Source organism: Stenella coeruleoalba (assembly GCF_951394435.1).
Source record: "Stenella coeruleoalba genome assembly, chromosome: 2".
NCBI classification, from domain to species: Eukaryota; Metazoa; Chordata; class Mammalia; order Artiodactyla; family Delphinidae; genus Stenella; species Stenella coeruleoalba.
The window spans coordinates 180,844,736-180,916,667 of NC_137147.1; the positions used below are offsets into that span (position 1 = coordinate 180,844,736).

Consider the following 71,932-nt stretch of genomic DNA (forward strand, 5'->3'; position numbering starts at 1 on the left):
AAGGGTCCCACGGGGCACCGGCCGCGACTCCTCCCCTTTCCTCCTCCTTCCCGGATCCCTAGCGCGCGAGCAGGGCAGGTCCCGGCTTCCCGCCGCGGGCGCCACCCGCAAGGCTGCGCCCTCCCTGCTCAGACCCGGTGAGTGTGCCCCGGAGGCGCGGGGCCCGGCTGCCGCTGGCCCTGGCGATGGGTGCTCTTCTCATGTGCAAGTCCTTTAACGCTCCCTTCGTCTTAAGGACCGGGAGGAATGGAGGGGAGGGGGTTTAGCAGGGTCGAGAGCCTCCGAGCAACTTCACGCTTGCATCCCGGATCCCATTCTGCGACCAGTAGGGTGGTTATAGCAGAACACGAATGCTGGGCTTTTGGCCTAAGAAAGAATGTTAAGGGGAAAAATGTTATTTCACAGATGTTTCCCCGTGGAAATGCAGTATCAGGATTCCGAAGTTCTAGTTCTAGGAGGGGAACCACGTTGAAAAAGGAAGCGCAGCGTCCAGATCGTCCCAAAAGTTAACGGGGAAGGCCGCGAGCTATCTTTAAGAAAACATTGCAACGTCTGTTTCACTTTTGGAAAGACGTATTTTGGCCCAGAATAAAGGACTGCTCCCGACAAAAACAGGGAAGGAAGCAGTAATACAGTTGCTTTGCGTACCTGTGGCCTGAGTTTTAGGTACTTGCCAAGTAGAAGGTAATTTGGATCGGCAGACGCCCCCGGATCTGATGGCGTGAGGTTGGTGTGCGGTATTTCTGGCAGACGTCCTATAAGGAGAATCGGATGGTTGAGGCATCTAGAGGTTTTGAAGTGGCTGTGCTTCTAATACAGCTAGAATGTCTTCATTCTCGGTTTCTTTTAAAAAATAAATTTGTTTATTTATTTATTATTTATGTTTGGCTGTGTTGGGTCTTCGTTGCTGCACGGGCTTTCTCTGGTTGCAGCGAGCAGGGGGTGCTGAGGTGCGCGGGCTTCTCCTTGCTGTGGCTTCTCTTGTGGCGGAGCACTCGCGCTCTAGGTGCAGGGGCTTCAATAGTTGTGGCTTGCGGGCTCAAGAGCGCAGGCTCAGTAGTTGTGGCACACGGGCTCTAGAGCGCAGGCTCAGTGGTTGTGGCGCGCGGGCTCTAGAGCGCAGGCTCAGTAGTTGTGGCACACGGGCTCTAGAGCGCAGGCTCAGTGGTTGTGGCGCGCGGGCTCTAGAGCGCAGGCTCAGTGGTTGTGGCGCGCAGGCTCTAGAGCTCAGGCTCAGTAGTTGTGGTGCATGGGCTCTAGAGCGCAGGCTCAGTGGTTGTGGTGTGCGGGCTTAGTTGCTTCGCCTCATGTGGGATCTTCCCAGACCAGGGATTGAACCCGTGTGCCCTGCATTGGCAGGCGGATTCTTAACCACTGCACCACCAGGGAAGTCCCAATTCTCGGGCTTTTTGAGAAAAAAATATTATTAGAAGTCTTATTGGAGGTGTGCCCTGAGGGGCAATGTACTATTTTGGCAGAAAAATCTTTTAAATGTGAAGTAACATGAGGTATAATCATCCTTTGTAAGGTAGGAGCCTACACCAGTAATCTTGGCCATTTTCATGCGCACTTGCCAGGAAACGCTCACCTTTTGTCTACGGAGATGGAAGTAGCTAAGAGTATGCCATTCTGTTTAGGAGAGTATCGCCTCTTGGCTTTACTGCCAATTTCAGAAATTATTTGAAGCAGATCATTTTGACTGTATCTGCCCATTTGTCCATTTCTAAAATTGGTATAGTCCCCTCCTGCGTTAACAAGTGGGGATTTAATGCAGATTTTTATTGAACACTGTGTGGGGAAGGGTGCTTGCTGCTGAAGTGAAATACAGATCCCTTCATCATTCACTTTTCTAGACGTCTGCTGGTGGTGAGTAACGCAGAAATCATTAGCATCTTGTCTGCTTAATTAAGGCCTGAAAACCTGAGGCTTCTGCCGGCACCTTGAGCGGGCGGTTGTCAGGGTTTTCTGGGGCGCACACGGGTTTGCACGCGGGTTTGCAGGAGTGGAGGTTGGCGTTGCTAGGGGATTAGTGGCACCGGAGACACACGCCTCCACCTCCCTGCCCTCCCCCAGCAGATTACGGGCGTGTGTGTTTCCGCCTCTCAGGTTTTACATACAAATGTTCCAGACTTTCTGCAGGATTTAAAAACCAAAACCTGCCTTTCCTCTCTGGATCAGCTAACCGACTTGTAAACTGTGTGGACCTTTTCCTCTCTTTCTATAGCGCTGTTACTACTGGGAACTTTACTTTCTCTCTGGCCAGCCATTCGCTAAGGAAATCCAGCAGGTTTGGAACTTTGCAGCCAGTGGGGTCCTAAATTGAGCTGTTGTTGTTTCAATTCCATTTTTTCCCCTGTAAATTCTACAAGTAGAAACTGCAACTAAATGGCCCCGTGAAACCTAGTCCAATGTTCCTCCGTTAACCTAAAAAATTCCTTTCATAAGTCAAGAGACTCCAAGAGCCTGAATCAGTCTTCCTCAAAGACCAGCCAGGTCTCAGAGAGGGGGCTTTCCTTTGCTCTCCAGATGTAACTGTAATGATAACAGCCATCAAAACATTTCATTGGTTTCTGCCTTTATTTTTTTTCTTTCTTTGTCTCTTATTTTAGAAACAGTCTTTAAAACCTTACTGTGAAGAAGGGGGAGGATGGGGGTTGGAGGGGAATAGGTAGCCGCAGCCCATTTGCAGTTAAGAAAGGCGGCCTAATGCAGTACCTGCAAAGCCAGGGATCCGACCCAGTCCTTCGATTTCATGCGCATCGTAGCAGCTTCAAAAGACATAGTTTATGTACTGTGCACCAGAGTCTGTGCCCAGCACCTTATGCTCTGGAACGCCTTTGACCCTCACAACCACCTACAAGGGACATGCTGTTATTACTTGCATTTTGCAGGTGGGGGACGTCGACATGAAGTGAGGTTAAAGTACAAAACTTGACCAAGATCATGCAAACACTAAAGGAGGGGCTGAGATTGGCCCCCCGCAGCCTGAGTCTAGATGCCGTGTCATAACTGCGTAATCCTAGACTTCTTTCCCCATACACAATTTGTAGTGGCACAGGGGTTAAGACTCCACGCTCCCAATGCTGGGGGCCAGGGTCCGACCCCTAGTCAGGGAACTAGATCCCACAGTGCATGCCGCAACTAAGACTTCACATGCCACAACTAAGGAGACTGTGAGCCACAACTAAGGAGCCCGCTGGCCACAACTAAGACCTGGCCCAACCAAATAAAATAAATATTTTTAAAAAAGAGCATTAAAAAAAAAAAAGAAAGAAAGAAATGGATCGTCCAGTAACTTAATAACGACACTAAATTGCATGGTTCTTTTCTCAAGTGAAATTCACCAAGAGGCCTATGTCTGGGTCTTGCGGGCAGGTGGCCCCAAGGTGGAATATTTCCTGGAGTTTGGTGCTTGTGCTCCATCCAGGTTGATGGGAGCCTGTGGCTTTTGTTTAGCCCTGTGTGTTGAACGCATTGAAGGCTTGTGCTTTCAAGAACCTGAAAGACTTGGCAGAGAGAGGCTGCTTCCAGGAGCACAGTAGTTCAGGTAGACATACATACCTTTTCATTTTCTTAGGTCTCTTAAGTCCTTTTACCTTTAATCCTCTGGAATGGTGTTGTTCCCAGATCCTGAGTAACAGCATCACTGTTTACCCTTGACTTACCTTCTTCTTCTCATTTACAGATCCCCAAGGCTCCTGATTTGTATAGAAGAGCTGAAATACGGTTTTGGCTAATCAGAGTTAGTCAGTCTTGCCCATGTCTTGCTTATGATAGGTTTGGCTTCCCTGGCTTCTTTATAAAACCACAACTTCTAGAGAGTCATTGATCTAGATATTAAGTTAACTTTCTTGAGTCTTTGAGATGCATGCTTTGTACCGTTAAAGAATCCTGGTCACAGGAGGGGACAGCTGATTACAGGTTAAAGGAATCTTCTCCTTTCTCATACCCGTCCTCAGCAGAAAGAAGTTTGAGATTTGCCGTCTCCTTTCTAAATGAGCTGTTATTTGTGTCAGAATTTTTCCTGAAACTTGACTTACCATCATCACATTTGCTCAGATTAAAATCCGTGTGACATGCTTCTGGCTTCAGGGCTTGAATTTTATTTGCAAAGTTAGCTCCTGAATTTGGTAAAGGAGTTTTTTGTTTTTAAGTAAATTTCCATTTTCATTTTATTTATTTATTTATTTTTTGGCTGTGCTGTGTGGCTTGCGGGATCCTAGTTCCCCAACCAGGGATTGAACCCGGGCCACCACAGTGAAAGTGCTGAGTCCTAACCACTGGACTGCCAGGGAAGTCCCAAGGAGTTTCTTTTTTTAAAAAAAAAGCCACCCACGGCCTAAAAGCCACAGAGATCATGCAGGGAAGATTGTCCCCTGCGGCAGGGTTGGAAACGGTCAAGTGAGCGCCGGACTAAAGGTTATCTAAGGTCCCTTTCTTCACTGTGTGCATTTGACCTCACACACACTGTGGCCAGAGCCCTTATTTTATTTGTTTGTTTGTTTTTGTGGTACGCGGGCCTCTCACTGCTGAGACCCCTCCCGTTGCGAGGCTCCGGACGCGCAGGCTCAGCAGCCATGGCTCACGGGCCCAGCCGCTCCGCGGCATGTGGGATCTTCGCGGACCGGGGCACGAACCCGTGTCTCCTGCATCGGCAGGCGGACTCTCAACCACTGCGCCACCCGGGAAACCCGCCCTTATTTTATAAACAAAGTCGTATAGAAGCCTGTTCCCAATCCTTTCATGTCAGTTTCCCATTGATCTCAAATGCAAATACAAATACAGTGAACTAAGTAGTTGAGGTTTCTTTTGCAGACTCTCTGGAGAGCCTGACAGTGATGGAGTTCATGAGCACTGGAAGTGACAGCAAAGAAGAAATCGATTTATTAATGAAGCATTTGAACGTGTCTGATGTAATAGACATTATGGAAAATCTTTACGCGAGTGAAGAGCCTGTGGCCTACGAACCCAGTCTGATGACCGTGTGTCAGGACAGCAATCACGAGGAGGAGGGGCGTGCCGACTCCGTGCTGCTCAGCGGCCAGGAGGGACCTTGGCTGTCATCGGTCCGATACGGAACCGTGGAGGACTTGCTTGCTTTTGCAAACCACATATCCAACACCGCCAAGCGTTTGTACGGACACCGACCGCAAGAATCTGGAATTTTATTAAATATGGTATGTTTTTTCCTGATCAGTTGAGTGCCGTGTGTTCAGCTTACTACTGCTGCTGCACTTACTGCTGAGTAGGATGTGAACCTGGTTCAGGCTGGCTGCCAGGTATGGTGTTTAAAAATGGAATATCTGTAAGAATCACCTCCGTGTGAAAGGCGCAAAACACGGTCTTCGTTAAAAGTTCCATTTAAAGAATCTTTTCCATATTTTAGGAGTAGTTCTACAAATAGGTAATTAAGAAGAATGAATTTTAATTTAACAGTTCACTGAAGAGCTCATGCGTCAATTAGGCCGAAGAGAAAGGCTTCCTGAGAGTCCTTCATCTGAGAGGGGAATAAAGGCTTTGTCTTTAATGAACATGTATTTTTTATGTAGTACTGTTGATGTATAATTTTTTATAAGTTATAGGTGTACAATATAGTGATTCACAATTTTTGGAGGTTATACTCCATTTATATTATTATGAAATATTGGCTGTATTCCATGTGTTACACGGTATATCCTTGCAGGTTATTTTATACATAATAGTTTGTGTCTTTTAATCCTCTACTCCTTTCCTCTTCCCTCTCCCCACTGGTAACCACTAGTTTGTTCTCTATATCTATGGTCTGTTTCTTTTTTGTTATATTCACTAGTTTGTTTTATTTTTCAGATTCTACATATAAGGGATAGCATACAGTGTTGGTCTTTCTCTGTCTGACTTATTTCACTTAGCATAATACCCTCCAAGTCCATCCATGTTACTGCAAATGGCAAACTTTCATTCTTTTTTATGGCTGAGTAGTATTCCATTGTATGTATATGTGTGTGTGTGTGTGTGTGTGTGTGTATATATATATATATATATATATATATATATATAAAACACATCTTCTTTATCCATTCATCTGTTGAGGGACAGCTAGATTGCTTCCATTCCTTGGCAATTGTAAATAACGCTGCTATGAACATTGGGGTACATGTATCTTTTCAAATTTGTATTTCCATTTTTTCGGATATATGCCCAGGGGTGGAATTGCTGGATCATATGGTGGTTCTTTTTGGTTTTCTGAGGTGCCTCCATGCTGTTCTCCACAGTGGTTGCACCGGTTTACACTCCCAGCAACAGTGCAGGAGGGTTCCCTTTTCTCCATATCCTCTCCACATTTGTTATTTGTGTTTTTTGATGATGGCCGTTCTGCCAGGTGTGAAGTGATGTCTCATTGTGGTCTTGATTTGCATTTCCCTGATGATTAGAGATGTTGAGCATCTTTTCATGGGTCTGTTGGCCATGTGCATGTCCTCTCTGGAAAAATGTCTCTTCAGGTCTTCTGCCCATTTTTTAATTGGGTTGTTGTTTTTTTGATGTTGAGTTATAGGAGCTGTTTACATATTTTCGATATTCATCCCTTCCTTATTGGTTGTATCATTTGCAAATATTTTCTCCTGTCCAGTAGGTTGTCTTTTTGTTTTGTCAATGGTTTCCTTTGCTGTGCAAAAGCTTTTAAGTTTAATTAAGTCCCATTTGTTTATTTTTGCTTTTATTTCCTTTGCTTTAGGAGACAGAGCCAAAAAATATTGCTACAATTTATGTCAAAGAATGTCTGTTGAATTTTTTTGAAGGCTGAATTTTTGTGCTCCTCTCTTGTCACATCTTGAAACGTCACGATATTAATACTGGCTACATTCAGTTCTTGCAGAAATGTAGTTTGTGGCAGTAAATAGTTATCCACAGATTCACTCTCTTTAATTGACAAAGTATGAATGACAAGGGCTATACTTGTTTAGTCACCCCAAGTATCCAAAAGATCCAACATATTGTGACAACACTTAGTTGCCACAGGAGGGGATCAGGTGATGTGTTCGGGTGTGGTCAGTGTCTTAGTCTCTCAAAGGTGAATGTAGTTGCTGGCTAGAGGTGATGTTATTTTTTAAAAAGGACAATTCACAGAGGAGTGGCTGGGAACTTGCAAAACTCGCTTATTGATGAGAGTGCCTCCTTGCCTCTGGTGTATCTAAATGGCAAGAAGGCTAATGTATGGGGGGTGGTGCTGAACAAGTAAAGATTCTGGACCGAGTACTTAATTACTATTATTATTTTTTGCATACCACATTCGTTCAGTTCAAAACAACACAGTGATTTAGGTCAGCCGTGTAGTGAATTATTTTGTTAGAAGCCAGTTGTGTTCAGCTATAGCTCAATTTGCAGCAGAATTGCAAAATTACCTCCCCCCCCCCCAAAAAAAAGATTACCTTTGGCATCATTGTATGACTTGCTTTGGTCTGGATTTACCAAACTGTGCTTGATAGTTAACTTTGCCTTGAGAAGAGTACTTCTGTTTATAAATGGGAAGTCATAATTTGAATAAGGGTTAATACCTGTTTGTCTTAGGTAAAATATAGCTGGAGAATTCTGGTTCAAAATAATATATATATCTATAATCAGAAACATAATTGTTTATGTATTTCTCTCTCTTTTCTTTTTACATATTTATTTGTTAAAATGGGTGTCTTAAAGGAAAAGATGCAGAATAAACACGTTATCTTTGCTTGTGAATATGTAGAGACTTGGGCTTATTTCCCCTGGACTATCAGACTGATGAGATGGGCCATAGAATTGGGAACGTACAGAGGGAATTCAGGAAAAATATAAAGAGTACAAAGGAGTAGCTTCCTGAAGGTTTTGGAGTGAGGGGCAAAAAGAAGCTCATGCGGCAAAAGAGAGAAATGAAGGCATTAAAAGGAGGTGAAAATATTATCAGCAAAGCGTAAGAGTAGACTGTTGTTAGTCCTGTCATGGAGCCTGTGCTCCAGAAATGAATCAAGGCATATTTGGGAGAAAATTCGCAAATAGGACACATCAAAAAAGCGGGGAACTTTACAACTTTCAAAAAGCTTTTTGTTGGGCTTCCCAGGTGGCGCAGTGGTTGAGAGTCCACCTGCCGACGCAGGGGACACGGGTTCGTACCCCGGTCCGGGAAGATCCCACATGCCGCGGAGCGCCTGGGCCCGTGAGCCATGGCCGCTGAGCCTGCGCGTCCGGAGCCTGTGCTCCGCAACGGGAGAGGCCACGACAGTGAGAGGCCCGCGTACCGCAAAAAAAAAAAAAAAAAAGTCTTTTTGTTTTAAAAAGTGATCAAGAATATAAAATACAGCAAGAAGACCTAACCTTAAAATCCACAGGAAAGTAGACCATGCCTTATTTGGCAAATCACCCTGTGATTGATGGCTCAGGGGGCTGTGATTGGCTTTCCTGTCACTGTCCTTAAGGACTAGATGCACCCCTGTGACAGCTAGTAGCCTGGCACAGCTCCGTGTTTTATAAATAATGGCACAAGAACGGTGACTTGCCATCCCAGATCATAGCCAGTCTGAGACAAGAGGGTGAAGGAGGCCACGTTGGCTCCTGGCTTCCTTCAACCTCGCGTGTGTTCTCCTGGGAACCATCCCACCTTCAAGACCTTCCTCTTCCCATGGCCCTCCCCCTAAGACCATCAAAACTTTTCTCTCCTGGCCTGGCTGCTGTCTGTTTCTCTGCTTTACAAGGTGGCAGCTAATTATCTACCCAACAGCTTGGTTCCAAGGTAAAGTCGACCTTCAAGTGTATCCACATGCGGACCAAATGCTGTCCTTCCGGTATTCATCCATTCATTTTAGACAGAGCTCAAACTTCTGCAAGAGATGAGGTACTTCTCCAGGTGCTGGAGATACAGTTTGTGTCCCCTGGTAGCTTTCTGCCTTCTGGAGAGGGCAAGTAGACAGGTAATTGTAATGCACTGTAGGACTTCTCCATACAGCTAGCCCTGATCGCTATGGGAACACTCAGGCGGGATACCTCACATAACCCCGAGGGTGAGCAGGTGGAAAGGAGGAATGTCAGATAGGCTTCCAAGAGGAATTAAAAACATTCTTTTTTTGGCCGCACTACACAGCTTGTGGGATCTTAGTTCCCCAACCAGGGATTGAACCCAGGCCCTCGGCAGCGAAAGTGCTGCGTCCTAACCACTGGACCGCCAGGGAATTTCCCCGAGAGGAATTGATACCTAAATTACTGAGCTGGAATCAGCCAGATAAAGGGGCTGGAGAGCAGGGAATGTTTCAGATGGAGAGAATGGAGTCACAGACGCCCGGTGTATTACAGGCAACCTACCAGCACAGCGCCTGTGGAGTTAATTAGGGTGGGGGACCCAGGAGTTACAATCATATCCTGAAGCATAGGCGTGTAAAATGGTGGTCTGCATGTGTGTGCAAGTGGGTGCTATTTTCAGAAAATAATATTTAAGAGATTCCACCAACATCCAGCAGGACCTGGGGAAGAAACTTTAGGAGACTAAGCCAGGGGTTGCTTTGCGTGAGGGTGCTACAAGTTACTTACAATCTAGACCAACTGTCACCCTCACCTGGGGATGAATAACCTAAAATGGGTTCTAAACACTCAACTCTTGGGTGATTGTTTGGGAAACTCACGAGCCCCAAAGAGCTTGCTCATAGATGTGGGTGTGAGATGCTGTCCTGCTCCACAGGCCAAGTCACGGATTCCTGGTTTCTCAGGGTTAAAAAAACCCTTAAAGATACTCGAGTCAAGCTCTCTGTCTGAAGCTTGAATCACCCCCTTTATCAGCTCCAATAATTGCTGGGCCATTTTGGTCTGTGCCGGGAAACCTGTGACGAAGCATGCATCATATTCTAGGGCATTTAATGTCATATCGGGCCAATGCTGATTGTAGGGAAGTCCTTCCTTAGAGGGGACTAAAAGCCATCTCTGACTCCCCTGACTCCTAAGCCCTACTTCTTGGCCATGGTATATGGTATATACATATACCATGAGGAGTTGTGAAGACGGCAGGCCCTTGAATTAAAGTGCCCAGCATGTGTCTCAGCTCTGAAATGGACTAGCTGGGTGACATTGGCCCAGTCATTACAACCTCTATGCCTCTGTTTACTCATCTGTAAAATGGGCAAATGGCCACCTTCATTCCATACAATGAAGCACGTGACCTGTGTACACACAGTGCGTGTTGAAAGGATGCAAAGCCACCCTTGTAACGAGTGTTAATGTAAAATACCTTTGCTTAGCTCCCAGGAAGCATCCTGACCAGGCCCACCTGTGAATGGCTTCACGAAGGAAGAAATTAACATACCCCTTCCAGAGCATCACCAGAAAATAAACCAGTGCATCTAAGAAAAAAATGGAAAATTTTATTTGAGCCAAAATAGAGGCTTGTATCCTGGGAAGAGCATCTCAGGAAACTCTGAGAACTGCTCTGCCTGTTATGATCCAGGGACTTTGCAGAACCACAAACTGGCCATCACTTGCATGTCACACCACACGTTCAGGGACTGTCGTCTGAGGTGGCCCGGGAGAACTTGCAGGGTGTTTGGAGGAGGGTCCCCAGAACGCTGGGGATGATAAACTGCAGTGAAGGAACTGTAGTATTTGATCTAAAGAGAAGAAGGCCAAGCCGTGCTCAGTGATATGTAAATGTAGACATTTAACAACTGTGTTCTGATCACAGCTCAGCTTGAATTACAGCCTCTGCAAGATCAAAGGCTCTTACCTGAGGAATAGGAGCTGCGGCTTTGGGGTCAGACAGACCCGAGTTTGAATCCTGACTCTTGCCGCCTAGTGAGTTCCTTAACCTCCTGAAGCCAGTTTCCTCATCTGTGAGTGGAGATAAAAAGAGCCCTTACGTCACAGGCCTGTTATGAGAAATTGCTGAGTTAATGTATGAAGTACTCAGCACAGTGCCTGGCCCAGAATTAACGCTCGGTAGCTGGCTGGCGTTACTACTCTCCATCCTGTCGGCTAAGAGCGCACCGCATCAGAGGGGGTTAGAGCAGATTTGGGTTGGACAAGAGTAAAACTTTCAAGTGAAGTAAGTCAGACAAAGACAAATATTATATGACATCACTTATACGTGGAATCTAAAAACATGATACAAATGAACTTATTTACAAAATGGAAATAGACTCATAGACATAGAAAACAAACTTATGGTTTCCAAAGGGGAAAGGGAGGGGGGAGGGATAAATGAGGAGTTTGAGATTAACAGTTACACACTACTATATATAAATAGATAAACAGCCAGGACCTACTGGTTACAGCCCCGAACTTGAACCTGGCTGTCCCTTTGCTGTGGGACCAGCAGAGCAGGACAGAGCCAGATCCCACGGATCTAGAACAAACTTATATACAAAACAGAAATCAACCCACAGACATAGAAAACAAACTTACGGTTACGAAAGGGGATGGGGGGAGGATAAATTAGGAGTTTGGGATTAACATATACATACAGCTATATATAAAATAGATAACCACCAAGGACCTACTGTATAGCACAGGGAACTGTATTCAATATCTTGTAATAACCTATAATGGAAAAGAATCTGAAAAAGAATAGAGATGTATATGTATAACTGAATCACTGCTGTACACCTGAAACTAGCACAACATTGTAAATCAGCTATACTTCAATTAAAAAAAAATTTTTAAGTAAAACTTTTGTTTTCCAAAGGTGAGTTAAGCCCTGAAGTGGATTCCTGGAGAATCGAATGAAATTGGGTCTGTAAATATTTAATAACAAGGAAGAGGCAATAAAGCGAGTGCAGCTGAGTGCCGTGAGCATGGTTCTGTCTGCATGTGGTTCCCAGCGTGCTGTAGAAGTGGCCTCCAGGAACTTGAGGTGACAATTCTTGAAAGGACGTCATATTTCAAACTTGGCAACGCCGCGGGCTGCACTTGGTCATTTTCCCTCTCGGGACCTGCGCAGAGGCTGCACTCAGTGAATACTGAAGTTTTTAGTGTAGTGACTTCACATTTCGAAGTATTAGCGTTCTTTGCTTCATTCCCTAATAGTGAGCACGCCTGTTCACGGAGTGTAGCTAAGATTAGCAATAGTAGGTCCTGAGTGAATAACGCTTACGGTCACCAGGATTATTCCCAGAGCAGGGCCCGTGTAAGGCCCCCTGCATCTGGAGATGACTCGGAGTCTACCCTTTACCCACGTGATCTGCACTCCCCTTCACCCTCTCCCATTCCTGAAATAACTTCATGTCACTTTGATAGTTTCATAATCCCCGAATTCATAATCTGAAGTCGTAATATTCCTAATGAAACGTAGGTAAAACCTGTATTTTTGAGACTCTAACCCTTGAAAGCATACCCAACACATTTTTTTTAGGAATGTGCTCCAGGTCATGTCTCCCACGGACTATCTTATTAATTTGTTTTCATTTGATTTGTAATTATTTCTCCTCTCAATTTTTCACTTTTGAAAAATTGACATAGACTTTATATGCAGTAAAATACACAGGGCTTTCATATCCAGTTTGATGGGTTTTGACAAGGGTACATACCTTATAACCCACACTGCTATCAGGATATCGCTCTCCTAATTTTTGTTAATTGTTATTTTTATTCATTTATTTAAAAATTGAAGTATAGTTGATTTACAATGTCGTGTTATTTTCAGGTGTACAGCAACGTGTTTCAGTTATACTATACTGTGTATATATATATATATATTTTTTTTTTCAGATTCTTTTCCCTTATAGGTTATTGCAAAATATTGAGTATAGTCCCCTGTGCTATACAGTAGGTCCTTGTTGGTTATCTATTTTATACATAGCTGTATGTATATGTTAATCCCAAACTCCTAATTTATCCTCCCCCCGTCCCCTTTCGTAACCATAAGTTTGTTTTCTATGTCTGTGGGTTTATTTCTGTTTTGTATATAAGTTCATTTGTGTCATATTTTAGATTCCACATATAAGTGATATCATATGTATTTGCCTTTCTCTGTCTGACTCACTTCACTTAGTATGATCATCTCCAGGTCCATCCACGTTGCTGCAGATGGCGTTATTTCATTCCTTTTTATGGCTGAGCCGTATTCCACTGTGTATATGTGCCACATCTTCTTTGTCCATTCCTCTGTTGACGGACACTTAGGTTGTCGCTCTCAGCTTTTGAGTCGGCTGGTGTTCAGACCTCTTGTTCAAAGTGTTTACTGACTCATGAACCCTCAGAGGTCAGGGGTCATCTGTCTCTTGTTCATCGCTGCCTGCTCAGAACCAAACACAGTGCCTGGCACATACCATGCACTCAGTAAATATTAAATGAGTGAATGGATGAGAAATGGTTCTGCCCTTACTTGGCTTGCGTGGCGCTGTCAACTCATAGCTCTGGCGTAACACACTGTTTTCCAGAATCCTCTGTGATCCTCAGTTCATTTCCCTACTCTCTCTATGAGTGCGTCACCTCTGAGTAATAGGTATGCAGACTAACAGGTTAGCACATTTTAACTGGAAACGAGTCAGCTAGCGGGCACAGTTTACATGTCTGCAATGTTTCTTTTCAGCCTTTTGGTCACAGCAGTCGTGGTGCATTCGGTAAATCATTTTTAAAGTTCTCTTTGGCAGTGAATTACTCACACGTAGATAGAAATATGATCAGGTCTGACCAGGGGTGTGTTTCTGTTACATGCTTTCTCTGTTGTGCTGAAGCTCTGGATGGGAGCTCTAAGAGGCTTCTGTACACTGTTACGGTTATATACGGTGACATTAATTTTGAACCCTGCGTGTAGGAATGCGGTCTAACGTAACCAGTTTCTAAAGGGCGGGTCTCAGAAAAGGACTTTGCTGAAATTCTTACCCTCCTGCACTTTTGTTTTGTTGTAGGTAATCACTCCCCAGAACGGACGCTATCAGATAGACTCTGATGTTCTTCTCATCCCTTGGAAGCTGACTTACAGGAATATTGGCTCTAATTTTATTCCTCGGGGGGCCTTTGGAAAAGTGTACTTAGCACAAGACATAAAAACTAAGAAAAGAATGGCGTGTAAACTGGTACGTACTTCATAAGCAACAGGGTGCCCTGCGTGCTCGGCATGGGGGCTTTTGCGTGCTCGTTTATTCACTTTACTCAAAGCTGGCTACCCCTTGACGGCCTCTTATCTAAGGGTGCTGAGTCCAAGAAAAGCATCTCTGTTTTATAGGTTTGCTTGCTACCTGGGGCCATTCAGCCCCCAGGTCTGCTTAAGGCCATAGTTGATTTTAATCAGTTTGCTCTGATAACAAAGAAAGTACCAGCTTCTTTAGCGCCAGCTTGGATAACTTCACCCCTCTTGGGGTGGCTGAAGGGGAGCTACCCTGCAAGAGCACATCTGTTTGCTGCAGCTTCAATGCCCCCCACTGGGGAGGGGACCAGGCAGGGAAGCAGACCCTGGGAAAGCTGTAAGTCTCCTCAGGACTGTAGATTAAAGGGCTGAATTTCAGAGAAAAAACCCATCTCTTTTTTTTTTTTTTAAGATGCTGGGGGTAGGAGTTTATTAATTAATTAATTTATTTTTGCTGCGTTGGGTCTTCGTTTCTGTGCGAGGGCTTTCTCTAGTTGTGGCAAGCAGGGGCCACTCTTCATCGCGGTGGGCGGGCCTCTCACTATCGCAGCCTCTCTTGTTGCGGAGCACAGACTCCGGACGCGCAGGCTCAGTAGTTGTGGCTCACGGGCTTAGTTGCTCCGCGGCACGTGGGATCCTCCCAGACCAGGGCTCGAACCCGTGTCCCCTGCATCGGCAGGCAGATTCTCAACAACTGCGCCCCCAGGGAAGCCCCGCATCTCTTCTTATTGAGCAATCACTGCTGAGGTGCCCCACTTTGGAAAACCGTTCGGCACGACCTAGCAAAGTGAACGCGCACACGCCCTGTGACCCAGCAGTTCCACTCCTGCAGGTGCTCGCCCAGTAGGCATGCACACGTGGTCACCAGAGCCACGTGCTAGAGTGCTCATAGCAGCAGTATTTGTAATAGCCCCAAACTGGGAAGTTTCCAAGTGCTGAAATATGGTGTATTTACATACTGGGATGCTGTCCAGTGAAGAGAAGAAATGATTTACAACTTCCTATTGACGATGATAGATCTACATTAGGTTACGCCAGGGCAGCTGGACACAAAATAGGATCTACTGTATGAGATTCCTCTTACATAAGGGCCGAAAAAAGCTAAACAAACCCATGCTGTTGGAAGTCCCATGAGTGGCTGCCCATGAGGAGCAGGGACAGGCAGGGGGCAGCAGGGGGCTTCAGGGCGCTGGTGGGCTTCTGTTTCCTGATCTACATAGTGGTTACATGGGTGTGTTCAGTTGAAAATTTATTGAGTTTGATACTTAACCAGTTTTGCACTTTTGTGTATGTCTGTTCTACTTTAAAGTTTTGTGTTTTTTTAAAGTGCAATAAAACAAACTCACTGGGCTTCCCTGGTGGCGCAGTGGTTGAGAGTCTGCCTGCCGATGCAGGGGACGCGGGTTCGTGCCCCGGTCCGGGAAGATCCCACATGCCGCGGAGCGGCTGGGCCCGTGAGCCATGGCCGCTGAGCCTGCGCGTCCGGAGCCCGTGCTCCGCAACGGGAGAGGCCACGGCAGTAGGAGGCCCACGTACCGCAAAAAACAAACAAACAAACTCACTTTTGATTTAACGAAAACAAAACATCAAATAATTACTGAATATCATCTCAGTCTCTCTTATTGTCATGTGGGCCTTGTTTGTTCCCCCTTAAAGGGTGGCCAGAGCAGCTGTTATTAAAAGGAAGAGGGCTTCCCTGGTGGCGCAGTGGTTGAGAGTCCGCCTGCTGATGCAGGGGACACGGGTTCATGCCCAGATCTGGGAAGATCCCACATGCCGCGGAGCGGCTGGGCCCGTGAGCCATGGCCGCTGAGCCTGCGCGTCCGGAGCCTGTGCTCCGCAACGGGAGAGGCCACAACAGTGAGAGGCCCGCGTACTGCCAAAAAAAAAAAAAAAAAAAAGGAAGAAAAGGACGTGATATAGTAAGTTACCTGAAGGTTGCATTTAGGAGATACGTCCAAGTTAAAAAAAAAAATCTGGAGACATTATTTATAGCTCTTAGAACCAAAGTGTTCTGTTTTTCAGTTTCATCGCAAAAGGCGTGGGAAATAGATTTGTGGGTTTGTTTTCCTTGCAGTCCTGATATTTAATATTGAAGCCATATTTTTTCTGAAAAAACAGAAACATATAAGATGATTAACAACCCCAAACAGGTCCAAAAGGATGCAGGCTAAAGAATGAGATCCCTTTCCTTGAAGTAACTACTGTTAACGGGTTCTTACATGTCCTTCCAGAGAATTTCCATGGACATGTGTATGGCTGAAGAGTTCATTACAAGTAGGAATAGAATATATGTACTCCTGCATCTTGATTGTTTTCAGTCTATCAGTATATTTTGGAGACATTCCATATCTCTCTGCACTGAAAGAGCTACTTCTTTCTTTATTAATGACTTCCGATTTTCTGTAGAGTAGATGCCAGTGCTTATTTAAATGCATTGTTAGAACACAAACTGAGAGACCAGAGACATTATGTTATTTCGTGACAAGGAATATTGAAAATATGGCCTAAAATCTAGGTGCCATAGAAATTACATGTATAAAAGACGGGAAATTACCTCCTTTGTTTCAGTCATCATGAAAAATTCTTCGGTTGGGTACCTATACTCTAAATGAAAGCAGTATTTCATGATTTTGTTTTTTCTTTTTTTTTTACCTTAAGCGGACATGAATGTAAAGGTACCTCTCAGTAAACGTTATCGTAACTCAGGAGTGAATTTCACAACACGTCCGAGTATCCTTGAGGGCATTTACTTGCCTTCTGGTTTGTGAGCTGACCTGGGCTGTGTATTCTTTTCTTTATCCTGGGGGTGTTTAGAATCTTCCTTGTGTTTTGTGTTCTAGATCCCAGTAGACCAATTTAAGCCGTCTGACGTGGAAATCCAGGCTTGCTTCCGGCACGAGAACATCGCTGAGTTATACGGCGCGGTTCTATGGGGCGAAACCGTCCATCTCTTTATGGAAGCAGGCGAGGGAGGGTCTGTCCTGGAGAAACTGGAGAGCTGTGGACCCATGAGAGAATTTGAGATTATTTGGGTGACAAAGCATGTTCTCAAGGGACTTGATTTTCTGCACTCGAAGAAAGTGATTCACCATGACATTAAACGTGAGTTCTCCTTGGACGTGTCCCTTTTTGGCTTAAAAAGGACTAGATAGACCTTAGGCACATGGCTCCTCCTTCAATCTGAAGGTCCTCGGTGGCAGGGAAGACACCCCTCCCCCGCTTTCTCCCTGGGTCCCTGAGATACATTTTAGAGTCCAGTGGGGTCACGAGAGCTTTCAAAGTCATAAGGAAGGATGATTTTCCAGTTGTTGTGGAAGAGATTATAGCCACATATCATTAACCACTGCCTTGTTACTAGGCTTTAAAAATGGTAACATACTTAAAAACACAGTCAACGTTTTGGAAAAACAAATTGCTTTTTAATTTTGAATACAAATTTGGCAATAGTCCATTAAAGAAGCTTTCACTGACTGCTGTCTAGGAATAAAGAGATTGTGGGGAAATATACAAGAGAGACCTGCTGTGAACCCCTAATATCTAAGGGTAAATTGGACTGGCAAAAGTTGTCCTGACAGAAATTGGGTATTTCACTTTTTTGTTTTAGGAAGTGGCTTGATAATACTATGCTTATGTCTTAGAATTTGAAACTCAATATATAAAATGTAAGAAATATTTTTTCCAGCTTTACTGAGAAATAATTGACACGTAACATTGTGTGAGTTTAAGGTGTACAAGGGAATGATTTGATATATGTATATACTGCAAACTTATCACCACAATAGGGTTAGTTAACATCCATCCATCTCATGTATTTATAATTTTTTTGTGTGGTGGGAACTTTTAAAATCTATTCTCTTAGCAACTCTCCAATACGCCATTCGGTATTATGGACTATAGTCACCATGCTGTACGTCACAGCCCCAGAACTTTTTCATCTTATTATTGGAAGATGAAATAATATTCATCTTACTATTATTTTTCATCTTATTATTTGTAACCTTTGACCACCTTCCCGAAGTCCCCCCACCTCAACCCGAGGCAACCACTCTGTTCTCTGTTTCTCTGTTTGTTTGTTTTTTTCTTTTTTAGATTCCACATGTTAGATCATACGGTATTTGTCTTTTCCTGTCTGACTCATTTCCTTTCGCATAATGCCGTCAAGGTTCATCCATATTGTCACAGATAGCAGAGTTTCCTTCTTTTTTATGGCTGAATAATATTCCATTCTATATACCACACAATTTATATGTATCTATTATGTATCACAAAAATTTATATATATATACAAATCTTCTTCATCCATTCATCCATCAATGGACACTTCGGTTGCTTCCGTGTCTTGGCTGTTGTATCTTGAGGCTTATTAATGGCTACAATCATTTATATCCACCTTGGCTGAATTCTTGACAAATCTGAAGTGATTTGTACCTAAACTCTCACCCAGATTCATCCTTCTCTTTTGAACGTAATAAGCCCACTTTAGTAGGGGAAGCATTTCAATCTATCTTTATATGGAACTCGTTGTTTTAAATAATGTTTTCATTTTATTTAGGGATAGATACACAATTTTTTTACTGAAAAATTTCCTCTCTTTATAGCTAGCAACATTGTTTTCATGTCCACAAAAGCTGTTTTGGTGGATTTTGGTCTAAGTGTCCAAATGACTGAAGAGATCTATTTTCCTAAGGAGCTGCGAGGAACAGAGGTAATTATGTTCACACCAGAATGGGCAATATCTTACTAAGAGTAAAAATAAGATGTGCTAGCATTACTGCAGAAAGGACAAAGAAGGGGAAGAAAACCATTGCATTAAATCATTGTTATCATTGGACCATGTTTAATGAGCATTTACTCTGTGCCATATACTCTTTAGCCCTTGAAATAAATTATATTGTTTAATCCTCACGATACTATTATTATAGGCAAATACTATTATTCCCATTTTAAAATGAGAAAATAAGCTTGAAGAGGTTAAAATAAAGTGCCCCAAGTTACTCAGCTACTGATAGATCAGGGCCTCGAAATCTAGTTCTTTCTGAGTCTAAAGTCTAAGGTGTAACGGCTCTGTAACTTTTTGATATAACTAATATATGTGGTTTTAGCATAACTAATATTACTGTTTTGGTTCAGTCACAGCCATAATTGTCATGGTCCTTAAGAACATTTACTGAGAACTGACGGCATTTCAGGCCTCTCTTGAATCCTGGAAATCTTAAAAGAAGTCTCATTTACTGGAGTACAAATGAATCTTATTTGAAGATATAAACTTGCTATACTATTTAACTCATTTGTGAAGCAGGAACAACAAAAACAAAACTTTCCTGAATGTACATGGGGTTCAGAGAAATGCGTTCCTGGGCTGTCAAATAATATATTTAGTGCTCACCTTATTAGGCTGAGCAGTTGACCTGTGTAGTGAGTGTCTATCCGGCACCTGCTGTGTGAAGACTGCTGTAGGTGCCAGGGATGGAGCACAGGGCAAAGCCAATAAGGAAGGAGGGAGGACCCATTTTAAATTTACCTGAATTACGAACGTTTAACCGTTTAGTTCACGGTTGGTTATGATGGGTATGGGGTTGGATGCATCTGGGAAGGTACGTGGGTGTAGAATCTGCCTTCCTGACCCATCTCCATGACTGTGAGATGACAAACTATCAGAGGGTGAACCGTCAGAGCCTCCCAGCCCCCTGCCCTTGCAGCTATAGAAAGTACCCTCAGGAAGTGGAGAGGGGGCAGTCGCCTGGACGTTTGCCCCAAGATTATCAGGTCAGTCCTAGTGTTAATCGGACGATAACCTCTAGTTTAGCTAGTGAATGTATTGCACTGAACTCATTGCAGTGCTAAAAAAAATTGTCTGCCTTTCAAACCAAGATTCTGTAAGGCTTTTCTTAACCCTCTGAAAGCAAAGACTCCCCCCGGGCAGCAGAAGAGGTCTTTGATTTTGCTGTTATCACTGAACTTATTCTGGAAAATACTTGGGAGAGGATTCTAGAGAGCTGTCTTCAAGCAGAATAATGTTCAGAAGAAAACATTATCTATTTATTATTTTTTTAAAGAATGTTTTAATCACCAGATCTTAGGAAAACTTCCCCAAAGCACAAAATCTAATAAGACAACACTTATGACATGTTTTTTTCGGAAAATACTTCAGCATGTTTGGCAGTCATCAGACATTCAGATATGTGACACTCTACCCTTTTTCCTGGAGCCGTTTGAGAAACAAGCTGTTTATGGTATTAAAGATGGAAAATACCTTTCTCTTCCCGGCAGGGTGATCAAATTGAATATTTTGCAATAGCCAGGGAAAGACATCTCCTTTCTGGGATTTTCTAGCAGAAACAGAGTGTGTGCTCGAGTATGAGATAGGAGCACAGCGTCTGTTCCTGGATAGTATTTGGATTGAGGTACTTTCACCAAATGTAAATTGCTTTCCATGACGGGATAAACTGGCCTTGGTGTTCCTAGTTATAAACTATTCTGATAACTCGTGTTTGTTCACCCTCTGTATGGCACTCACGATCGAAGAGTGACGGTGAGAGTGATGGTGAGTGTGACGGTGAGAGCGATGGTGAGTGTGACGGTGAGAGTGACGGTGAGAGTGATGGTGAGTGTGACGGTGAGAGCGATGGTGAGTGTGACGGTGAGAGTGACGGTGAGTGCGACGGTGAGTGCGACGGTGAGTGCGACGGTGAGTGTGACGGTGAGTGCGATGGTGAGAGTGATGGTGAGTGTGATGGTGAGTGCGACAGTGAGAGCGACGGTGAGAGCGATGGTGAATGTGATGGTGAGAGCGATGGTGAGTGTGATGGTGAGAGCGATGGTGAGTGTGATGGTGAGAGTGATGGTGAGTGCGACAGTGAGAGCAACGGTGAGAGCGATGGTGAATGTGATGGTGAGAGTGATGGTGAGTGTGACAGTGAGTGTGATGTTGAGAGTGACGGTGCGTGTCACGGTGGGTGTGACAGTGAGAGTGACGGTGAGTATGATGGTGAGAGTGACGGTGCGTGTGATGGTGAGACGGTGAGTGTGACGGTGATGGTGAGTGTGACGGTGATTGTGACGGTGAGAGTGACAGTGAGTGTGACAGTGAGTGACGGTGAGTGTGACGGCGAGCGTGATGAATTGGGAAGGAAAGCTCTCGGCAACCTTGTCATGACTCCTCATCCTTAGAGAGCAAGAAGGTATAATTAGTCAAGGTCGCCCGTGCAGATTCGCTTCCCATTAGAACTTGATCACTTGGCTGCAGATGATTTCTGATCCCCCCAACAGAGCTCCTTCAAATTCGGGACATGACCTTATAACCATGTATTGTTATTACAATGACAGGGTTCATCTGTCCTATCTTTAAGCTATTGTTTTTGAATTCCCTGCTACAGAGAAGGAAGGAAAAATCAACGTGCATAGCTAATTAGAATTCCTTTGATTGCATGCTTCCTTTTGTAAAGTTCTTATGTAAGGTCCCTCGTCATCCTCTCGTGCCGGGGGACACACACACACACACACACACACACACACACACACACACACAGAGTCTCTTTCCCTTTGTAATAAATGTTATCAGAGGTGAAGGCCTTGACCCCTGACCTCTAGGCTCCTTTGCTCCAGTGCCCACACCCTCGGGCGCACAAGCCCCACAGAGCCAGCCCTGAAAGGAAGTGCCCTTGACCCCCACGCCCTGCTGCTCTGGTGGCTTGAGGACCCAGGAATGTGAGCCGTGGGCCTCTGCGGGGTGACGGGGAACGGCCCTTGAGAGAGAGAGAGAGAGAGAGAGAGAGAGAGAGTCAGCGAGGGGACCAAAGCCAGCCAGCCCGGAGTTGTGTTGTAGCAAGTACTTGAGGCAAGTTAGGAGGGGGAAACTGGGCAATTTCCCCAGGTTTTGTAAGCCAGTTCTTTATTTATTTACTCTGAAATGTATTCTGGGAACACTCACCCACGTTTCCATATTCAGATGACAGGCAGCATCAAAACTTCTTAGAGCTAAATATTGACAATGAGGGTAGTAACTGCTCTCTGCCTGTACCCGCCGTAAAGACACGGGTCCCCAGGGTTTGCTCTTTTTTACGTTTAGAAACAAACGCTGCTTAGAGAAACTATCTCTAAAACTAGCCCTCCTTTTCCAGCATCGGCTCATAAAACCAGACAGAACTTACACAATGTGAACATGGCATGCCTTCAATATTTAGTCACTGGGCTCCCTGGTGTGTAGAAATAAGAAGTGGGTCATAGAATTGACCAATTAGGATCACTTTCCCATCATTACACTTTAAATTCTTCTCTTCCAGCGTAGTCGGTGTTGATACCATGGAGACTTCTGCTGCCTTTGATGACTGTAGATAATTAGTGGTTTGGCATTTTAATGACAAACATGAAATGAGGACATGTATTTCAGTGTCATTTAGATATGAAAGGAATTGATGTTTTAATAGAAACAGGAAGCGTCGATCTGTGCTTTGCAGAACTTGGATGGGTGGGACTCCCAGGTGGGCTCTCGGCTGCGGGTCCTTTGCTGCCTGGTCTGCCTTGTGTTCAGTCTGTGCGAAGAGGTGTTCTGAGGCTGCAGGGGCCCCTTGGCCAAGGCTGCCTGGGTCCCCGAGGGTCTGTGCTTCTCCTTCGCTGAAGGGAACACAGCAATGCCAGGCCCTTCTGAGGGGATGAAGTGTGCGGGGAATATGGTGAAACTTCCTGAACTGGATTAGGGAAGTGGTACCTAGACAGGTGAGGGGAGTCAGACTGAACTGTCCTGCTTCTCTTTCAGATTTACATGAGCCCGGAGGTGATCCTGTGCAGAGGCCATTCGACCAAAGCAGACATCTACAGCCTGGGGGCCACGCTCATCCACATGCAGACGGGCACCCCGCCCTGGGTGAAGCGCTACCCACGCTCCGCCTACCCCTCCTACCTGTACATAGTAAGCAGGGGCAGCGGGGCACCCCACCTGCTCAGGAGAGCTGCTCTTTCTCGGGTGACACACCTGAATGGGATGATGGTGAACTATGACCCATGAGGGCACGCTGAAAGTTCCTCCCACGTGGAGCGATGACCCGTTCCCGCAAAGAAGGCATCGCTGTTTGAGTGGGAACCTACCCCAATGTGCATGAGCAGAAATTATAGCTATGCTGGTATACAAGATGCCACTGAAGAGCATCAGAGTAGCATAAATCCTTGCGCCGAGGAAGTCGTATGTGTTCTTTGAACACGTTCCAAAATAAGAGGTTAGATTATAGATCCCCACGGCAGCCTGGAACGTAGTGAAACACGCAGGCCCCCTTTGACAGTGGAGAGGTTGAGAAGTAGACCCTTCCCCGTTACTGCACAGGGACCTTTGGCCACTGCTCTGCTGGAAAGCTGTTTATTCAAACCTCGCATGTCTCTTTGACTGCATTCAACCAAAGCATGGGTTTCACTCAGTTTCCTTAGGAAATGTTCCTGAAGGGTATGAGCTGTATTTGCTTCGAAACAAAAGACCGCGCAGGTCTTGTAACTAAAGCCCTCGTGCTGTCGAGGGTAGATTTTCACACCAGTGACGCTAAGAGAGCTGGTTTGTTCATAGATCCACAAGCAAGCGCCTCCTTTGGAAGATATCGCTGAAGACTGCAGTCCTGGCATGAGAGAGCTGATGGAGGCCGCTCTGGAGAGGAACCCCAGTCACCGCCCCAGGGCAGCAGACCTGCTGAAACACGACGCCCTGAACCCCCCTAGGGAGGATCAGCCCCGCTGTCAGAGCCTGGACTCTGCCCTCTTTGAGCAGAAGCGGCTGCTGAGCCGCAAGGAGTTGGAGCTTCCTGAGAACATCGCCGGTATGGACGCCCTGCAGTGTGCAGCGCCCTTGCTTCCCTTCTTTTTCTGCCTCTGTCCAACTTCTAAGAATTAGAGCTCACGAAAGCACTTGGGGAAAAAATGGAATTAGCAGATGCAAACTGGTATCTATAGGATGGATAAACAGCAAGGTCCTGCTGTAGAGCACAGGGAACTATAGTCAATAACCTGTGATAAAACCAGGATGGAAAAGAATATGAGAAAGAATACATACATGTGTGTAACTGAGTCACTTTGCTGTACAGCAGAAATGAACACAACATTGTCAATCAACTCGACTTCAATAAAATTTAAAAAAGTTGAAGTGACTTCCTGCATGCCGTAAGTTGTTGGAGAAATTTCAGCAAGAACGTTAGCTAAAGCATATACAAAAAAAAAAAATTGGCTGGGAATTCCCTGGTGGCCCAGTGGTTGAGACTCTGTGCTTCCATCGCAGGGTCACGGGTTCTATCCCTGGTCAGGGAACTAAGATATCACCTGTCGCGGGGCACGGCCAAAAAGAAAAAAATCACAATTAAGAAAAAAATTGGCTACTTTATCAGCAAAGTCTAACTGTTTTCCAGGCAAATGGAGATCATGCAGTCTTTGAGAATTGCTCTGCCTTGCTTTTTTGCAGCAGAGAATTAGCATTTGCTTTTAAAAACAGATCAAGCTTGACAGTTCTGCTGTTAGCAAAGAGCCGGGTTCTTTTTAATGCAATTATGGTAAACCACACCAGTGCTTGTTTGGAAACATCACGGTGTTGATAAAATATTGAGTTTGAAGGCAACTTGCATTTCTGCTTCCTCTGCTCAAAATCTCTCTGCCAGCTGTGAAGCTTTCCCATTTAGGAAAGACAATACGCATTCCAGGAGCATTGAATATGCACAGAGAGGGGTTTCCATTTTTCTTATGAAAATCTGTGACATTCTCAATCTGTTTGGGTCCAAACCCAGACGTCAAGCCTGGAACTCTGGTTTGCATTTCTCGGCTTCTTGTCTGACTTTTCTGCATTTAAAAAGAATCATCTGGGATGTTGGAAGATGGGCCAGGATTTCTAGCTGATTTCTTGTGGTCATTGACTCTTTTTTGCGTTCTTCTGTCTGTGTCGTATCACACAGACTAGCCAATAGTGTTCAACTCTGAGGCTCCTTAATAAAACCAGAGTTGGAATGCCGTCCCATTAGGCCCACAGTTTGCTGTTGTTTCTGTTTTTTTTTGCTGAAGAACCAGGCATTTGTCATTGAACATTCCCCTGGTCATTTATTTTATTTTTTCGATGTTTCCCTTTTCAGATTCTTCATGCACAGGGAGCACTGAGGAATCGGAGGTGCTGAAGAGACAGCGTTCTCTCTACATAGACCTTGGGGCCCTGGCTGGCTATTTCAACCTTGTCCGGGGTCCACCAACGCTAGAATACGGCTGATGGATGGCGGCATTTGCCCTAAATTAGGACTCAGCATTTGCTGGTCTCTGGGAAGCTGATTCTGCTGACTCCGCGCAGGGGCTCTGTCAAGTGAATTGTGCGTTTATCGGCTGGGCTCCCACGACTCATGGACGTGACTCCACGTGGCTCCTGTGTGTTGATCTGTGAAGCTGCCCGGGGCCCCATCAGGCTGGAAGGTTCTCATTTCTCAGGTGGTACGTCTGACTCAAAGGAAGCTGAGAGTTCACCGAAGGATCATTTCCAGTGGCTGATTCCATTCACTGTGCACTTTGCTCAAAATTTTAAAAATACCAATCACAAGGATAATATATTAGCCTAAAATTACTATTCTCGGTTCTAATTTAAGTATGGGAAGTTCATTGAACTCAGAATAGTTTGGTGTATATTAGTGTGTATTCTATGATAACTCTTCGAGTCTTTGTCAGTAAACTCCAATATAAATGAAAATATTGTAACAATGAGCTGGACTAGTGTCTTAAAAATGGCTGATGAGTTAGGAGCCATCTGGCGGCAGGCCACTAGAGATGGGTTCTGTTACGTTCCTATGGAAACATTTTGTACTGTACGTGCTATGCTTCAAACATTTAAAACGTGATGTTTTGAATGTGGATAAAACTGTGTTAAACCACATAATGTCTGTACATCCCAAAGGATGAGAATGTGACCTTTAAGAAAAATGGAACCATTTATAAATTCTTAATAATGCGACTTTTATAACTCTTATTTCTCTCTTTTCTTTAAAGCATTTGTATATTAAAATAGCATACTGTGTATGTTTTATATCAAATGCCTTCATGAATCTTTCTTCTAATATATATTTTTTTAACACTGTAAAGTATGTGAGTGTTCCTACTTCAAAGTATGTTTTTACATCATGCAAATAAAAATGACACTTTTATCCAACCTGACTGGTCAAATCAAGTGAATAGATTCAGTATTTTGCCTGAAGTCTTGTAAGGAGTGTGATTCCCAGCTGGCACGGGAATGGGTTTTAGGTGTTGGAATGGAACTCGGAGGAGATCAAGTACCACGAAGAGGCAACAACACCCGAGAGCTCTGAAAACTGTGTGTGTGCGCCTCTTGCTGCCGTAGGAAGCCGCTGCTGTCATCGTCTGGATTCTGTTTTATCCCTTTGGTACATTGTGGTAGGAAAATAATTCTTGGCCGCCTGTTCGGGCTAAGTGTGATTCTGTTTTGCATCTTGTTTTTACAGATTTATGCTACCTCTGAATATCTGCTTGCATTCTCCATGCCGATTATTGCCAAGTGAATAACCGACCTGCCTTTGTAGAAGGTAGATTTCAACCACATCTACCAAACTCTAATCAACACTGTTGAATGGGAGTTTGATCCATCATTCACTGAATGAACAGAATTAAACACTCGTCTCCGTGTCACATAAACACGCCCTCCCTGTGATTCTCAACAGCACATCCGTGAAAGAGGCATGGTTCCCTCTGTTTGTTTTCAGAGGAAGAAACTGAAGCAGAGGGAGGTTAGCTCGAGACCACAAAGCAAGGACAGAGGCCGCTGGTGTTGGCACCCAGGCCCCTCTGGCTGGCATGCTTAATCTCTTCCTCACGTTGTCCTTATGATGGTGACAGACCAACACAAGTGATAGAACATCCGCGGCAGAGAAGCACAGTGTCCCCAGGATTCAGGTCTCCAAGTAAGGACAGAGGTGGAATTACCATGAAGCTAATGTAGCTTCCGCCTCAGGGCTCCTCCCTCGCTTGGGCCCCTCCGTGGCCCTGGGTCTGCTTTCGTACTCTCCCAGACCAGGCCCAACAAACCTGGATCTGCACTAGTGTACAAGTGTCAAGGTGCACAATTTTGATGCTTTTCATAAAAAAAACCTAAAGGGGCCATGTGATTTGAGTTCCAGTTGAATTCCACTCGGGGAAGAACATTCCTTTTAGATGAACTAGAGCTCTCGTGGAAAGATCTGGGTTCCACTTAAATTCCACTTGGGGAAGAACATTCCTCTTCAATGCACTAGAGCTCTCGTGGAAAGATCTGGGTTCCAGTTAAATTCCACTCGGGGAAGAACATTCCTCTTCAATGCACTAGAGCTCTCGTGGAAAGATCTGGGTTCCACTTAAATTCCACTTGGGGAAGAACATTCCTCTTCAATGCACTAGAGCTCTCGTGGAAAGATCTGGGTTCCAGTTAAATTCCACTCGGGGAAGAACATTCCTCTTCAATGCACTAGAGCTCTCGTGGAAAGATCTGGGTTCCACTTAAATTCCACTTGGGGAAGAACATTCCTCTTAAATGCACTAGAGCTCTCGTGGAAAGATCTGGATTCCACTTAAATTCCACTCGGGGAAGAACATTCCTCTTCAATGCACTAGAGCTCTCGTGGAAAGATCTAGAGCTCTCGTGGAAAGATCTGGGGATGTTTGTTTGCCAAGAGGTGATCAGGGCTGGAGCGGCTGGGAAGGAGGACAGCCAGGGGAGTTCAGGGCTGGGACCTGTGCCCCACGCACTCGCAGAGCTGTCAACCCGGGAAGCCACAGGTGCAGCGAGATGGGCCACCAGACAGAGCATCAGCTTAAGAGAAGCGAGGAGGCCCTGAGACGGTTCGAGGGAATCCACTGCTCACCTCCTCCTGAGAAGGTGAGCAGTGGGGCTGTCAGGCCACGTGCAGCGAGGACAGAATGATCACATCCTGAAACCAACATCTGCCCACCCAGGTACTTCATGCTCTAGGCACCAAGGCTTCTGATGGTGCAGGTGCATCGGAATGCATTACGGAAGATGGATGGGACCTTTCCAGCTTGGGCCTTGGAGATGGTCTGTCTAAACCTCTCTGAGATGGCCTGTATGTAGACGTGCTCACTGGGGGTCACACAGGCAACGCTGGAGCCGGGTCTTCTCATGCTCACAATGCCCTTGTGTTTGCCTCCAGGTCTGAAACAGATCACGAAGACTGCCTACCCGGAATGAGCTGGACCGAATGGGGGTTTGCACAGCCTCGGAGAGATGGCTCCCAGCGGGGGGTCAACTGGTGCATCTATACTCCTGGTGATGTTTCCACTGGACGTGTGCCGTGTCACGACCCCGTAGGACCTGAAAGCAGTGGGGTGCTTTCTATCAGCCCCTGAGTTCCTCCACTATCTGAAAAACCAAAGCCAATCGATCTTGCCTTGATAGCAAATTTCTGTGGTGTAACTCAATAGAAAACAATGTTTTCTAGACAGCCTTAGGGAGTTTTTAGTAGGTCTGCAATGTGATTGGAAGTAAAGATTGGCCAACCCCTGGGGGCAGCCAGGAAGGAATGTGCTGCCCAGTGGGTGAGCAGTTGAGTTGAAGCCTTAAGGGGACCTTCTCTGGGCAAAGAACTGGGCTGGCCCCTGCAGGGGACACAAGTAGCGGAGGGTCATAGCTCTCTCACACATCCAGTCCCTGCTGAAATGAAGCACATCCCATTTTGGAATTGTTAGAAAATTCTTTGTTTTGATATATTACTTGCTGTTTCCAAAAATACTTTTTTGGCCAAACATCTGCAGTTTTACCTTTTTGCCTGTGAGCTAGGTTTTCAGATGTCAATTTAGTCTCAAATGCACAAGAAAATGATAATCGCAGTGACATGGTTTCAGAACTTCACTCTGAGCCAGAGAGAGGAGAATGCAAGGTAGCTGCGCAAAGCCCTTTTGTCCCGATCTCACGCATCCTCGCGGGGATTTTTGCTTGGCTCTCTGCGGGGTAGGCATTCAGGTGACAGTGTCGGAGGGAGGGGGCATCGTGCAATCACGGGCCCTGGAGTAGCAGCTGTCCCCCAACCTCTACAGCTGGAGCTGGGCTCCTCCCTCGGTAAGGAGCACAATTTCTCCCCGTTCTACCTATATTTCACCTAGATATGGGAAGTCTGTTTTGTCTCACTCCGAAGTTGAAGTGACAGATGACCACTGCAAGCGATCACACGTGAGGACAGAGCGTGGGCTTCATTTATGATCAGTGCTGGGGGACGTTCTGAGTACTTAACCTTCAGACATCCGTTTCATCAGAAATTATGGAGATAGAAGTGATAAAACCTGGCTTATCTGGGTGCCCAGAGCATCAAAGCTGATGTCATGAGATCCTGTTAATTCTGGTGACCGTACAAGGGAAGTGAACTGGAGATACAAGCAGTGAGGAATCAGCTAGAGAACAAAATAGTCTCTCATTACAGCCTTCCGTCCATGCAGAGGTGCCCTGAGTTGACCTGGTAATTCTATCATCCTAGGAATGACACTAGAGATTAAAAGAGATAGGGAACCACTCTACAAATGTTTGCTACTCTTATTATTTCCTTTAATAGATTCATGCTAATTTTTCTCTCTTTGAAGCTTCATGTACTTCCGGTCTCTCTTTCCCACGTGGATGTAGAATTCCAGAGAGCAGGAATTGCCTTGCGTTTCATCGGAACATGTCTCTGTAGTGGTCCATCAATAAACTGCAATAGACTCGATACTTCTGAGCCTAACTAACACTCTTCCAAGGCATCAGGGGGATGAAAAGGAAGAAGAAAACTCTCAGGAACAAGAGAGTTAGTGCACGCCAGGGGTGGAGCTGATTTCTAGTTCAACACTGCTTCTCACCAAAGCACGTGTGTGGACTCCAGGGGCCGTGAGCCCACGGGCAGTGAGGACAATGGAGAAGTTACAGGATGACAAGAGTTGGTGCCCACAAGGTCTTTGCCAACTCTGGGGCTCAGCAGAGCCTCCCCGCTCTCTGCCTGGGTATTTCTTCTGCTTGGAAATTCAGGTCTTGCCCAAGCTTTGCCCAATAGAAGAGGAGGCTGGGTGGGGACTCGGGGGTCCAGGAAACGGCCTGGACCTCTCACAACTTCTGGGTGTGGATTTATTTGTGAGTCCTCTCCAGGGCCAGCGAGCAAGAAAGTGCCGATAGCTTCTATCTTAATTAAGTTACAGAGGAAAGAGAGAAAGAGAACAGGGTAATTAACTCAGGTTTCCTCACTGAAACCCAAAGTTCCTTTTGTCGCCTGGCCAGCAGGCAAGAATGAACAGAAAGATTTGGTAAATACCTTCCTCATTCTCCTCCGCAGCCCCACCCAGTCCCCAGCCCACTGTCCAGAAGCAGTCGCTGCTCCCAAAGATATTCTGCACATGTACGTGATTATCCAACGCCCTTCCTTGGAAAACAATAACAACAAAATACATACACGGCAGCATAATGTGTACATAGTTTTACGTCTCGTCTTTTGACGGAATATTTCCCAGCGATGACAGAAGGAAGTGTTTTAATAAGAGCAATCACATTTAACATGTGTCTTGCATTTGTCTTAGACAAAGCCTTTCCCCAGCTGCTTCTGCCAGGAGGCGGGGGGCTCCAGTCTGGCGCCCCTGCTTTTCTTTCCTCTCGAAATGGAGGGCTGGGGCCAGAGGGCGTCTCGGTTTGCTCCCAGCCATTGACGTCTTTAAGATTCATTGTACGTTGGACAGGCCAAGTTTACCAAGCCACCGAAGGTCCGAATTAAACTGTTCTCAGGACAGGGGTGGGAACCAAAGCTTCTGACTTCTAACATCAGGGTCTTGCCCCCAGACCACGATGGGGCTCTCGAGGACCTGGGCAATCCCAGAGCAGAAGCAAGACAGCACTTTACACTCCTGTTAGCTTTGGGGTGCACCGAGTGGATAGGACTGAACTGGACCCGTCAAGTTTCCCTTCTGTGGGTACCAAGAGGCTGGATCCTGTCTCCAGCTGAGGTCATGAGATGTGACCTATGAGAACAGGCTCTGGGAGGAAGGATGCAGGAGGGAGAGACTCTGTACGTGGAGGAGCATCAAGGTGAAACTAAAGGAGAAGAATTGATGGTGTTTGATACAGAAACAAGGTCATGAGCTTCTCATTAACGTTCACAATGACAAAATATGTTGCCAGGTGCCCACTCTGTGCCCCAGAGCTGTGGGATGCAGTGCGGAGAGGCGGTCCTATTCCAGTGAACGAACTCTATGGCATTCAAACTCCTTTTCGTGCAAATTGTGTTGTAATTTTGCTGTTGAATCAACGTCTAGTCAACAGTTCTGATGCAGGGGGTGGTTCTCCACATACCTGCAATTCTCAGGCACCAGCTGGCTGTCCCACAATTCAACACGATTCTGACACATTCTACCCAGAGCCGGTAACAGATCCCAAGGAGAAGGGCTCAGTCCTACAAGACTGCCCTCAGCCCCCACACCAGATGCCAGTCCAGGTTGTCACCTGGGCTTCTCAGGTTCCCACGACCCCCTCCTGGGGTTCGATTAATCTGCTAGAGTGGCTCACAGAACTCAGAGAATCGTTTTCCTTACTAGATCCCCTGCTTATTACAAGGCATATTAAAGGGATTAACAGCCAGATGAAGAGATCCACAGGGCGAGGTCCTGAACCGAGGAACTTCTGTCCTTGTGGAGTTTGGGACCTCGCCTGGTTGGTCTGGTTGGAACCTGGAAGCTCTCTGAGGCCCTCCCTTTGGGTTTTTTTTTTTTTTCTCCCTTTGGGTTTTAATGGAGGCTTCATGACACAGACACGACTGATTGAATCATTGGCCATTGGTGACTGATTCAACCTCCAGCCCCGCTTCCCTCCCTGGAGGTTGGAGGGTGGTACAATCCGAGGGCAGTGAGAGTGAAAGAAGAGGGAGTGAGACGGAAAACGATGGGAAGCAAGTCAATATATTACTGAACTGGCCGCAGCTTCAGGAAAAAGCACAGGTGTCCTGTCTCACTGATCTAGTTTGCCCATGAGTGTTGGCTCCCCTGCGCCACGGGGTTCAGTCTCCAGGCACCTTTGAGCGGTTGCTGGGAAACCAGTTTCCACGTGCTCCGGCGTGGCTTCACTCAAATCCGTACGTGAGGGAGGAACCAGAGCCTCCTGGGTCCCGTCAGGCCTGGGCGCCAGAGCGGCTGTGGTTCCCACCAGCGAGCGAGCGATGGAGGCCATGTCGGCACGTGGCCGCCTCCCTCGGTGGAGACCTGGCGATAAGGTGGTGGCAGGTGTGGCAATGGCAGGGGGCTTGGTTAGCCATGAGTAAGCAGACAAGGACACAGGAGACTGGTGGGGTCACGTGATTCTGGGGAGGTGTGTGAATGGTATCCAATACAGAGCTCCAAGGGAACGAAGGCAGACATTCAAGAGACAGAGAACCTTCTAGAGGATCCTTTTCGAGGGGTAAGGCAATCAGAAAAACTGATTCTGTTTCTTGGCTATTCCTCCCTTGTCTCTGCATCCCCACCCATCCCTGATTAGCAACTGTTTGAATCTGCCCTTCGGAACTCAGGGAAGGTCATGGAGGCTGGAGTCTATCCCCTACAAAGAAGAAATGGGGGACAGAAAGGCTTCCATACCCAGGAGCCCCACAGGGTCCTACTCGGTTTCAGATGGGGCCTTGGGAGCTGTCCTCCAGGGTTCAGGGGATGGCGGGGCACTGTCTACAGAGAACTCACAAACTATAATGAAATCAGCACAAGCTGCTGTGCTTTTGATCACTACTATGCCCTGACTGGTGCTAAAACGCTCCTTCCTGAAAAATGATCTCTTGACCTAAAGTCTAAGCAATTGCTGTGGTGACTGTTGACTTTTCAATACAGGTGTAAGCTAAAAGTTAGCACATTTTAATTACTTACCCTTTTTTTGTTTTTCAAAAAATTAGTTATTTTAAAAACTGTGGTAAAATAAGCTACATAAAACATACAAGTTCCCATTTTCACCACTTTGAAGTGCACAGTTACGGGCCACTAAGCACATCCACGTTGTGACGCAACCATCGCCGCCACCCATCCACAGAACCCTTTCCATCTGGCCCCACTAAACACTAACTTCCTGTCTCCCTCCCCTCAGCCCCTGGTGACCACCCTTCTACTTTCGGTCTCTGAATTGCCTGCTCTAAGTACCTCATAAGAGTGGAGTCATTACTTATTTAATAAACGTATGGTGCTGACTTTGGGCGCTAATTACAAAGTTATCCCCACAGAGAACTCAGCTCCATATACTTGTTTCAAGAGTGAGTTTCCAATGTGACATAACTGTGGACCGTCGCTCAGTCATGGTTGGTGTCTGCAGCCCCTTGGTCTTTCGCATCCCCGTGCTTAAACCGATTCAAAATAAACAATGATTGATAGCCCAGTGGTTTGAGAGAAGAAGAAACAGATTTGAGTCACTTCAATTCTGTCATTCTATGTGACCGCTTGGAGTTCCTATTCGTGTTTAAAATTTGAAATAGTAAAAAAGAGCTAACCATGAGGTACAATATTTTTGTTTTGTAAGTGTAAAATTTACAAAATGTGAAATATTTTAAATTGGAAAAACATCTTTAAAATTGAAATTATTTTTTCTTTTTAAATGACTGATTGTTGTTTTCAAACTAAAATACGGACCAAGAAAATAAAACTTTTTTGTGTGTGGCCAATACCAGGTGCATATGACTTGAAGAGTAAGCTCATCAAGAAGGAAAATGAGTCTCTCACAATAATGATGGTCCCTACTCTACCGTTTAAAAGAAAGGAAAGAGAGAATAAAACAGGCAATATCATGATTTCATAAATGTCTACCGAGTACCAAAATTACAGAGAACATAGGTGGTTTATTAAAATTATTTCCTTCCAATTTTATTGAGACGTAATTGATATACAGCACTGTATAAGTTTAAGGTACCATGCCGGGGCCCACACCAGCCAGCAACAGACCAGCAACGTCCTCATGAGGCAGGGCCGGGCAGCCCACTGGACTGGGGGTCAGCCCCACCTACCAGCACGCCCACAGTAGTCAGCCCCACCCCGACAGAAGGGCCCCCACAGAACACACAGTGGCACCCCTAGAGCGTGCAGCTCTGGTGACCAGAGAGGAGTGTGCTGCAGGGTCCCACTGGAGTCTCCTACGTAAGGCCACAACGCCAAGATCAGAAAATGTAACCAACTTACCTGATGCATACAAATAAAGAGTGTATTGCGCATGAATATGCAAAGAAGATCAGTCAAACCTCAGGCTGTCATTGACAGAGTCGCAGGTGTTATGGCTGGAAAACAGAAGCTATAATTTATTATTGTCTACTGCAACAGAAACAAGTACAGTTTTTACCTCTTTCAAAAAACAAATGAATGCAATTAAAAATATTAATCATTTGACATATTTTTTGAACTGTAATATTTATTTCATTCTTAATATTTTTACTAGCATGGTTATTAGATAGTTGAAGCTCAGTAAAAGAACATTGTGCTTCTTTTATGGTCATAACTATAATTTATTTCATTTCATACTTGTTTTGTCATGTAGAGGAAGGGAGTGTTAAAACATGATACGCTCCGGGCATTATGTTAGGTGTGCCACTGTGATAGAGTCATCTTTGTAAGTTGTACAAAAACGTCTTTTTTTATTGAGGTATTCAGAACATTGAATATCTTCTTAACTCTTGATCAGAGTTTGAGATTAGACCTGGGAGCCGGGTCCCACTTTACATCACCCGGATCCTTGTATAGTAGAGTGTGTACCACAAAGCTCACTCACAGTGGGTTCTTTAATAAACATTTTTTGAATAAATGAATGAATAAGTGAATGAAAGACTTCTACCTGGCAATCTGCTTCTGCACAAGGAAGCATGTGGAATTTTAATAAGACTTAGAAGAGATTTAAAAATACACCCAAAAATGTACCAAGGATGGGATAGTTTATTAGTATAAGGTTTCTGGAAGTTCTATAAACTTTGGTGTGGTTTTTAATATCCCGGCCGTACAAAGCATAGTTTGCAAGAAATTGTGAACCATGAAAATGGTGTTTCCTTAATGAATAAAATTTAATTTGAGAGGAAGCTAGGTGGTCAAGAAAGATGACGCCAGAACAAGAAGAGTTGCAACGAGTAGGAAATAACATGGAGAAGCAGGAACGCCACGTTCCCTAAATAGTCATGGAACCACCAACACTCGTTTTGGCTTTTTGATACCCAAGCTGGTGAAATGAGGTTTAGTAATTTATGATACTGGTGAGAAGCTTCCTAGAACTTTTAGTTCAAATCTTCAATTGTGGATCCATGACATCTGACCTAAGATAGCCCAACAACTCAAGAAGGGTGGCATATGCTTCCCTCCTCTCCTGCACTCACTGATGGTAATTAAGAGGTAAGCTGGGGAAACTAAAAAAAGGTCCGAAGAAAAAGAAGAAGTGTGTGAAAAGGGTTGATGTGAGTTTTCAGTCCCTTTTCGGTTAGTGTGTGTGGTGTCCATGCACCACCGTGCTCTCTACCCACTGGGACTCCCGGCTCCTTTCGGAAACACCCGTGAACCTGTCCATTCCACGGGGCTTTCTTTATGATGTGAAATGTGCGAGAGTCTCTGCTGCAATGCTGAGAGCTCCCGTGGAACTTCGGTAGTGGATGGAGAGGTGGGTGAACTCGGACAGTCAAGCCCGGGGGGGACCTCCTATCCAGCTGCTGGTCCTAATAGGCCCTGCGAAATCTGTAGGCTGGTTAAGTGCTTGGATTGGAGGCATGAAATATGAACTAGAGTCGGAACAAAGAAAACATAGGGTTAAGTACGTAGAAGAGGCTGTTCAGTTAGCGTCCCAAAGGGTTTCAGTTTGTGCCGAGGAGAACCCAGGAGAAATATGTTTACTGCGACGTTATTTATAGCTGTGAGATATCAGGAACAGCAGGGAGAGGATTAAGTAAGTGATGGTACCTCCACTTATGAATCTCATGTTATCAGTAAAAAGTATATTAGGGAGAGTTAATAATTAGACAAAGGAGTTGATCCCTGCTTCATGACTGTAGCTACAGTTGTCTTACAGGAAAATCTAATCATGCTCAAAAGGAAGTGTCTGGTGCTCTTAAGATAAAATACACACTCAATAACCTGGCTCACACCGTCCATTACCGCCTCTCTAGAATCAGCCTTTAAACTTCTCTTGCCCTTTCCCCTCTAGGCTGCACACATGCTGTTTCCTGTGCCTAGAACAGTCTTTCCCTATTGCCAGGTAACCCCTGATAATTCTTTAGATCTTAGGCGGGACCTCGCTTCACTGCAGGGAGCCTTCCTGATCACCCCCTCCAAGACTGGACTTTATGCTTTCCACACAGTATCACGAGTGCCCTGTGACTTCCGACATTAGACCATAAACTCAAGGAGGGTGGAAAGCATTCTATCTCCAGGACCTGAAACACTCCTTCACACACAGATACACACAATGAATATCTGAGGAACGAGTCTTAATATTAAGTGAAAATGGGAAGATCTACAACTGTATATGTGATATGATTACAATTAAAACAAATGTACCTTTTAAACAGAAGAAAAGATATACTGGACAGCAAAAGTTAATATTTCAATTGACAATTTTCTGTTGAAACCATGTATTATTTTCACAACAACAAAGAATACCTTTGTTATTTTAAAAATACAACAGAAAAGAGGAAACACTCTGAATTCAACTGTGCCGTTGAGAATGGGGTTTTAAGCATAGTGCCTGTATCTGTGATTTGAGTTTCAAAAAACAAAAAGCCTGGGGTAATCTCTGGGTGGAAGGAAGTTACATTTATATAAACTACTCACATGCAGGCCACAGGAGAGGTGGGCCCAGAGCGAGAGGGGAAGTGAAACAGGGCTGGCAGGGGACCGCTAGGGCAAAGCTTGCAGGACAGGTTTGGGGCAGGAACAGGGGTGGATCAGGGCATGCTGAAGAAATTGAAGGGGTGCTGAAGAATTAGCTGGGAATAACCACGAGAAGAGTGAAGGACAGGCGGAAGCAGATAGTCCCCACTGGGGCAAGGATGGGCTTGTGTGGTTCAGATCCCTAAAGAGAAAGAGGGAAGGGGAGGCACCGAGGGAAAATCCACCAACTGGAGGTGATGGAGGAGGTGGTGGTGGGTGTATGTGTGTGGGTCTGTGGATCTAGGGCACATGGGCAACAAGGTCCTCGGAAAAGACCGCAAGAGAAATTTGAAGAAGGAGACACTCCACTTGACCAAAGGGAGCAACCATACTTTATCTGAAAAGAAGCTCAAGGTGCACAAAAGAAAGGTGTCAAAGGTGAAGGAAACTTGGGAGTTCAACTCAAATGAATCAGTCTCCCACGTGATAAAACTCAGCTGAAAGTTGACAGGCATGTGACTAATCCAGGGAGCAGCAAGGGACACGGGGGAGGAAGTGGGGAGATGGGTGCGGGGGCAGAGATGAGAAGTTGTTTGTTGTGCTACAACAACGGGGTGGAGGTGAGTGTCCCCGACAATTTCTGGCTTGTTGGGTGGTGGCTCGGGCAGTTATATAATGACAACTCCCAAGGACCTTCCTAAAATAACAACCTCACCAGCAGCTGATAATCACAAATAAAACAATAACAAAAAAGGAAAGTAGAGTGAGTTTAACTGATAGAGCGTTGCACACTAAGCAGGAGAAAGCACATCTCCCAGGGGTTAGGAGAAGAAACGGGGAAGATGATGGATGGCCCGTGGGGTCCAGGAGACACAGCGTCGAGGAATCTGTGGGACTCTCCACCAGCACCTCCCTCCTCCCGGAAAGCGCCGCTGCCTTTCTCGCTCTGGCTCCAGCTCCTCCACTTAGGGATGGAGAATCAGACGCGAGCTGGTTCCTGCCTGGAATTTTGGACTGGGGACCCAATGCCATGGGGTTAATTACCTCAGTGTCAAAACACTAAGGTATGTCAGACGTTCACCCAGCACACACCAGTTAAGCAAAATGAACTCTTCCTCACCCAGTCATCAACCCAAACTGGCCGAAGAATCTGAGAATGCACCAGAAACCACCCGGGTACATAGATCACCAAGAAACCTGTTTCCTGCCTTAAGAACCAAGCGGTTGGGAGATCGCCCCCCTGTATCCAAACAGAGATCTCGTCAATGCTCCAGGAGATAAGCCTCGACCCATTGTGCCCTCCCAGCCAGGTGTGACCTCAGGGACTCCTGGTGGTCATACCCCAAGTTCATACCTAGGAATTGATGGAAATATGGCTATGGCTGGCCCCCCCCGTCTCCCCAGCACGAAGCTGTAAAACTTGGGAGCACAGAAAGCACATTTCCTGGCATGTGGTCACGCTAGGCATCAAGGGGGAAGACTCAAGCTGACGACGCAAATAGGTCAAGAGATGCAGACGGTCTGGGGCCACTCATGTCTCTGGTCCCAGTCTTTCCTCAGGCTCAGCTGCATCACATTATCAACTCCTTGCGTCAATGAATTCCCCATTGGAGCTAAACTGGCTTGAGTTGGGGTTCTATCTCTTACCATCAAAACAATACAGAGAGGCTGGTGAAACCAGGGTGGGTACTTGCCGAAAAGCACCTAGTTGCTGAGGAGGAAGAGCACAAACTTCACAGCAGAAGCAGGCTGGTGAGGTTTCGGGTGTTTAGGACCCAGAGGTTCTTGCTCTCGACTTTGGGGCTATGCTGGTGAATGCTGCTATAGGTGACTAGAAGAAAGACAATCAGATCGAGCCGGGAAGTTGGGACAGGGTGGATAAAGAAGGTACAAAAAAAAAAGCTGGGACGTTGATAAGGGTAAGGCAAGGATGCAGATGCTACTGGTGTCTGAATGGCAACTCCAGTGACCATGACCATGAATAGGACAGCAGGTTTAACCTCCAAATCAGGGAGCTCATCATTTAGAGGAGAAATTCTGCTGATCTAGGGGATGGTCAGAGACAGACATGCAACGCATGTGACTCAAGAAAACATGCATCAGGAATAGTGCTTCTAATCTGCAGGATTAGGACAGAAATGCAACTCGAGAGAAAATTATATAAAATGTCAGCCGTATGGTAAATCACATGTCTGCGCACAACGGGGCGACCATAAAACCCCGCCTGCAACAGTCCTGGTTTACACCCATTGTTTTGGCATAATTGTTACCAGCACCCTCCTTCACACTCAAAAGTATCTCAGTCTGAAAGATCAATTCTACCGTCACCCTAGTGAATAGCTAACTTGCTACCGTGTCACAATTGACGGGGGTGTTAGATTTCAAGGTCCCAACTGAGGAAGGGGAATGGGAACTTTTGCCCTGAAAAATACAGGGGAGCCACAGAGAGCAGTGAGAAGACGGGAAGGAGGGAAGTGGCAGTTTGAGGAAGAAAGAGAAGAAAAATGAAACTGCTATCCATAGTTGGTAGGAAAAAAAGAGGAAGATATAAGGAATAAACAAAATGGTATGGAAAAAAAATCAGCAGCTAGAAGAAAAGTGCTGAGGACAGAATGGGTGGAGCTGCTGGTGAGGTCTGGTGAGCTCAGAACCACAGGACATGTGATCCCGGGCACAGCGGGATGACCTTGGGGAACCCTGGAGTGTCACAGATGGAGATGAGTAAGTCACAGAGGTAGAACCAGACCGGGCAGAATCCGAGGCTGTGTAATTTGCTGCAGGTACTCAGGTCAGCGTGCGTCACTTCCAGGAACCAGAGCTGTGCAGAACTGATGATTAACCAGTTCAGGACTAAGGTCTGGGTCAAGGGGAGAAGATGGTCACCAGGGAGCCCTCTGAGGAGGCCGTTGCTCTGAGGTTCCCCCAAGGACTCGTGCTTTTTATCCTGAGAAATTCAAGGTTATCGGTCAACTTTGACTCTGGGGTGGACAACAAATCTTAAAAATATGAACATCGTAGATCAACTCCTTAACTCGGGCGGACAAGGAAGATGAGATCCAAGTGGGTTAAGTGGCTTGCAGTGTCCACAGAGCCCGGCAGTGGCAGGCCTGCAGCTAGAATCACAGTAGCCTGATCCTCAGGGTGGCACCTGTGTGTGTCATAAAGAACACGGTGGTCCATGAGATGCTCCCAAGAAGCCCTTCCTTTTGGAGATTAACTATGTATCCTAGAACAGTACAGGGCTTCAGAAACCTCGAAGTGAAAAATCAGCTTAACCCAGGATTTTCTGAACTTATTTGATTACAATACCTTTTTTTCATGGAACGTGGAATTTCGTTTTGAGAGGCACATCTAAGAACATACTTTGGAAATGCAATCTGTGTGGTCCTTGGGGGCTTAGAACACACCCGATTTCCCTGGGGTAGAGGGTGCTTCCTTGTCTCCCAGGAGCCTTTGCAATACAGGTCTGAACATGTAGTCGTGCTCTTCTGGTCGGGAAGCGTCTCAACCGAAGTCCATATTTTTGGTGGGTTTTATCGGGTCCTAGGGTCCTTGTGTAGTGTGTCTTCCATTTGCCATTCCAGATCCGCTCTCCACCTTTTCTCCACCTTCTCTGTACCAAGAGGCTGACCTGTATGGACCACATGAACAGCCTCCGGCTCCCTTGCCACTCTCCTCCCTGGTGTCCAGTTTGGGCAAAGGGAACCCAGAGGAGGTGAGGGCAAAACATGAGGTCAGCCACTTAGTTCCTTGGTTCCCTCCCTCAAGCCAAGATCCCAGGTGCTGCCAGGTGATGCTTGCTCTCTCTCCAGGCTCCGGTGATCACTCTCTCCATGTCCCTTGGGCCCTGGGGTGGTAACAGCACGCCCCCTGCCCTACACCTATGGTTTCTCTACACACTTCCCACACCAGGTCCTCAGGTGGGAAAGAGCTTGGCACGTTTGAAAACATGGCAGCAGCCGTGTCCAGATCCACATGGTCGTGTGAGGCAGAGCAGGACAGTGGCCGGGAGGAGCTGGGGTAGCTGGGGCCAGATCCCACAGAGCTGCTGGCTCCAGGGACGAGAGCCTTTGGTCTTCTCCTCCTGGAGACCCCCAAACAGGTATCTCCAGCCTGTTTATCCGAGCCCTAGTTACCTGCACCTGGGAGCCCCACATGGGAGCCAAGGTGGGGCAAATGGTGACTTTTCTTCTTTTTGTCTAAGCCTGCTCTTCCTCTCACGTCTTAAGGAACCTCATTACAGACGAACCTCAGAGATATCTCAGGGTTGGTTCTAGACTACCTCAATAGAGTGAATATTGCAACAAAGAGAGTCACACTGAATTTTTGGTCTCCCAATACATAGAAAAGTTATGTTTACACTCTACTGTAGTACATTAGGTGTGCAATAGCATTATATCTAAAAAATGAATTTACATACCTTAATTTAACAAATGCTTCATTGCTAAGAAATGCTAACCATCATCTGAGCGTTCAGTGAGTCCTAATCTTTTTGCTGGTGGAAGGCCTGGATGTTGACGGCTGCTGATTTCGACCAGTAGCTGACGGTTGGGCTGGCCCTGGCGATTTCTTAAAATAAGACAACAGTGAAGTTTGCCGCATTGGTTGGCTCTTTCTTTCACAAGTGATTTCTTTCGCACACAATGCTGGTTGATAGCACTTTACCCACAGTACAACATCTTTCAACTTTGGGGTCAATGCTCTCAGACCCTGCTGCTTTATCAACTAAGTCTATTGAATATTCTAAACACTTTGTTTTCATTTCAAACAATCTTCACCAGGAGTAGATTCCCTCTCAAGAAACCACCTTCTTTGCTTATCCATGAGAAGCAGTTCCTCATCTATTCAGGTTTTATCATGAGATTGCAGCAATTTGTCCCATCTTCAGCTCCACTTCTGGTTCTCTTGCTGTTTCCACCACGTTTGCAGTTCCTTCCTTCACTGAAGTCTTGAACCCCTCAAAGTCATCCGTGAGGGTTGGAATCAGCTTCTTCCAAACTCCTGTGAATGTTGATATTTTGACCTCTTACCATGAACCATGAATGTTCTTAATGGCATCTACAATGGTGAATCCTTTCCAGAGGGTTTTCAATTCGCTTTACCTAGATCAGTCAGAAGACTCACTGTCTATGGCAACTATAGCCTTATGAAATGTATTTCTCAAAAAAGAACAGGAAGTTGAAGTGAACCTTGATCCATGGGCTGCAGAATAGATGTTGCGTTAACAGGCATGGAAACAACACGAATCTTGTCCATCTCCATCAGAGTTCTTGGGTGACCAGATGCCTTGTCAGTGAGCTGTAATATTTTGAAAGGAATCTTTTTTTCTTAGCAGTAGGTCTCAGCAGTGGGCTGAACATATTCAGTAAACCATGTTATAAACTGATGGGCTGTCATCCAGGCTTTGCTGTTCCTTTTACAGAGCACAGGCAGAGTAGATAGATTTAGCATAGAGTTCTTAAGGGCCCTGGGATTTTCGGATGGTAGAAGAGCATTGGCTTCAACTTCAAGTCACCAGCTGCCTTAGCCCCTGAGAGAGACAGCCTGTGCTTTGAAGCTTTGAAGCCAGGCATTGACTTCTCCTCTCTAGCTATGAAAACCCTAGATGACATCTTCTTCCAATAGGAGGTTCTTTCATCTACATTGGAAATCTGTTGAGTGTAGGTACCTTCATGAATGATCTTAGCTAGATCTCCTGGGTGACTTCCTGCAGCTTCTACACCAGCACTTGTGGCTTCACCTTGCACTTTGATGTTCAGGATTTGTACCAAACTTTGTTCAAAGTTTTCCTGCTTGTAAAGCTGAAATTCCATTTCAAAAGGAGAGGAAGAGAGGAAAGAGAGAGAGAGAGAGAGAGAGAGAGAGAGAGAGAGAGACTCTTCCTGGCTACAATGTGATGCAACAAACCACCTGGTCAGTCAAGACCACAACTGGGTCCCAGCAGAGGGCCTCCCAGGGTACTTCCAGAAGAAGTGTCGGGGAATCACTCTAGCGTGCAACTCTATTTGCAGGACCAGAGAGAGAAATTTCCCCAACCTGGCGCTGACCACTGTTTACCTCTTTGAGGGACTCTGGGCACCTTGCCCTCACCACTTCCTTCTCATGCCCTCCCTTGCCTTCTCTGCCAGTCTAGAAACACTACAGTACTAATGCCTAAGTCTTGGAGAAATGAGTCATCCTCATCTAAAAAACAACTTTAATTCTAAACTGCTGCCTGTAGAATTGGTTACTTAGGACAAATAGCTGTTTAGACCTAAATAGGAGAGTTTAGCACCATCTTATGTATTTTTTTAGATTCTGTGGCCACCAATCCCTGAACAATGAATTGAGAATATGCTATAAGGTGAAGGGATCATAGCAGAAAGAGATCTTAGGGAAGATTTAGCAGGATTCTGCTAATTTAGAGCTGTAGAGATGATCTTCCCAGAAGGCAAGATGATGGTCCAAAAACCCCAGAGCTGCCAAGGGTCAAATCCAGAAGACCCCAGGTATCTCTGACAGCTGGCCCTGTCCTGTTTCTAGCACAACATGGTTCACAAGACACTGAAGAAAAGCCTGTTACATCACAGTTTAGAATGGAAGGCTGAGGCTGGATGGATTCAAATTACAGATATTTTTGAAAGTGAGATATAAGAAGTGTAATGTGATAGTAATTGGGGAAACTATGAAGATTTCAGCCTGGTGGATTTATCTTCAGAATTCAGCAGACTGCTTCAATGGCAGCCCATTTGGGCAGAGACTATACATTTTCAGGGGACAAACCCTACCATCCAGGGGATTTGTGTGCAGTGCCCACCGTGGGAACTTGGACCACAGGGGCTCAAAAAGCAGCTGTCACAGTGCCCCACTGTCTAGGACACTCCAATGTCCAAATACAAAATTCTGGAAAGATAGCACTCTGCTTGGATTTGAAGAAAATGGAAGACAATGTTGTACAGAATAAAGAATTCCAAACTTTAGAATTGGACAAAACTTACTACATTGTGAACTTAAACTGTCTGACTGAACAAGTCCTCACCTGGAAAGTGGGGTTCAGAGTTTTTACCCCATGAGTATGAGGATAAGATGGGATAATACATACAAAGTAACAGGCATGTAGGAAAGTCGATGTAAGATTATTCTCTACCCTTTTAACATTGTAAGGTGTAGAGTCCTAATCTAGACCCCCGTTAGATTAGGTTTTATATATTGGGTGGGGCTAGACTTGTCTTCAAAACAACTGGCCTTTCTAGTTTTTTATTTGTAAAAACTATCATTTTGCTCGTAATGAGAGGAGAATAAGACTTAACAAAGCTTTCAAAGCCAAACATTCCATGTTGATCCTTGATACTTGAGATCCACTTTGAGTTGGTGAAAATGCTTTCAACAGATACTGCAGCTTAAGGAAGTGTTGCGATCGTAAAAAATCTGTTTACTTAAGGATGTAAAGAAGGAAAAGGGGGCAAAGGAAGGAAGGGAGAAAGGAAGGAAAGGAGGGAGGGAGGGAGGAAGGAAGATGGCCTCTTCAATTTCCCCACGTGGAGTTAGTGAAGTGGTCAAAGGAGAAACACAAGGAGAACAAAGCCCGAGGGAGGGAAATGGGAGGTGGAAGTTCAGAACAGGTAAGCTTTCCCTGGAACAGCTGCAGCCTGGAACTATCAGGGAATCCCTGAAGCTAGAAATGGAGTTCTAAAGGGACCCACATATTTCTAACTCCTTCCCCTAGGCAGAGTGTAGTTTAGTGTTTTTCAGATTGTGGTTTCGAGACCTCTTAGTCTGCTAGGGCGGCCATAACAAAATACCATATACTGGGTACCTCAAACAGCAGAGATTTATTTCTCACAGGTTCTGGAGGCTGGAAGTCTGAGATGAGGGTGCCAGCACCGTTGGGCTCTGGTGAGAGCTCCCTCCCTGGCTTGCAGACGGCTGCCTTCTTACCTTCTAACTGTGTGATCACGTGGCTTTTCCCGGGTGTGTGCGCACCTGGGGGAAGTGATGGGGAGAGTGCTTCCTCTTCTTATAAGGACACCAGTCCTATTGGATTAGGGCCCACCCTCATGACCTCATGTAACTTTAATTCTGTCCTAAACACCCTATCTCTAAATACACTCACATTGGGGGTTTGGGCTTCAACACCTGGATTTTGGTGGGGGAGACCCAATTCAGTCCAGAGCATGGGGTGTGTAGTTGATTTAGTGGATTGCAATGAACATTTGTAAGAAGTTGAATCCAAGTAAACAGAATGAAATGGCTTGCCCACAGGGCTGCTAGGTACAGATGCGCAGGTTGCGCACTGCACACTCTATGAATGTCATTTGCTTTATAGTCTATGTGGAGTTTTGTGCACCACTCATGGGACAGTAGGAGGTGGGTCTTATGTGTGCTGTAAAGTGCGCTTCTTACAGTCATAGTCAAAAAAGTTTGAAAGCTCTTATTGTCGTCGTGTGTCATTTTTTGGTTGCCCAGCACTGGAACTCCCTTTCTGGTGTTGAGGAATGCCTAATTGTGGGAATCTTGATGGGGCCAGCGTCCTGCTTTCCTCTACAGAACCCAAAGTGGGAAAAGTATTCTGTCCCTGCTCTCCCTGGGATACAGAGTATGAGCTCATTTGCAAGGCAGGGCCAGTTGCTGCTTCTCAACTAAAGCTTGGAATCTGGATGGGGCGAAGGAGAGGCTCAGGCAGGTAGGGATTCCTCACGGTGGCAGAATGGGGTTGAGTTGCAGAAGAACAACCAGTCGAAGGTGGACAGCAGCAAAGGCCAGTGGCAGCGTTCTAACTAGCATGACTCTGTGATGTGCTCAGATGCCCGACCACCTTTGGCTGTTTTCTGATGAGCCATTCAGTATGTTTCCAATAAATGGCTTTTTTTGCATACATTTGCTCAAGTCAATGTTTATTGTTTGCCACCAATAACTCTGACCAAGATACACTCATTTTCCTGGGGTGCTGAACTTCGGGTGTGATTCACCCATCCCCTAAGCCTAAATTTTCGAGCAACCAAAATGTATCAATGCAAATAAAGAAGTAAAGAAATAGACTTAAGAGGTACAAACAGCTAGGTTTAAAATAAATAAGCTACAAGGTTATGTTGTACAGCCCAGGGAATAGAGCCAATATTTTATAATAACTTTAAATGGAGTATAATCTATGAAAATATTGAATCACTTTGTTATACACCTGAAACTAATATAATATTTTAAATCAACTATACTTCAATAAAATTTTAAAAAAAGAAATAGATGAAAAGAGAAAAAAATATATTCTTTTAAGGTATTTTTTCAAAGGTATGGTTTAACAAGCTTTGTTTCAGGACAGGAGAAATGAAAGAAGTAAGCATTTCCTTTTATTGCAGTGGTGAAAACACCAACGACGGCCTACGTGTCAAAACCACTGTTCTGTGATTTTCCTGATGCCCTATTTTGACTGCTACGGGTTAGTATTTATTAGCATTAACTCTTCTCCTGAGGTATTTACTATTTATATAACATTCACAGCAAGCAAGACAATATTCAGAATATATGCAGAAAATACCCAGAGGACCTTCCAGAGACCAGGAACTTCATTTATTTATTTTTTGCTAGAGTAAAAAATGATAACCCCTTCCTATCATTTTTTTTTTTTTTTTTTTTTTTTTGCGGTACGTGGGCCTCTCACTGTTGTAGTCTCTCCCGTTGCAGAGCACAGGCTCCGGACGCGCAGGCTCAGCGGCCATGGCTCACGGGCCCAGACGCTCTGCGGCATGTGGGATCTTCCCGGACTGGGACACGAACCCGCGTCCCCTGCATCGGCAGGCGGACTCTCAACCACTGCGCCACCAGGGAAGCCCCTCATTGGGTTTTTTGATGTTGCTTTATTGAGACAGTGTATAGAGGAAAAGAAGCAATTGATAAGATCATTTCAACAAAGGGGGCATTATTTTCAGGCTTTTAAAGTGGATGTTCCAGTTTGGCATAATTTTATTCAGTTGCCCTTTCAAGAGGGCTTGTGTTTATATTTTGCACTTTACCTGAGTAGAAAAACATCTCATTTCTCGTACTTAGGAAGTGGTTTCAGCACTTGGAAAGACCTCAGTCACAGGGTGTGATAAGCAGGTCTGGCCAAGCCGGAGGTTCTGACAATACCTGCCCCAGGCAGCCCACTGAGAGGAAGAACCCTCCAGAAATGACACATGTCAGTGGGTAAGGTGTAGCCGTTTGAGAGTTTGCATCAATCTGCCCAAATGAATGACGAAAATCCAAAGAACTCGCTCAATCTAGTGTTTATGCACCAAACAGTTTCTTATAAACCCGTTCGTTGGTTACAACCGTTTGTCACCTATTAAGACAGGTCTGAAAACTCCTGAAAGTTTAGCTAATTTCCAGTTTGTCACAATAGCATTTTTTTTCTTCCTCTCTGACTTTTCTGTATCCTTTGCGCCGTTGTCTCCTTGTGCCTCAGCCTTTGTGAGCAGCGTCACGCCTCTTTGGCACATACTTGCTGGGCACTGGTGTCTCTTTTCTGTCAGTCTGCAGCCCCTGTGGCCATTTTTTGTTTGATGATTGCCTACCCTTGAGGCTCCTCTCTCTATGTAGCCAAACTCAAGTGATCCTGAGAGAGTTCCATTTGGATATCTGAATTATGTGTCAAAGCAGATTTTCAGCGCGAGAGTGTAGACACACACACACACACACACACACACACACTCCTCTAGACCACTAGCTTGAGTGATTTCTTTGGCTTTTCGTCATTCATTTGAACAGATTGATGCAAACTCTCCAATGACTTAATCTTAACCACTGACATGTGTCATTTCTCGGTGGTTCCTCCTCTCTGGCTGTTCCCTCTCTATTTCCTTTGCTGCTCAGTACTCAACCCTTAAGCTGTGGGCTTCCCTGGGGTTCTGCCCAAGGTCTGTCTGCTCCAAGCTCTCTTCCCAAACCACCTGTTCCCAGGGGTTTCAATTACCGATGTCTATGTGTTAATGATTGATATTTGCATGTCTAGGCCAGATCTTTCCGTTAAACCTATGAATCTCATTGCTTCCTTGACGTCTTGACCCAGAGGACTTTCAGACAAAGTCAACTATGGTCGCTAAAACAGAACACATTCACGTCTTTTGTTTCCACCCTGCACTGAGGTATGTGCTTTATCAAGATGCACAGCCATCCTTCAGGACCTCAGGATGCCGGCCAGCGTCCGGGACACCCCTCTTTCTCCCCCTCCGGCTCCCGGCCCCACCCCTCAAAAGTTCTCAGCATCCTAGACATGAATAGTAAACGTTAGTCTGAGACATCCTTGCACAGAGAACAATTCAGTCTTCCCATGGCTCCTAAGATGAAGCCCTGAGATGATGTGGCTCACAAGGTCATCCGTGTCCCCACTTGACTGTCCCGGCGCATCTGCGTCCTTGTCCTTACTGATCGCCGGGCTCCAGCCGTGCTCACCTTGCACAGCCCGGGGTCAGACATGTCCGCGATGCTCGGTCCAGCTCGTGTGCTCTGCCCTCAACTCGCACCCACCTAACTCTTCTCTCTCCTCCAAGGTCTCCTTGAGTCCTTCCTGTTTCTTCATACTTGGGTTCCTCCTATTGTATTCTTTTGTTCAGCAACATATTTTTATTTTTAAAATATTTATTTATTTATTTGGCTTCCCCGCATCTTAGTTGCGGCATGCATGCGGGATTTAGTTGCCCAACCAGGGTTGGGACCCGGGCCGCCTGCATTGGGAGCGCAGTCTTAACCACTGGACCACCAGGGAAGTCTCTGTCAATGTATTTTGAAACGAAAGCTATAGTTGTGCATGGTTTAAGAGTTAGATTGTTCTTTATGGTTTTTAACCCCCAAATCCCAGTTGGCCGAACTACCCCCTCCATTTTCTGCTCCCTAAAAGGGCATCTAATACTTTCAAAAGTTTTAATTGACTCTTTTGGTAACAGTCACCTCATCACTAAATAAAATACTTACTCCTTGATTTTCCTGTTTAGGCATTATCTATTGATTTCTCCATATAAAAGGTGGCAATTTAATTCTTCTTCCGCACCAGCTTCTATGACATCCTCCGACCCTTTCTGATTCCCTATTCTTCCAACATACGTCATCATTTCAGTTAGGTTACACAGTGTGGTGTTTCTATTATTATTATGCTTTTTAGAGCTGAGTCATGTAGCCATGGATCAAAAATGTCGCCTGCCATGTCAGTAATAAAGGATGTGTGGGCAGCAAGCCAGCAGCCGCTGTAGCTGCCCTGACTGTGCACCTGGAAGAGACTCAGGATGGAGAAAGGCAGGATACTGGCCCTAGATAGCTAAGGTCCATATCAAAGGAATGAATGCAATGAGGCCAGACTCTTGCATCTTCCCATACACAGAAAAGTACTAAATTCATTAACTTGAGGTGTCTGGTTTTCTTTAAGTAAGTGTCATCTTTTGATGTTCTGACTACCTGATCTTTGTTGCAGAACCCCCTTTATATCCTGACTCTTCCCTCACTTCGTCACGATGGTCCCCAGAGGCTGCCTCCCAGGCTTAAGTCCTCAGTATAAAACATAATTCTTTAGTCCACAGAATAAAACATAATTCTCGACTTCTAGGTTGTTAATTTTTCAGTTGACATGGTAAACTAGGCTTTTCCCCACTGGAGTTAACCATTGCCTTTACTGGGGACAGGCAGGGAGATAATTGTCTATTTATCACTACTCATCCTCAACTCTCTTCCACTTGTGTTAATATTGCTCAATAAAGTCAAACATATTGGGTGTTCTAATATTTTGTCTTCTTGAAGAATCTTTTCCAGGAATCTTCTAACCTAATTTGTTTTGCATTTGTGCCAGTTTGGGTCCTCCAGGAAACAGACACCAAGATGGTATTTAAAGGGCAAGCAATTTACTGGAAGAAACACCTGGGGAAAGATGAAGGGCCGAGCTGGAAGAGGTAAGGAGAGCCTTCAGAGCAGAATGCCGGCCTGGCACCTGGGGAGGGAGAGGGGAAGGAAGGAAGGTGGGGTAGGAAGAGCCTCAGACTGCAGTGTGGCTCTGAGGAAATCTCAGCACGGCAGCTCGAGTCCCCTTAGAGGGCTGCCAGGTCGGGGAGAAGTGGCTGGCTCTAGGACCCCTGCTCTTGCAGGAAGGGGGACCCCTTCCAGGGACTGCGAGTGGGCTCCTGTCTAACGCTCAGGAATCAATCGTCCAAGGAGACACACGTGCTGACAAAGTAAAAGACTTTATTGGGAAGGGGAGCCCGGGCGGAGAGCCGCAGGGTGAGGGAGCCCAGGGGAATGGCTCTGCCGTGCGGTTCAGTCTCGGGTTTCATGGTCATGGGGGCAGTTTCCGGGTCATCTCTGGCCAGTCGTCTTGCTTGGTCCACATCTGGTGACTCGGGATCCTTCCTGGTGAAGTGTGCATCTCTCAGCCAAGGTGGATTCTGGGAGGTTGGCAGGATATATGATGGGCTGGGGTCTCCTCCCTCCTTTCGCGCCCCCCCCCACCCGATTCTCCCAGTTAGTTCTCAGCGGCAGCACTGTGGTCCTTACTGGGAGCTCCTCCTGTGAGACAGCTCATGTTGTCACACCTGGCCAAGGCAGGAGGTTTCAGCCAACGGTTCCCTAGCACTGCCGAGCTCAGGCATTGTGTGGGGGCAGCCTGCTGAGGGTAAGCCCAGCATGGCAGCCGGAGGCTGTCACTGGCTGCTTCCCTTCCAGCAGGTTCTCTCCTGAAGGAAGGGCTGAGGGGCTCACCCACGTCTTCACAGGTCGGTGGAACTCCTGGTCTTCTGGTCCCTAGAGCCACCAAATAAGGCTGGAGATCTTGAGAACGTTCACCACCACACGGTTTCCATCCTCTTTCTTACCTGTTTACTTCTTCATCTCAGTATTTCTCTGTAGCTTCCTGAGAAAGAGTGCATGGGAGACAGTTTTTGAGAACTTGCATCTCTGAAAGTGTCTTTATTTTACTCTGTAGGGGAGCAAGATTTGCCACCCCAGAATGTCTCTTTGGGGACTTCCCTGGTGGTCCAGTGTTTAAGACTCCACACTCCCAATGCAGGGGGCCCGGGTTCCATCCCTGGTCAGAGAACTAGATCCCACATGCATGCCACGACCAAGAGTCTGCATGCCACAACTAAAAGATCCCGCATGCCGCAACTAAGACCCGGCACGGCCAAATAAATAAATATATATTTTTAAAATGTCTCCTTGAAAGGCAGATTATTTTGAGCTGAAAACAATCAAGGCCAAAAAGACTCAGAAAGTAACTTTCACCTTGCTCCTTAGCTGCCTGAAGAATTTAAATAAAAGTCCTGTTTCCAGAATAGAGTTACTACCAGAGATGTCTGCAAAGATTATGTGCCAGGTGTAGTGGGGAAACCCCAGCCGGGCCTGGAGACCAGAGTCCACTCTGTGTCCCATTGTCTCCACGTGGCCCAGCAAACATCTGTTTACCAACGTTTGCTTTTCCATCCTCATGTCAACTGTCCTCTCCCCTTTGAAGTCCCAAACCACTAGCCCAGCATCCTCTTTGGTCTTCAGTTGAAGATGGTACTTAAGGTGCGGGCTTCAGCCATTTTGGTGAGTTACTCAGTTTTTCTGGGTCTCTCCCATGTAGACATTTTATTAAACTTTTGTTTGATTTTCTCCTGTTGATCTGTTTCATGTCAATTTAATTCTTAGACCAGACAGAAGAACCTAGAAAGACAGAGGAAATTGCTTCTTCCCCAATGACTCTCATGCTTAATTGATAGTTAGCTGAGTATAGGTGTCTAGATAAGAAATAATTTCCCTTGAAAATTTTGTTCTGTTTTCTCCTGCCTTCCGGTATTGCTGTTGACAACTTTGAAGTCATTCAGATTCTTGACCCTTAACTCCCGTGTTCTGAAACTTTGCGATAATGTGTCTCGGCACATCATTCTGGCATCCTGGGACTCTTAATTTGGAAACTCAGGTTCAGACTTGGGGAAATTTATATGCATAATTCCTTTAATGTTATGCTCTCTTTTATTTTCTCAGGTAGCTTCCTCTGGACTCTTAATTAGCTCCTAGAAATTTCTTGTGGTTGTTTTTCCTCCTATTTTTCTTTTTAATTTCTGGGACATTTTCTCAATTTAACTTCAAAACCTTCCAGAATTTTTTTCTCCTATTATATTTTAATTTTAAAGCACAATGTTTTTTCTCAGGAAAACTTCTTTTAAAACATTGCTCTTATTTTATGCATAGACTATCTTATTTTGTTCTGAGGAAGTTGGTACGTTTTTAACAAATGTTTCTTTTCTTTTTTCTTTACATTTTTATTCTTGCTTCGTTGCTTTGACCTCTGTTTTTCCTATTAAAAGGCTTTTCTAATGTCTGCTGATCCTCGGCTGTTCACTTGTGTCTAACCGTTGGATGCTCAAAGCTGATTGGCTGTGCTGGACGTACAGGCATGGTTTTTAACTGTGGGATACACTATAGCATGATCTGGAAGTGCTCTTTCATTGGAAAAAACTCAGTATTTGTATCAATATTTGTATCTTTACGTCTTTCCTTTTGGAGTAGATTTTTTTTTTTTTTTTTTTTTTTTTTTGCGCTATGCGGGCCTCTCACTGTTGTGGCCTCTCCCGTTGCGGAGCACAGGCTCCGGATGCGCAGGCTTGGAGTAGACTTTGAATTTTCTGGTCTCCTGTTGGGATGGTATAAGCCTGTGGACAAGAATGTCACCTGTCATATCAGCCACTACAGCTGCCCCTAACGGTGCACTCTGAGGGCATTCAGGATGGACAAAAACAGGGTACTGGCCCTAGATAGTTAAGGTGCATATCAAAGAATGACTTCAATGAGCCCAGACTCCAGCGCCTTCCCATAAATACACAAGTGCTAAATTGATTAACTTGAGACGTCTGGTTTTCTTTAATTAACCAACAGTAATCTTTTGATGTTCTGACCACCTGGTCTTTGTTGCAAAAACTCCTATACATCCTGGCTCCTCCCTGACCTCTTCGGAACAGTGCCTCAGAGCTATCTGAGAGGCTGAAGTCCTCAGTGTGTCCACTGAATAAAACATAATTCTCAACTTTTAGATTGTGCGTTATTTTTTGTTTCAGGTGACAAGCCTGGCTATCAGCCTTCTGGGAACCAAGCATGGAAGATGGTTGGAGTCTCAACGTTCAGTGTGTCTTCAATTAATCCTTTTTTCTTGGAATCTAAGCATCACCCTTGATGATTATGCCTGGCTTCCCTCAGTCCAGAAGGCTTCTGTTTTCCTCTTTCCAGAGAATAACCCTCCAGTCTTGCACTAGGGCAGGGAGGGAAGTCCTAGGAGTAAAGGAGTGGGGGCCTCTCACTGCTGCGGCCTCTCCCGTTGCGGAGCACAGGCTCCGGACGCGCAGGCTCAGCGGCCATGGCTCACGGGCGCAGCCGCTCCGCGGCATGTGGGATCTTCCCGGACCGGGGCACGAACCCGCGTCCCCTGCGTCGGCAGGCGGACTCTCAGTCACTGCGCCACCAGGGAAGCCCTTAAACAGACTTTTAACCAAATCTCCAGTCTTCAGTTCTTCAGAAGTACCCGATGATGTCACGTCTTCAACCTTTGGAAGTCTGTAGCTTATGTAAGGTACTTTCTCGACTTTTCCCAATACTGGGTTAGTGTTCAATTTCTTTGTTCTGCTAAGTCAATTACCACCTACTTGTCTGCTTCCCAATTCCCCCCTCCCCATTTTTTTCTGGTCTTTAGAAAATCCTTTGCTGTTATATTAGTGGTGATTTAGAAGAGTGTGGAGACTAAGGCATGTGCTCAGCGCACCATCTTTAACTGGAAGTCAGCTGTACGAGCACGATGAGTGATTAAAAAAACTTTATTTCTAATTTCTCTCAAATCCAAAACAAATCCTTATGCATGAAAAAGTGTTTTGGATATGTGTGTAGGTTTTATTGTCCATCAGTTTCATTTTTCAGTAGGAAAGGAAGCCTTCGGTATAGTGTCGAGGACCACTGAACGGCAGTATGTGGAGTATGCAGTATTTATTACCTACATTCTGCCACTAAACGGTTACTCTTTATGCTAAGCTTTGATGAACACACAGATGATTCAGCAAGTAATTATTCGGAGCAACTTAATCTTCAGTCTGTAATCCTTAATTACAGAAAAGTAATGAAACTTTTACTTTTGAAAAGTAAAACTTTGAAGAGTAAAACTTCCATATTCCTGTGCTTCCTCATATGCTATCTGTTCTTGTTTCAGTTTTTAAATGGAGAACAGATATCACTGGAACAATCTATGTGCCTGGTGTTAGGTTACCTGAATGCACAAAGTTCTCCAAGCCCAGTGGGTTGTGATGGGTGCATTGGTTAAGAGCTGGGTTTTGTAGGAATAGACGTGGCTTCAAGAGTAGACTTAGCTCTCTGAGCAAGCTGGGGTCCTCAGAATTTCTTATGGAAAATGGGGATAATTATGGTGCTAATTCATAGGGCTGCTGAGGGGTTTCTGTGCGATAATGCATGTCAAGTACTCACCGTGGCCCCTGTGTAGATAATGCTAGCTGTCAGGGAGGAGCAGGTAACGATGTGGACCCTGGGATGGACAGCCCAGGTTTGAGTCCTGGCTGGACCACTCGTGACTCACTCTGTGACTTACGCAGTTATTTAACCTCTCCATGGGTTGGTTTCATTTATCTGTAAAATGAGGATTATAATTTTGCTGCCTCAAAGAGTTATGAGGGTTCAATGAGGCAATGCACATAAAATGCTGGGGCTATGGCCCGACCTCGCTCACAGTTAGTTATCAGTATCCCAGAGGGTGTACCATCACCAGATCACTCCTTCATTTCCTTGCTGGGGAGTTTAAGGAGATGTGGTTGGAAAATTGATTCTGGTTCCTTCGGAGCAGAGGTACATCTTGAATAAATGTTTTAGTTTAGTCATCAGAGCTCTGCTCTTCAAAACAAACAAAAGCTCTTCCTGAAGAGTGTATTTTAAAAATAAATTCGTGGTCAGCATCGTCTAAACTTCAGGATAGAATCTAAACTCCGAATCCACATTAACTGCCTATTGGCCCTTAAGAACTCTTTCAGACAAGAGGTCCCCAGCTGGTTCCACTGCTCAAGAGAACCAGAGGACAGCAGTAAGTGAGTGTTTACAAAGCTCATGTGAGAAAAAAAGTGTCTGGTTAGATTCCTTAGAACAACAAGAACCACAAAACTGAATCTAGGTTGTTAGTTTTTTGAGGGCGAGGGGGTGAAGTTGGGATGGCTTTGACATTCCATTTGAAGGAAATCAGCAGGGGATGACCCTCTGAGGACTGGAAGCTAGGATCAATGGTGCACACAAGGTGGTACCACCCAAACACAAGGTTCATTATCATTTAAAGACTTTCCCATAATGCCTTGCTGCTTTGATTCCCCCTCCCCCCATCATCTCCTCCTGGGCCCCGAGGAATAGAAGATACACCCCTTAGCCCCTTGCCAAAGGAGAAACTGACTCCTTGGAATTGTTAATTTTACTTGGAATTGGTATCTGCCTCCTAGGACTTGGTAATTTTACTGTAGCTTAAGAAGTATCTCCGAGTAAGCAGATTTTTTTGGCTTCTATTGTATCTGGGAAAAAGCCAAGTAAAAAAAAATTTTAAAAATCATGATTTGACAAAGATACTCAGAAATCTGACTGAATATTTAGCTCTTTTTTTTTTTTAACATCTTTATTGGGGTATAATTGCTCTACAATGGTGTGTTAGTTTCTGCCTTATAACAAAGTGAATCAGTTATACATATACATATGTTCCCATATCTCTTCCCTCTTGCGTCTCCCTCCCTCCCACCCTCCCTATCCCACCCCTCCAGGCTGTCACAAAGCACCGAGCCAATATCCCTGTGCCATGCGGCTGCTTCCCACTAGCTATCTACCTTACTACGTTTGTTAGTGTGTATATGTCCATGGCTCTCTCTCGCCCCGTCACAGCTCGCCCTTCCCCCTCCCCATAACCTCAAGTCCGTTCTCTAGGAGGTCTTGTGTTAAAAAATAACACTGGCTTCTTAAAGGACTTTTTGGTTAAATCTATCATGTAAGAAATCATTCACTAGAACAGACTAAACCCTAAATTGATTTAAAATGTGCATGTCGTAATTCTTTGATTGTTTAGAAGTAGATTTTAAGTACTTCATGCAAAGGTAGTCCAAGCAAGCATGTCAATTAGTAAGTCATGTAAACATGTTTTCCTTTTGGTACACTGAAATAATTAATGCACGCCTTGTTTTTCAGTATGTAGAAGGAGCACTTTATTAAATAGGTGACAAATATTTTGGTTGAGAGGTTTCAAGAAATAAGACTCGGGAGGGCTGGACTGGGAGTTTGGGGTTAATAGATACAAACGATTATACATAGGATGGATGGACAACAAGGTCCTACTGTACAGCACAGGGAACTGTATTCAATATCCTGTGATAAACCATCATGGAAAAGAATATGAAAAAGAATATGTGTGTGTGTGTGTGTGTGTGTGTGTGTGTGTAGCTGAGTCACTTTGCTGTACAGCAGAAATTAACACAACATTGTAAACCAACTCGACTTCAACGAAAAAAAAAGGACGCAGATGAGTGATTTTGTAAGACTTCCCAGAAAGAGTGAAGATGGCAGGAAGCACCCCAGCCTCGCTGCCCTGTGCGCAAGCAGGACTGTGGACATGCTTCACAGAATGATGACAGTGAATGTTTTCCCTGAAACTACAGGAAACGTAACTTCAGTGCTCGTATTTCTTTCCTGTGGCTTCTTGAGATTCCTTTATCTATTGCATTTTTTCCCCCTCTTAAGGCCGCTCCTCTGATGGACTTTTTGTGCCTATACTTTGTGTCTGAATCCAAACACACCCTTTCCTTGCGGGGTTAGTGTGGGCCAAGCAGCCCGAGGGTGGAGAGGGTCTGGGGAGAGTGGCTGAGCTTGAGACGGAGGCTTCTAGTAATTTAGAATTTCAAATCGGAGCTCTCATTTTCTGCAGGGCACACGACGTCTTTTTAGACTGAAGTTTATTACGACGGCACGGATCGCGGGTGCAGTCATCCGCGCGTCATGCAACCCTTAGTTATCCTAGGTAACTTGTAGTGGGTTCAGGACTTGACACTGTGCTCACTCTCCTTCAGGAAGAACTGCTCACTCTTCGCTTGCTTGCTTGCTTGCTTGGTAGAGAGGGAGACACACAAGTTACATTTTTGCAATGCTTCTTGCTCTTCCAGGCACATTTGCTGATGGCAACACCTAGCCTGCCCGTTGGAAGGGAACTGGCCTCTTACCAGCCAATGTCGGGGAGACTTGGTTGGCTGTTCAGAACTTTAGTTTACTCCTTCCTAAAGCATGCACAGTAATAACTCTTAGAGGGCTATCAGGAAGTCCAAAGGGCTTTGCACATTGCAAAACTCTGCTTATGGAGAAGTGTTTATTCTGAACATAGCAGGTGCTTGAAAAAAGACTGATTGAGCCCATTAGGCAAGCCCGCCGCCAGCTTGCACACTCAGTATTTCTTATTAGAGAGTCACTTGCAGTTTAACAAGGGCTCCAAGTTCCAAGCGTTTATCTTCTGGCTGAGCCGGACCGCCCGTGTTTGTCCCCAGCTCTGTCACTTACCACCACCGTGACCTAGGACAAGTTACCGTCCGTAAGGGGGGAGTAGTAACACATGGGTTCTTACTGCTGACAGAACCCACTTGCTTGGCCATAGCTTGTTTAATTTCTGAAACAAAAGTTAAAAAACCCCATTGAATTTGCTGATGAGATGATGTGATATATGGGATTTACTTCAGAATAACCCAGGGGATGGGGTGCGGGAAGTGGGGAGGGTAGAGATGAAACGAGACGGTCTTTGAATTCACAGCTGCTGAAGCTGAGTGGTCAGTACCTGGCGGTTTGTCCTAAATAATTTTGAAATATCTCATAACACAAAGTGAAAACAGACAAGCAAAAGAGTCCTTCAAAGGATTCAGGATGTAACAATTTGGAAACCAGCTTCTGAAATCCCATTTGGTGTCTTGGCGTTTTTTTTTTTTTTTTTGCTTTTGCTTTTATAAACAAGGAGAAAGCCCCTCAAGTACTTGAGCCAAGTGGGGGAAATATCAAGCCAGAGATTCTCGAGGGTAGCTGTTGTCTGACTCACCCCATCGCCCGGGCCGTAGTGAGGTTTTGTCTAGTGGACGGGGTATTCCCCTGTCCCATGCTGGCCTGTGGTGACTCACACACCAGATCAGAGGTTCACATCTGACTGTTATGGGCACGGATTATCAAGGTGGGAACACCCAGGCCTGGCTGAAATGAGGAGGGGCTATTTAATACCCCTCTTGAAAGGTCACAACTTTCCTCCAGAGAAGCTTGCTCTCCATCTGGGAGCTTCTGTCTGATGTCACTCTAGCTAGGAACTAAAAAGGGGACATTTCCTAAAAGTACGCTAAGCTCTTTGGTGACATTCATTTTAGAGTTAAAATCTGCCTAAAGCATAAACTGACTTGTTTACTTAGAGGAAAGAAGCGCCTGGTGAACAGGGAGCTCATCGTAACCTTGGCTGTTTTAGAGGGTCTGGACGGTGGGCCAGCTACGGTACTTGGCCTCTGACTTCAGGAGACCATAGAACAGGACAGACCACTGCCCTTGATCTTGGCCCAGTGACCAGATATGAACAGGTCAGGACCTCCTCTTCCACTGAGGCCAAAAGCAAAGTCAGAAGTCTTCCTCACTCAGTGCGCCTCACTCAGCCGCTGCCCTGGGGGGCAAGTGAGATGGACTCTTTTCCTACCCTGACTCAGTCTTCTGCTTTTCAAGCCTGGAAACTGAGCCTCAGGGCAGGAGTTGCAGGGACAAACCGCTTCCCTCAAGCCTTCCGGGTCGTGGCCAAGCTGGCTTTGGGGCCACCTCTCTCTGGGCCCAAGGAAGCAATACTTGCTCTACGTAGAATTTAAAGATACAAGTCAAGCCAAAGATAAAAATCAAGCCATTGACACAACTGTGTCCTGAGAAAAGGAGAGCCAACATTTACCCACATTAAAAAATTTTTTTTACTGAAATATAGTTGATTTATAATATCCTATACGTTTCAGGTGTACAGCACAGTGATTCAGTTATACGTATATATCTGTGTGTGTGTGTGTATATATATATATATATATATATTCTTTTTCAGATCCTTTTCCCATATAGGTTATTACATAAAATTGAGTATAGTTCCCTGTGCTATACAGTAGGTCCTTGTTTGTTTATCTATTTTATACATAGTAGTGTGTGTATGATATTCCCAGCCTCCTAATTTATCTCTCCCTCCACCCTCCCGTTTCCCCTTTGGTAACCATAAGTTTGTTTTCTATGTCTGAGTCTATTTCTGTTTTGTATGTAGATTCATTTATGTCATATTTTAGATTCCACATATAAATGATATCATATGCTATTTGTCTTTCTCTGTCTGACTTCACTTAGTATGATAATCTCTGGGTCCATCCATGTTGCTGCAGATGGCATTATTTCATTTTTGTTCATGGCTGAGTAATATTCCACTGTATACATGCACCACATCTTCTTCATCCATTCATGTGTCGATGGACGCTTAGGTCGCTCCCACGTCCTGGCTGTTGTGAATAGTGCGGCGGTGAGCACTGGGGTTCAGGTATCTTTTCGAATTGTGGTTTTCTCAGGGTATATGCCCGGGAGTGGGATTGCTGGATCATATGGTAGCTCTGTTTTTAGTTTTTAAGGAACCTCCATGCTGTTCTCATAGTTGCCCACATTTTTCGTACCTTGAAATAACTGTGGGGCAACTGTGGCATCTCCCTTTTCCACAGAAGGAGGAGAGTCCGTCCCAGATCATAGAGATGGCGCATGGCGGGGCTACAGTTAAACCTTTCTTTACGCTCCAAAGCCGTGCTCTTTCTATTTCACTGGAGAAAATGGGTGGACCCTGGATATGGTGGAGGCTGTTCTAAAGAAGTGGGTGGTAGGAATTCCTAGGGGACCTGGTCATGTAGTACTGCCCTCATTTTCCCAGGATCCTCTGCAGTTCTCCAAACCTGCACTCACCCTGGATGACAACTTTCCTCCCTTTCTCTCTAGTCCTTAAAAATCTTCTCAAGGCTCATCCTGAACGTCACCAGCCTTTCCTGATCTTCCCAGTTATGATATTAGTTCTAGTCATTCTTCCCTCGTGCAGTTTTCTTAAACATTTTGTCTCAGAGTTTTCTTTTCTTATATGTCTCACTTCCCTCCCTAGATTTCGAACAGCTTGAGGCAAAGGATCCTGTCAAATGAGTTTCATTTTTTAATTAAAAGATGGTGAACTCTTACATACGTAGAAAAGAATCAAATACACTTGTTCTTAATGAGGCTGAGATTATTAACCATCCTGCAGACTGCTCTGATCCCACATCCCTCCCGCCACCAGAGCTAACTGGAAACAAGGTCGGACTGTCTGTGCTCTGCAGCAACTTGTTTTTAAAATTTCGAGGCTTCATTCATACTGAAGTCTGTGGCTGTCGTTCATTCATTTTCATTATGAATCTGGGATGTACAGTGTTCCATTATAAGGAAACACCATGATTTATTGATCAATTCTCCCATCAAGAAACAGCTGGGTTGTTTCTGGCCTTTTTGCTTTTTCAACAACGCTACCGGGAACATTCTTTTCCTGTCCCTTGGCGCACATGTGCAAGAGATTCTCTGGGCTTCGGTTGCATGTGCGTGTATGTGTATCTAGTCTAAAAAGCCTTTCCTACTTTGGGGTTTTAAGAATATTTTTCCAAAGCTCATTGTTTTGCCTCTGACATTGAGTTTCTAATCTACCTGTAATTCACTTTGTGTATGATATCATGTAGGAAGCCATTTTCTCCTTTTTTAGCTGTAATGCATACCTACCCCTTTGAATGAATGGCCCCTTTTAACGAAGGGTCTATTTCTTCCACATTTATTTGCAGTGCCCCTGGTGGAAGCTGCAGTACTGCTAGTCCCTGGTGTGCAGCACCAATGCAACTGCCCAGATTTTTGCCTCTCTTACACTGGGCTGGGATATAGGTGGAAATAGATGCATTGGCTTATACAGTGTCTCATCTGTCTGAAAGGTATACCTTCGTCATCAAAGAACTGTGGAATAGGGGGCTTGAATTGATGCTTTGAAGGAAGAAAATGTCAGGCTCGGGGCCATCAGTCATCAGTTCAAAGCAAAGTGTGGAAGCAGGGTTTCCTTGGCAGCATTAAACAAATCTTAATTTCTCCTAAAGTTAGAGGGACACCAAGCTGAGTTCTGAGCTCAGGAACCAATTGGTTGAGTAGCAGATCTTTACGGAAGGTCACATTCTCAGCCCTGATAAGCCTCCTGCCAAAGTCAGGGATCTGGTAGGAAAGAAGTAGAACCTTAAAGCTTTGCACGGGGCAGTCTGGTTATTGGTATTTATAAACCACCAAGACACGAATTCCCCTAAACCGTCTGCAGCCGGGAAGTGGCCCACGCCCCTTCATAAAGAAAAGGGCTCTTTCCTCCTTCTAAAGAATAGCGACGCCTCGCCTCCCGAGGACCGTGCGGAAGCCTTAAATGAGGCAGAGGCTGGTGTGGGTTAATGCTTGTCCTCCTCAGCATCTGCCCTTCCCTCCCCTCCAGCCCACCAGACCCATTCGAGGCTAAATCCCAGCCTGGCGTGTGCTAGGGCCGGAGAAGGATGTACCCTCAAGTCACTGCAGGCCCTGGCTACTCAGCCCTGGCAGGAGCAGGAAGTCTGTGTCTGGGAGTGGCTTTTGAGGGTTCAGAATCAAGGTGGATCCGTGTGTGTCTGGATAAGGGAGTGTTTGTCAATATGGAGAGACTCCTATTAAGTAGGAGGGACCACCTTGGCAAGGGCCCAGGAGTGAGGACCTGGCTGCCTGGCTTCGCTCAGAAAGAGTGATGGGGAAGCAGAGTGGCTGCTGCCATGGCAACCGTGTGGGGAGGGGTCAAAGGCCCTGAGAGGTGGGCCTGCTGCAGTGATTTGCTATGTAAGATGGGGAAACCACCAGCTGAGGTTGCTTCTTGGGAGCCCCTGCAGGACACCTGTTTACTAAGATAATGAGGGCTGTGCTGGCTAGGGGAGCACCGACTTTGCCGGCAAGCTCAGTGGAGGTGGTCTTCTGTACGCCTGGGCTGAAGGGGAGAGACATCGTTCCAGAATTGGGATCCTAGCATTTAACCCTCAGAAGCCAGGTGCGTGTAATGACCAGAAAGGGCTGCAGAGTTTGAATAGCTCTTATCCATAGAGGTCCACAGCGATGGTTACTAGAACGTGTTGGGCCTCAGACAAGAGAGATGGACAGACTTCAAGGGTATGAGTCAACATATAGAATCAAAGGCCCTCAAAAATAGGTGAGCAGAAGGCTGAGGTCAGTCACCACAGTGGAAAGTTAGGGCCCTTTTGCTTTTTTTCTAAGTAGCTTTTAGACCTAAAACTTATCAGCTGAAGGAGAGGCTGGCTCGCCATAAAGGACCCTGAAGCATCATGGAAATTGCATAAAGTAGTGATTTTCCTAGTCCTTCCCCCCAAAATTTACTTGGGTACAAAATACTGAAGACTGTGGTACTGCGACACCTTTTGAAGACTATTGGATACAGGGCAGGTTGAGCTGCTGCTGCCATCCCGAGGAGGGGCCCTTGGGGATCAGGTGGTAAATGGAGTCTTAGCCCAGGCCCATCTCGTAGTGGGTCCACTAAGTGCGCAGGCTCACCCAATGGCGACTGCCTGGATTCCCGGATGTACGATGGGAATGAACATACCCAGTGCTATTGAGGCTGACTCCCTAGGCTGCCTAAAGGTAAGACCAACTCTGGTGCAGTTGAAGCTCCAGAAATTCCTCTGGGGTCCGACCAAAGCTAGACTCCAGGTAGATCACGTTCTTGCTAGTTTCTTTTCCTGCCATATCCTGCCTCCCTCCCTTCCTTTTTCCCGAAAACTCTCGATACAATCCATGCATCTGAATTCTGTTTCAGGTCTTGCTTTTCAGGGAACTTGACCTAAGGTATGTACTAGCTCAACTGGTTTCCCTTCATTATGCCTTTGCTGTTGTAAATCATTAAACTCTTTCAAATTACCCCAACTGAGTGTGCTTGGATCCTGACAAGTTTGCTGAGGTGTTTTTTTTTTAATGAATTGTTGGTGAATTTTTATCAAATGTTTTTACTAAGATCAAATCCTTTTTATAAGATAAACATAGTTTTCTCCTTTAATGTATTTAGTGATAAAATATGGGACTGTTTCTAGATGAAGCCATCTGGCTGCATTCCTGGAATGAATTCGGTGATGATCTGTTTTTTTTTTTTTTTTTTTTTTTTTTTTTGCGGTACGCAGGCCTCTCACTGTTGTGGCCTCTCCCGCTGCGGAGCACAGGCTCCGGACGCGCAGGCTCAGCGGCCATGGCTCACGGGCCCAGCCGCTCCGCGGCATGTGGGATCTTCCCGGACCGGGGCACGAACCCGTGTCCCCTGCATCGGCAGGCGGACTCCCAACCACTGCGCCACCAGGGAAGCCCGATGATCTGTTTTTTAAACGTGTTCTTGGATTCATTTTGCACATATTTTGTATAAAATTTTTGCATCTGTGCTCAAGATTAATATTTTCTTTCTCATACTGCTTGTATGATTTGATGATGATGTCATATTAATCTCATTGGATTTGTTGGGTAATTTTCCTGACTTTATATATTCTCTTAAGGAATTAGTATATTCAAATTTTTGAATCCTTGAATAATTGGTGAAACTTGCCTGTGAAACTTTGGGGCCTGAATTTTCTTTGTGGGAATATACCCAATTATCGGTTAGTTTTCTTTAAGGGTTCTATGACTATACAATATATGTACTTTCAACATTAACTTTTTTGTACTCAAGAAATAATTGATAAATGAATGACTTACCTACTTAGGCATGTGTTTAAGGCATTATGCCTAAAACAAGGAAGTTAATCTATCAACTAACAATAAACAAACTGAAAAGAAAACAATAAAATGCTTAGGAATATTCTTAACTAAGGAGGAAAATACTTGTATACTGAAAACTACAAGACATTGCTGAAAGAAATTAAATATAACAGTAAATGGAAAGGCCATCCACATTCATGAGTCAGAAGATTTAAGATTGTTACGATGTCAACAGTACCCACATTGACCTACATATTCACTGCAATCTCTATCAAAGCTCCAATGACATGTGTGCAGAAATAGAAAAATCGATCCTAAAGTTTATATGAAATCGCGATAGAGCTTGTCCAATTCCCAAATAGCCAAAGCCATCTTAAAAAGAAGATTAAACTTGGGGGCCTCACACTTCCTGATTTCAAATCTTACTACAAAGCTACAGTAATCAAACCTGTGATACTGGCTTACAGACAGACCTACAGACCAATGGAATGGAATAGACAGCCCAGAAATAAAGCCTTATATATATGGTCAAATTATTGTTGACAAAGATGCCAAGACCGTTCAATGGGGAAAGGACAGTCTTTTCAACAAATGTTGGGAAAACTGGATATCTACATGCAAAGAATGAAATTAGACCTTTACCTTATACCGTATACAAAAATCAAATCCCTAAATGTAAGAGCTAAAACTATAAAATTCTTAGAAGAAAACATAGTGAAAAATCTTCATGGCATTGGATTTGGCAATAATTTCTTTGATATGACACCAAAAGCACAGGCAGCAAAGGAAAAAGAATAAATTAACTGTAACACAGTTAAAAACTTCTGTGCATCAAAGGACACAATCAATGCAGTGAAAACATAACCGACAGAATAGGAGACAATATTTGTAAATAATTTATATGATAAGAGATTAATGTCCAGATTATATAAAGAACTCCTACAACTCAGCAACAGCAAAACAAACAACCTGGTTAAAAAATGAGCAAAGGACTTGGAGACATTTCTCCAAAGAAGGTACACAAATGGCTAAACAAGCTCGTGAAAAGATGCTCAGGATCACTCATTGCTTGAATGCAAATTCAATCCTCAACGAGAGACCACCTCAAACTCATTAGGATGGCTAACGTATATATCTATTAAAAAAAAAAAAACACCCGGGAAATAACAAGTGTTGGTGAGGATGCAGAGAAACTGGAACACTTGTGCACTGTTGGAATGAATGTAAAATGGTGCAGCCGCAATGAAAAACGGAATAGTGGTTCCTCTAAAATTAAAAATAGAATTACTGTGTGATCCAGCAATTCCACTTCTGGGTATATACTCAGAAGAATTGCAAGCAGGAACTTGAAGAGATATTTGTACATCCCTGTACGTAGTAGCATTATTCGCAATAGCCACATGGTGGAAGCAACCCAAGTGTCCATCAACACATGAATGGCTGAAAAAGATGTGGCACATACGCACCACGGAATATTATCCCACCTTAGAAAGGAATGAAATTCTGATACACGCTGCAACACGGATGAACCTTGAGGACACTACGCTAAGTGAAATGAGCCGGTCACAAAAAGAAAAATGCCATGTGATTCCACTTATGGAATCATAAAATTCATAAAAACAGAAAGTGGGATGGTGGCCTCCTGGGGCTGGAGGAATGAAAGAATGAAGAATTACTGCCTAATGGGGAAAGAGTTTCGGTTTTCAAGATGAAAGGGGTCCTGGACGTGGTTGCACAATAATGTAAATATACTTAACACAACTGTGCACTTAAAAATGGTTAAGATGGTACTTTTTAGGTTATGTGTATTTTACCACAGTAAAAAGGGAAAAAAATGTGTTGGTTTATTGAACGAATCCCCTCAGAGCTGTGATATGATATATCCTTGACCTCAAGTTTTCACTTCTCTCTTTATTCATAACTTCTGCCATCTGACTTTATAGTTCCTCCAAGCAGCAGAGCCTATTTCTTTGTCCCTTGTCAAGCCAGCCTAGATGAGCTGAGCCCCAGAGAGTCTGCAGATGCATGAGCGGTTATAAATGATTCCTGTTTAAAAACCGCTGAGTTTGGGTGTGTTTCTCAGCAATAGCAAGCTAATGTAAGTGTAAACCCACTTCAGATTTTAGAACAATACCTATAATGCCTATGTGCGTTTCAAATAATAATAACACTCACACTTAACATCAAAACTAACAGAAGAGCATATACGCATGACCCCAAGTTAAGAACGAAGCATTTTACCAAATACCTTTCCTACATTCCTTTCCCAGAGCTCATTATGATCCTGATCACTTCTTCGCCTTCTTCAAAAATAATTTTACCAACCTTTTATGAATCCCTAAACAAGGATATTGCTTAGTTTTGCTTATTTTTTTAAACTTTATATAAATCAACTTCTACTGTGTGAACTTGGTTTGGCATAAAATTGTGTTTCTGAGTCGCAACCATGTGACGTAGGGCGTGTTTGTCATTCATTTTCCCCCCTCCATTGATAAGTTATTGGTTCTTTCATCGGTTGCCCTTGATGATTTAACGTCAATAGCTTACAAAACCCAAAGTTAAGTAATAATTTTCTTTTCTTCCCAAATCAAAGACTCCTGGTGCTTTAACGCCAGTCTCTTTTCTCCCAGTTCCCGTACGAATGCTGTCCAATCACTGTGAACTTCACACGTTAAACAGTATAGCGGTTCGTATAGTCTATAGTTTAGATTTCCCACACGGCTTCCCTACCCTTTGTCTACTCGCTGAACTTTCTTGTATCTCAGGCCTTCTCTCTGTCATCATATCCTTTTTCTTAAAGCCTGTTTTTTAAGAATTTCTTTTTGAGGATCTGTTACGTTAAACATTCTCATTTTTTTTTTCTTTTTTGAAAATGTCCCCATTTTTCTCTTTTTCTTAAAAGATAGTTTCTTTCAGGCAATTCTAGGTTGATATTCACTTTCTTGTAGCATTTATATTGTTATTAATACAGTTTTCTAACTTCCACTTTTGCTGTTGAGAAATAGCTATTCATTTTATTTTCATTCCTCAGCAGATAATGTCTTTTTTCTCTCACTTCTTAAAAGATCTTTTAGTTTTTGTAATGTTGAAGTTTACTATAAGGTTTCTATAGGTATGCATCTATAGGTATGCATCTGGGATTTGTTGGACTTATTGAATATACATCAATTCTGGAAATTCTCAGACTTACCTTTTCCAATAGTGCCTCATCCCTACTTCTGTTATATTTGGTTTTAAACCCTGATTGAATGTATGTTGGTCCCTCTCACTCTATGTCACTATGCCTTTCTTTAATGTTTTCTTCTTCTCATTTTCTGTCCCTCTAGGGTATGTGTATTAGAACTATCTTCCAGGTTCCAATTTTCTCTTCAATTGTGTCTAATATGGTATTCACTCTTCAAATTTTGCTTATAGTAATTATATTTTTTGTTCATTGCAACGCCAAAGTCCTTTTGGAGAGCTCCCTGTTGTTTCTTCTTTTTGCTCATTCTTGCTTATGGTGTCTTGCTTCCATTTGTGTTTATAGTTTTTTAATGTGAGCCCTTGCTATTGTCATTTTACTATGGGAATTATTTAAGGCCTCGTTGGTTCGAGTATACTTATTTTCAGGAGGGATTTGCGTTTGCTTCTTACCGGCAGTGAAGACATTGTCAATCATGTCCACTTGAAATCAAAAGTCCCCACTCGTGGCTTTCCAGGCTGTGCAAACCCTGCTGACATGAGGGCTGGTCAGTGGCTAGGAATACTCAAGGAGGATTTAAAAACCTTTTCCCAGAGCCAAAGCAGAAATAGACCTACCCTTTGTTCTATGCTCCCATGAGGTAGAGTTTTTTTCTTCTCACTTCACCCTTTCCTGGGGACCTAGTCTTTTCCTGGGTCTGGGCAATGTGCGTGTGCGTGTGCGTGTGTGTGTGTCTTTAGGTTATAGGGGGTGTTCATTGACTTGACTCCCTTTCAAATGGTGCAGAAGTCTTGTCTCCTCTGTCCCTAAACGAGGCTAAACAGAGGCTAAACCACCGTGGGTGATAAATGTCTCTGGATCAGCCACAAAGTCAATGTGGGCGTGTCTCCCTGAACTTGTGCTTCTACTTCATTCTTACGAGAGCTTCCTCAGTTTCTTGCAAACTCATCCATTCCCTTAAAATATTGAATTTTATCTAACATTTTTAGATTTTGTAGCAGGAGGGTTTCAGGATTCCTGGTCCACCTTCTTCCTAAAAGCAGACCTCTGATTCAGTTTTTTTTTTTTTTTTTTTTTTGCGGTACGCGGGCCTCTCACCGCTGTGGCCTCTCCCGTTGCGGAGCACAGGCTCCGGACGCGCAGGCTCAGTGGCCATGGCTCACAGGCCCAGCCACTCCGCGGCATGTGGGATCTTCCCAGACCGGGGCACGAACCCGTGTCCCCTGCATCGGCAGGCGGACTCTCAACCACTGCGCCACCAGGGAAGCCCTCTGATTCAGTTTTATAACCTGCTCGCCAATCTCGAATCTATTTCTTCCGCCTGGAAGGCACTTACATGTATGTTGAATGTATGTGAGATTGCTGTGTCGTGTGTGAATTCCATCTCTCCCATTAGCCCCTGTTTTGCATGTCTTTTATGTCTGTCCTAGCACCTAGCTTAGTGTTATGCACTTGTTTGGGGCTTATCGTAATGCTTGTTGAATGAATATACAAGTACCTTGTCTTATGTCTCTGGTGAGGGAGGTGTTATACGCGTTCTCGGGAGCTGTTTTGTATATTAGTCACCTTTACATTAAAAAGACTCCAATCCATCTACTCAAAATCCCCGTTCAGAACTGCTAATCTATTTCCTTCTGTTTTGCCCTCTGTGAGTATGGAGAATAGGTGATTGGCAATTTTCTCATTTTAAAAACGGTTAAGGTTTTAAACATTGTAAATCAACTATACTCCAATGAACTTTTTTTTAAAATAAAAAAATAAGTTTTTAAAGACATTAACATGGCTGCTTAACCCCTCTTTCCTAGAGTAAGCAGCGTCGTTCCCCCAGTCATGGAGAAATACACTTCACGGAGTTGGGTGCTGCATAGTTAAGGCTTTAGTCTGACAGTTCTAGGTAACTGGATGTGCTCCAGTAGAAATAATATGCTTAATAAGGACCTGGACAGGGAGCTCGCCCACCAGGCATTCTCACTGAAACTCTCTGTGCATCGCGGACTCCTGGGCACGGCGTTTCAGGTAACCTGGGCCGAGGACACAGGCCTCCGAGGCTCTGTGGTCAGCCCTTTACGAGAGCCGCATCCACATTCTGTGAATCTGTGAGACGTGCAGGCTGGAAGTACGACGGCTCACCACGGCAACTGCCTGCCTCCCTGCCTGAGATGCTCTTCTCTGAGGCCTCGTGCGGCTGGGTGGGCCTGGCCCCCGAGTCCCACACCCAAGGCAAATGGAACTTGGCCAGAGAGAGGCTGAGGAAAGACCCAGACCTTCACGTTCCTTCCTGGGGAGGGTTCACCCTGGCCACATATGTACTTTGTGGTCATTCGGGTCATTCATCAGTGGACATTAGAGCAATGCTCATGGCATTATTTGGGGGCCCTGGTGGCTGTCACGGGGGCAGAAACACGTAAAGACTTCCCTGGATGAAACGATGGCCTGTTGACTTTTGCCCGTTCCATCAGGTAACTACTGACCCACGAGCCAGAATGAACTTGGCTCCCTCACAGAGCTCGGCCTTGTCCTTTGCTCAGAGGGGAAGAGGAAACAAGACACAGGCCCTGCCTTCCGGATAACACCTCTCTAGAGAAGGGTTTCTGAACCGTCACTCATTCATTTATTCAACAAATATTTTTTTGAGCACCAACTACATGCCGGGTCCTGATGTGGGCATTTGGGATACAGATCAAAATAGACAAAGACCCCTGCCCTGCAGAACATCCTTCCTAGGTGTGCACAAATGCATTTTTTAAAAGTTTTTAAATTTATTTATTTATTTTTGACTGCGTTGGGTCTTTGTTGCTGCACGCGGGCTTTCTCTAGTTGCAGCGAGCGGGGGCTACTCTTCGTTGTGGTGCGCGGGCTTCTCACTGCGGTGGCTTCTCTTGTTGTGGAGCACGGGCTCTAGGCACGCGGGCTTCAGTAGTTGTGGCACATGGGCTCAGTAGTTGTGGCTCGCGGGCTCTAGAGTGCAGGCTCGGTAGTTGTGGTGCACGGGCTTGGTTGCTCCGTGGCATGTGAGATCTTCCCGGACCAGGGCTCGAACCCGTGTCCCCTGCATTGGCAAGCGGGTTCTTAACCACTGTGCCACCAGGGAAGCCCCACAAATGCATTTTTATTCTCGGAATCTGGTTTTTAAACACCCCCAAGGGAGACTGCTGCTTGCAGAAACTTACTGAACTCTTTCGTGAGACATGGGCTCCTTGCCAGTCTGACTCGGTGGAAAGCATGGTAGGAGCCCCTCATGGGTCTGCACTGATTTTGGAACCTTGAGCGACTCCCAGAACCAGGGCTAGGTGCATAATTAGCAAGGTCCGGTGCGGTATGAGACTGTGGACTTGTTCTAAAAGTGGGGAAAAAGTCTTCCCTGCCGCGTCTCGGCCCACCTGCCGTGGTGGTTTGTATTTTCTGTTTAGGGTCTCACCCCCTTAAGCACAGGGACAGCTCGAGGGTGAGTACGGACCCTCACAGACCCCCAGGGCCCCGCCATGCGACAGGGTGCCTGGTGCGTGCATCCCAGCCTGGCCCTTTCCAGGCCTGTGTCCAGGCCTCGGCGGGTGGGACGGGCGGTGGCAGCCGGGAGCCTATGGCCAAAAAGTTGGAGGCCAGGAGGCAGCAGGGGTGGGACTGCAGGTGACGCTAACCTCCCGACATGTCCCATCCTCCTATCGGACTTCCCTGACAAAACACAAATTCAAAGACCAAACTGGAAAGAATTTTAACGGGTAATTAACTAATCCTCAATTTCTGAGACCTCAGAGTGTGGAGCCCTGTGTGACTACATCGGTTGCCCATCAGCGAGGCTGGCCCTGCACAGAGCTATTAACTTGCATATGATAAAGGGATAATAGTGCCTCTCTTCTAGCTCACAGCTCTGTTCTGAGAACCCAGGGAGAAGATAGAGAAAGTATTTTGAAAAAGTGCTGTATGGTAAACATATAAGTATATAACATATTATATATCTAAATAATATAAATATATAGAAAATAGAAAATACATAGACGTAAGGCATTTCATTACTTAAGCCCACTTTCCTACATCCAAGATATCATGTTGGCTTAACGTGATCCACACGTGTAAAAGGCTTCATACCCAGCGGTCAATAGTCCACGTCCCGACCCTATGGAAACAGCTTAGCCAAAGTCTTGTATAAAGGAGACACGTGATTGGACCCGCTGGAGGCCACATAGGAGGCAGGCTGCAGAAAATCTCCAAGATCAGCGCTGCCCACGAGCCCCTCTTGAGTTACAGGAAAATTCCGTGAAGGGTTTAAAAAGTTGTTTTCTTGGCAGTTCACTGGTCTTGGGGGGCTGGAATAACGTAGTGGTTAATTAGGCCTGGATTTGAACCCTAATCTACTGCTACTGGGAACGCGACCTAAAGAAGCCTCTCCTTTTGCCAGGCAATGCGTGTGATCTTAACAGTACCTTCTTCAAAGGCCTCTTGTAGGATGAGACATGCCGGTGGAGGGCTCGACACATGACCAGGCATGCAGTAGGTGCTCAGTAAACGCTAGCAATGATTGTTTTTAGCTTGGGAGTTGTTCAGGCTCATGCTCGAGACTTGAAGAGTAGTAGATAGTTTTGGCTGGGTGTTTGTTTGAAGAGTACCATTCTTAGCACCCGAAGTAAATTAGAGAGACCAAGTCTGATGGGCCCCTAGAGACTCAGGACTTGTCTTCATGCACTTGAAATTCTCCATCCAGGAAAGGTCCGTCGGCAGGAGGAGAAATCACGACAGAAACAATATCTCACACACCCTATTGTGACCCAACTGAACCTTGACGTTTCCCTATTGTCACGACATGGCACAAATGACACTGGCAACGTCGCAGATTCTGAACCGTGTGCGGTATTATTCTGAATTGAATTTTGTGTACTCTTTGATTTGCGTACACCCGTCTGATCCCCACCTTTTTTCTCTGACGTCTGCCCATGAAAGTGGACTGTGCAGAAATTTGAGAACCACGGTTCACAGAGAGCCGTTTCTTGGCCAGCTCACACGTGGAGATCACACGTGGCACCCAGGGCTCTCACAGGACTCTCACGCATCTGCTGCAGGATTTCAAGCTGCTGCTTGTAAGATTGCCCTCG

General features: G+C 45.2%; 1 protein-coding gene across 1 annotated transcript; it reads left to right on the forward strand.

Annotated features, from left to right (window-relative positions):
• Nucleotides 1-4,820: 4,820 nt before the first annotated feature.
• On the forward strand, nt 4,821-25,280 carry MAP3K8 (mitogen-activated protein kinase kinase kinase 8). The gene is made up of 7 exons (XM_079913410.1): nt 4,821-5,177; nt 13,833-14,000; nt 16,894-17,155; nt 18,652-18,758; nt 22,809-22,961; nt 23,604-23,850; nt 25,144-25,280. The coding sequence occupies exons 1-7, from the start codon at nt 4,839-4,841 to the stop codon at nt 25,272-25,274; spliced, it is 1,407 nt and encodes a 468-aa protein (XP_079769536.1). The 5' UTR covers nt 4,821-4,838; the 3' UTR covers nt 25,275-25,280.
• Nucleotides 25,281-71,932: the final 46,652 nt, after the last annotated feature.

What these genes read in the sequence shown, in the direction of transcription:
- MAP3K8 (XM_079913410.1), top strand. Translation starts at nt 4,839, where the DNA reads ATGGAGTTCATGAGCACTGGAAGTGACAGCAAAGAAGAAATCGATTTA. An exon ending in CTGGAATTTTATTAAATATG is followed by an intron (nt 5,178 to 13,832) that starts GTATGTTTTTTC and finishes GTTTTGTTGTAG; the next exon opens with GTAATCACTCCCCAGAACGG. An exon ending in GCTTCCTGAGAACATCGCCG is followed by an intron (nt 23,851 to 25,143) that starts GTATGGACGCCC and finishes TTCCCTTTTCAG; the next exon opens with ATTCTTCATGCACAGGGAGC.